At 42.6% G+C, this 62,073-nt stretch overlaps 1 long non-coding RNA gene across 1 annotated transcript; it reads left to right on the forward strand.

The window, feature by feature from the left end:
• Positions 1-38,276: 38,276 nt before the first annotated feature.
• LOC137308147 (uncharacterized) lies at positions 38,277-56,226 on the forward strand. The gene is made up of 5 exons (XR_010959426.1): positions 38,277-38,604; positions 42,644-42,739; positions 49,615-49,895; positions 54,348-54,387; positions 54,849-56,226. It is a non-coding gene; the product is annotated as an uncharacterized lncRNA (long non-coding RNA).
• Positions 56,227-62,073: the final 5,847 nt, after the last annotated feature.

Raw genomic sequence — 62,073 nt, forward strand, 5'->3', positions numbered from 1 at the left:
TGGACCCCTTTTCAACCCCATGAACGAATTCTTAATACACTCAACCGTTTCTCCTCCCCTAAGCCCCTTCCCATCCCCTGAACCCCTTTCCAACATCTTCCCCAACTGCTCACCATCCCCTGAACCTCTACCCACTCCATGAACCCCGTCCCACTCCCTGAACCCCTTCCCTCCCTCTGAAAACCTGTCCCAACCCCTAAAGCATTTCCAATCCTCTCGACCACTTCTCCTCCCCCTGAACACCTTCCGACCCAATAAACCCCTTCCCTCGCCCATTAATCCCTAATCCCTTCCAAAACCCTTGAACCACTTTCCCACCCTCTGAATCCCTACCATCCACTTCCCACCCTTGATGCAGTTCCCCACACCCTGGTCCCCTTCCCCAGCACCTGAACCCACAAGGTTCTGCGCTGGGGCATCAACTATTCAGTATATTTATTATTGACATGGATAACACAATAGAGAGCCATTTATTCAAGTTTGCAAATGACACAAGGATTGATGGCATAACAAGTCGTGTACACGGGAGCAGAACATTACAAAGAGACATTTGTAGATTCAGTGAGTGCGCAAAACCGTGGCAGATGGACTTCAAAACAGTTAAATGTGAGGTCATCCATTTTGGACCAAAAATGAATAGATCCGAGAATTTGTTTAAATGGCTGTCATTCCCTTGAGAATCGAAGCTTCTAATTCGAATGGAAGATTTAATTGAAGCGTTTAAGATGATAGAGAGGAATTGTTACCTCTGGTAGCGGAGTGCAGAACAACGGGAATAACATTAAAATTAGAGCCGGGCCGTTCAGGGGTGAAGTCAGATAGAACTTCTTCACACAAAGCGCAGTGTAAATCTGGAACTCTCGCCCCCAAAAGCTGTTGAGGCTGGGGATCGATTGAAAATTCCAAAACTGAGATTTATGGACTTCTGTTAGGCACGGGTATTATGAGTTATGGAACCAATGCGGGTAGATGGAGTTAAGATTCAGATCAACCATGATATATTTGATCGAAACAGGCTCGAGGAGTTGAATGGTCTCCTCTTGTTCGTTTGTTCCTATTTTCCCGATGTTCCCTTGTAACTATGTTCCAATGGAGGAGGGGTGGAAGTGATTATCCTCGGGGTCAGTGCTGGGCCCACATCTCCGCTCCGTATATATCGACTGTTCGGATTTGCAATCGGCATCACGATCGGAACATTTGCTGATGACACAAAATTAGGAGATTTGACAACCAGTAACGAAAATTTAAATGAGTTCAGGAAGACATTGATGGTTTGGACTGGAATGGATTGACAGGTGGCAGATGTCTTAATGTGTAGAAGTATGAAGCAAATTGAATAATGGTCCAGCAACACCTCGAATTTAAAATTTCCATCTTCGTGTTAAAATCCTTCCAGGGCCTCGTCGCTTCCTGTCTCTGTATCCTGCTCCATCCCTACAACATCCACCCACCTCCCGCCCCCGCCCGAGGTCTCTGCACTCCTCCAATTCTTGCCTCTTGTGCATTTCCGATTTTCATCGCTCCCCCATTGGCGGCCGTGCATTCATCTGCCTAGGCCGTAACCTATGGAATTCCCTCCCTAAATCTCTCCGCCGCTCTCCCTCTGTCTCCTCCTTTAAGACGTTCCTTAATATCTACCTCTTTGACCAAGCTTTTAGTTAACTGTCCTAATGCCTCCAGATGTGGCTCAGTGTCAAAGTGTGTTTGATAATGTTCCTGTGATCCGACTTGGGAAGTTTTGCTATTTTAAATGTGGTATATAAATGCAAGTTGTTGTCGATTATAGATAGGGAGTCATAGACTCATAGAATGGTTACAGCACAGAAGGAGGCCATTCGGCCCATCGTGCCCGAGCCTTCTCTTTGTAAGAGCAATCCATTTACTCCCATTCCCCTCCTCTTTCCTCGTAACCTGACTATTTTTTTCCCTTCAAGTATTTGTCCAATTCATTTTTGAATGCTACGATTGAATTTGCTTCCACCGCGCTTTCAGGCATCGCATTCCAGATCATAACTACTCGCTGTGTAAAAAGGTTTTTCCTCATGTCGCCTTTGGTTCTTTTGCCAATCACCTGTTCCCTCTGGTTCTCGACCCTTCCGCTAATGGAAACAGTTTCTCTTTATTTACTTCATCTAAACCCTTCATGTTTTTGAGCACTTACCATCTCCTTTCAAGAGATAGAGGCGGAGGGGTTTAATTCGGGTATTCCAGTGATATGGGCCCAGGCAGATGAAGGCAAGACAGCCAATGGTTGAGCGATTAAAATCAGGGGTTCACAGGAGGCCATAATTTGAGGAACGCCGTGATCTCGGAGGGTTGTCGGGCTCAGGGTGGTTACAGCGATTGGGAGAGGCAAGGCCGCGGAGGGATCTGAACACAAGGATGAGAATTTTAAAATCGAGCATTGACGGACCGGGAGCCAATGTAGTTGAGCGAGCACATGGATGATGGACAGTTTAAAAGCTAAGCACCGTGTGCAGGATTGGAGGGACAGGGCGACTCGGGATAATTGGCCTGGGGCAGTGAGAATATCTCTTGAGCATTCAGATATTCAGCAGCTCAAAGTGGCAGGGAGATGAGATCGGTGTGTCAATTTATCCTGGCATGTGCAAAATCCATCGTCTCTCAATGACCAATATATTTCTTCACCTCTCCCTGCTTTCCTGGAAAGCGTTTTATTTTCCGTCGCTGCATTTGCTTCGAACATCTAATTCCCCCGGCATCTGGAGGAACAGAGGAAGATGGATTAAAATAATAGACAGAAGCAGAAGGAGGTGGCAGGTGAAACTGTCAAAAAATGTGAGTGTCACTTGCTTCAAATGAGGCCTGAGAGGCCGGCGTTGCCTTGCACCTTTCCAAGGAGATGCGTTGATCAGGTAGGTGTATTTTGGAAATGGAAACAGTTGCACCAGCAGCTTGTGATAGTATTTCCCCTCACTGTCCATTCCATGTTCATGCCTACCCGCACTTGGTGCTTTCATTCTCTGAACACGTATTTCGTGTTCTGACAGTAAAAGCCAGCTTGTCTGGGGCGAAAGTGACCTGAATTTCAAAGGAACAATTAGGAAAAGCAGCGTTGGTCGGCTTGAAAGCAGTAAAATTGCAGCAGGTTCCCTGGTGGTGAGGATTCGGATGCAGGTCGGGTAGGTTTTCTGGAAGGCACATAATAACAAGACTGAAAAATCACCTCCAGCCAAATGCACCAACAATTGTTCCGTCTTTGTAAAGGACTGAACGTCAGGACTGGGATTCAAACCCACGGCTCCACGCGGCCTGATACGCAGACGCCTGAGACTCCTGACTCCTGGGTGCAGTGGTCAGATTCTCTCATTTCCACATTAAAACCGCTCCGCCGCCCTATCCCCGTAGCCCTGCAATTTGTTTCCTTTCAAGTACTTTCCAATTCCCTTTTGATGACCATGATTGAATCTGCCTCCAACACTCCCTCGGGCAGCGTATTCCAGGTCCTCACCACTGGCCGCTGAAAAACGTTTATTCTCATGTCACCTTTTGTTCTTTTGCCAATCACCTTAAATCTGTGTCCTCTGGTTATTGATCCTTCTGCCAATGGGAACAGTTTCTCTCTATCTACTCTGTCTAGCCCTTTCATGATTTTGAATACCTCTATCAAATCTCTTCGCATCCGCCAATGTTCCAAGGAGAACAACCCCAGCTTCTCCAGTCTATCCACATACCTAACGTCCCTCATCCCTGGAATCATTCTAGTAAATCTCTTCTGCACCCTCTCTAACGCCTTCACATCCTTCCCAAAGTGCAATGCCCAGAACTTGACACAATACTCCAGTTGTGGCCGAAACAGCGTTTAATAAAGTTTCTTCATGACTACCTTACTTTTGTAATCTATGCCTCTATTTATACAGCCCAGGAATCCGTGTGCTGTTTAAACCGCTTTCTTATCCTCCCTGCCCCCTTCAATGATTTGAGCACATAAACCCCCAGATCTCTCTGTTCCTGTGCCGCTTTTAGAATTGTGCCCTCTAGTTTATATTGCCTCTCCTCGTTCTTCAACCGAAAAGCATGACTTCGCATTTTTTTGAGTTAAATATCATCTGCCACGTGTCCTACTATTCCACCAGCCTTTCTATATCCTCTTGAAGTTTATCACTTTCCTCCTCACTGTTTACTACACTTCCAAGTTTCACTGTTGATCTGACAGTGGAACACTAACCGATGAATTAAATACTTATTGATTTACTCTCTGCACTCTTCCTCGCCTTGTTTTGAGGCTTCCTTTATAAAGAAAAGCTCAGGAAGTGAGGTGGAATCTTTGGAGAAAGAAACTGAGTTAACGTTTCAGATCGAAGAACTTTCGTCAAAAGTCTTGACGAATTTTCACTTTAATTTTAGATTTGCAGAAACCGCAGTATTTTGCTGTAAACAACCGAGATTGGCTTCACGCAAATCAGAATTCTTCTTGACAGACAAGGTCCGAAGGGAGGATTTACTGGTTACAGGAGAGCTGGCTCAATGTGACATGGATATTTCTGCAGTGAGCGAGACCAGACTCTTTCCCTGTTTCCACAATGAATGTCGCTCTCTTAATTTTATTCACATTCCCACAGGATTCTGTGGATTTCTGAGCGATCATGAAAGGATCCCGCAGCGCTGCCTCCGTAAATAACAACAGTTCCAAGCCGCATTTCGAATGCAGCAACAAACCCATCAGTTTCTCGCTGCTCCCCAGCTCCCGGAGTGAGTGAGGCCGCGATCGGTGCAATATTCAGACCGCCTGTCCGGCCTCGCTGATGTCATCACCCGCTGCCGACGGAAAGCATCGAATCCAGTCTCAGTCCGCGCGTTACTGCTCCTCCCCAGGAAAAAAATATATCACGGCGCAACCAAACCTCCACATACACCGAGATCAGGCACAAGAAAATCCGGGAAGCTTGGACCCTGGTCACTCGGTCTCCCACCAAGATTTACCGAGAAACAGAATGAAATTATCATTGGCCCACTGCGGGAAAACCAGTGTCAGCAGCGTAAGTGGTTTGGAGTCAGGACGGCTGAGCGATCTCAGGCGCTGCGCTCAGGTCGCAGTCTCTCTTCGAAGTGCAGGTTCGAATCCCCCTTCTGACATCTGGTCCCGAACACGCACCAACCTGTTCCTCGACCGGAGTTGATTTTTACGAGGAGTTTTGAAGAAGATATTGTTTCCACTGGCAGGATGGTCGGTGAGCAGAGGAAACAGATTAAAGATAATTGGCCAAAGAACCAGAGAGGGATGATGGGGAGAAATTCCGTTTCCGAAGCGAGCTGTTATGATCTGGAATGCACTGTACGAAAGGGTGGAGGAAGCAGATTCAATTGTGACTTTCAAAAAGGGAATTGGGTAAACACTGGAAGGGCAAAAACTTGCAGGGCTGTTGTGAAAGAGCAGGGGAGTGGGACGAATTGGAGAGCCGACATCGCCATGATGGGCTGAATGGCCTCCACCTGCGCTAAAAGATTCAACGAACGGTGAGGCGTAAAACTCCCTGCTACCAGAAGATGGTACCTTTGCCTAAAACATTCTCGCTCACCGCAGAGGACTGTTGGAATCATAGATTCATAGAATGGTTACAGCGCGGAAGGAAACTCGTCGGCCCGTCGAGTCCGTGCCAGCTCTCTGCAAGAGCAATCCAGCTCGTCCTACTCCCCCGCTCTATCCCCATAGCCCCGTTCTTTTTTTCCCTTCAAGTACTTATCTAATTCCCTTTTGAAGGCCACGATTGAATCTGCCTCCACCACCCCCTCAGGAGGGTGATCATTCCTGTTCACCACCACTCACTGTGTAAAAAAGTTTTTTCTCATGTCGTCCTTATTTTTTTTTGACAATCACCTTCAATCTATGTCCCCTGGTTCATGACCCCCCCCCCCCCCCCCCGCGCGCCAATGGGAAGTTAATCTCTATCTACTCTGTTCAGACCCTTCATGATTTTGAACACCTCTATCAAATCTCCTCTCAATATTCTCCACTCTGAGGAGAACAACCCCAGTTTCTACAGTCTATTTATGTATCCGAATCCGTCATCCCTGGAATCACTCTAGCAAATCTCTTCTGTACCCTCTCTAAGGCCGTCACATATTTCCTAAAGTGCGATGCCCAGAACTGAAGACAATTCTCCAGTTGTGGCCGAACCAGTGTTTTATAAAGTTTCATCATATCCTCCTTGCTTTTGAACTCTATGCTTCTATTTATAAAGCGCAGGATCCTGTATGATTTCTTAACCGATTTCTCAACCTGCCCTGTCATCTTCAATGATCTGTGCACATATACCCCCAGATCTCACTGTCCGATGAAATGCAGCCAAATTTGATCGTCCACATTTAATAATAACTTTGGTAACATCAGTGATTCACTTAATATTGAACTTTCCTGTCTCCCTCCACCCACCCCCTGCAGGTACTGACTGTCGCTGAGGGACGGCCTCCACAAAGATAGGATGCCTTATTGGCCCTTCACCCCAAGGGCCTGAACTTGTGTCTCAGAAAGGAGACTCGTGTTAGCACCTACCGCACCTTCCACCAGGGGGCACTGCTGACCAGGAGTGATCGAGTGAGAGGGGGCGAGAGAGGGGGAGACAGAGAAAGACAGATGGAGGGAGAGAGACAGAGGCAGAGCGAAAGAGAGAGAGAGGGACGGAGAGAGAGACAGAGAGGGAGAGATCGAGAGACGGAAAGAGAAAACCCGACAGAGAGACAGAGAGGGGGATAGAGAAAGAGAGAGGAAGAGAGAGAGAGAGCTAATGAGAGATAGGGAGGGGGTGAGAGAGGCAGATCGAGCGTGAGGAAGACACAGAAAGGGAAAGACAAATACACACGCACACACGGAGACAGAGAGACAGAGATTGAGACGGAGAGTCAGAGATAGAGATAGATTGGGAGACAGATACAGAGAGGGAGAGGGAGAGATACAGATAGAGTGACAGATAGACAGACAGTGAGGGAGAGGCCGTAGAAGGAGAGAACGAGAGAGGAAAGACAGAGAGAGAGAGAGAGAGAAGGGCACACACGCAGAGAGTCACAGAGACAGAGAGTGAGAAAAAGAGTGAGAGAGAGGGGGAGACAGAGAGAGGGAGAGAGAGAGAGAGAGAGATAGAGACAAAATCTTATAGAGCGACAGAGACATAGATAAAGACAGAGTGAGAGGGCATAGAGAGCGACGGAGTGAGAGAGACAGAGAGAGAGACAAGGAGTTGTACACAGATATTGAGAAACGTTGAGGCAGAGAGATAGAGAGAGACAGAGAGAGGCAGAATGGGACAGAGAGAGAGGAAACAAATCTGTAATGATGAACAAAAACAAAGAGAGAGAGTGAGAGAAAGGCAGATAGAGAGACAGCGAGAGTGGGAAGAGGGGGAGTCAGTGAGAGAGAGAAAGACAAGAGGGGAGACAGAGAGAGAGAGGGAGAGAGACAGAGAGAACCACATAGGGAACGATATAGAGAGACAGAGGACGAGTGTGTGGGAAAGAAAAATAGAGACAAAGAGAGATAATGAGCGAGTAACATAGAAACATCGAAAATAGGATCAAGGGTAGGCCATTCGGCCCTTCGGGCTTGCGCCGCCATTCAAAATGATCTTGACTTATCAATTAACTCAGTACCCTGTTCCCTCTTTTCCCCCATATCCTTTGATCCCTTTAGCATTAAGAAATATATCTATCTCCTTCTTGAATATATTTAATGAATTGACCTCCACTGCCTCCTGTGGTAGAGAATTCCACAGGTTGACCACCGACTGAGTGAAGAAATTTCTCCTCATCTCGGTTCTAAATGGCATTCCCCGTATCCTGAGACTGTGAACCCTGGTTCTTTACTCGCCAGCCATCGGGATCATTCTCCCTGCATCTAGTTTGTCTGGTCCTGTTAGAATTATATATGTTTCGATTAGATCACCTCTCATTCTTCTAAACTCGAGTGAATATAGGCTTATTCGACCCAATCTCTCACGCGTCAATCCTGCCATTCCAGGAATCAGTCTGGTAAACCTTCGTTGCACTCCCTCCATGGTAAGGACATCCTTCCTCAGGTAAGGAGACCAAAACTGCACACAATACTCCAGATGTGGTCTCACCAAGTCCCTGTATAACTGCAGTAAGACATCACTGGTCCTGTATTCAAATCCTCTTGCAATGAAGGCCGACATACTATTTGACTTCCTAACTGCTCGCTGCACCTGAATGCTCGCTTTCAGCGAATCGTGCACAAGGATACCCAGGTCTCATTGCACCTCCCCTTTTACCAATCTATCACCATTCAGGTAATAATCTGCTTTTCTGTTTTTACAACCAATGTGGATAACCTCATTTTAATCCACGTTATACTGCATCTGCCATGTTATTGCCCACTCAGCCAACTTGTCAAAATCACATGGGAGCCGATTTCCATCCTCCTCACAGCTCACATTACACCCCAGCTTTCTGTCGTCTGCAAACTTGGAAATATACATTTAGTTTCTTCATCTAAATCATTGATATTTATTGTGCATAGTTGGGGCCCAAGCATTGATCCCCGCGGTACCCCACTATTCACTGCCTGCCACTCGGAAAAAGACCCGTTTATTCCTACAGACAGAGCGGACAAAGGAAGAGAAACAGGATGAGAGAGAAACAAAGACAAAGACTGAGAGATAGAAATTAACAGTCAGAGAGGGAGAGAGAGAGTTGGAAATAGGAAGGGAGAGGGAGCAGAGAGAGAGAGAGAGAGAGGAAGAGAGAGTGAGAGATGGAAAGATAGAGAGATGGAGAGAGAGAAACAAAAATCAACAAGCAGAGACACAGAGAGAAAAAGCTGAGGCAGATTGAGAAAGACCGGTAGACGGTGGGACAGAAAGACAACGTGAGGGAACGACAGATAGAGAGACAGGGACACAGAGTGAAAGAGAGCTAGTCAGTGAAAGAGAGAGAGATAGAGTTCTGTCTCTGTATCTGCTTAAAAGGGTTGTACTGTCAGTCCCGGATAATTCTGTCCCTGTTTAAAAGGGGTGTGCTGTCAGCCCCGGGTCATTGTCTGTCTGTTTAAAAGGGATGTGCTGTCAGTCCAGGATCATTATTTAACTGTTTCAAAGGGGTGTGCTGTCAGTCCCGGATCATTCTGTGTCTGTTTAAAAAGGCTGTGCTGTCAGTCCCGGATCATTCTGTGTCTGTTTAAAAAGGCTGTGCTGTCAGTCCCGGATCATTCTGTGTCTGTTTAAAAGTGTTGTTATTTCAGCTGCGATGACCCATAATTTCAGGTCGTTTGACTTAAAATCCAATGGGCTTTCCCCGGGCAGATTCTAACCCTGCTCGCAGCGCATCTTTTCAGTTATTCGAAACCTGTTTTTTTTCTTTCATCCTTTCACCCTGGAGACCACTGGCCCTGAATCTGCTCAGAATTCTCTCCAATAAATATTACAAACAAGTCATTGGCCGCGTGACCTAATGGCTAAGGCGTCTGACGTCAGTGCACGTCGTGATGTTATCAGAAGATTGCAATTTTGAGTCCCGCAGTGGTCATTCTACACACTGGGCGTTTCCTTTTCCGACATATTCTCAATGTATTTTTCACCCGGCCATTTCCAACTCAGAGTCTTAAGTCTGTCCGGCATTTGTCCATCTCGTGGCGAGAGAGGATCTCCCACTGAAGTTTACTTACAGAAGTTGAATCTTCATTTTCAATATTCCCATGCCCTCAAAAAATGAAGCCAAGCAGAAGGAGGGAATAAAATAGAATTACAGAGAATGTACAGAGCAGGAACAGGCCATTCGGTCCAACATGTACACGCGGGTGTTTATGCTCCACACGAGCCTCCTCCCATCTTAATTCACTTCACTCCATCATCATATCTTTATATTCCTTTCTCCTTGTTGTATTCATCTAACTTTCCCCTAAATCCATCTCTGCTATTCGCCTGAACAATTCCTTCTGCTAACAAGCTCTGGATTCGAACCACTCGCTGGGTAAAGAAGTTTCTCCTGAATTCCCTATTGGATTTATTGCTGAGTTGATGCAACCCAGTTTTGGTCTCCCCCACAAGGGGAATCATCTTCTCTATGTCTACCCTATAGAACCCCTTCATAATTTAAAGACCTATATAAGTTCACCTCTCAGACTTCTCTTTTCTCGAAAAAAGCAGCACAGCCTGTTCAGTCTTTCCTGATAGTTATAACTTCTCAGTTCTGATATCTTCATTGTAAATCTTGTTTGAACGTTTTCCAGTGCCTCTCCAGGCTTTTTGTAATATGGGGACTGGAACTGTACTCGAAGTAGTTTTTAACCAAGGTTCGATATAAATTTAACATAATCTCTCTGCTTTTGAATTCTACTGTTCTAGAAATTAACCCCATTGCTTTGTTAGCACTTTCTATGGCCTTGTTGCCCTGCATTCAGCTGCCTCGGACCAAAGCTCTCGTCATCTCTTCCTCTCTCTTCCCTTTAAGACGATCCTAAAAACGTTCCCCTTTGATTATGCATTTGATCACCTGACGTAATATCTCCTTATGCGTCTCGGTGTCAAATTTTGTTTCATCGTGTTACTGTGAAACGCCTTGGGACGTTATACTAATTTAAAAGCGATGATAAATGTGTTGTTGTTGTTGTTGTTGTTGTTGTTTTTGTTGTTGTGAATTGCCGCAATTGCTGATTTGTTGACCCATTAAGTCGTCTTGTAAATTATGTAATCCTCTTTAGTGAGTCTGTGCGATGTTATATATTCATTGTCCATTGTTCTTCTCACGGTTTGTTTCTCACTATTTCATCTTTTCTGAAACGTTCCCTATTAGTCTTTACCATTCACTCAGTCTTCTGACTATCTGTCCCGGTGCCTGGAACATAACAAGTCTGCCCTTACAGATTGTGAGTCCATTAATGTTTGTTCACAGATTCTAATATTGTCCTCAATATGACGTCTGAGAACTTGCTCATTTGTAGATTCCTAGTTTTAATATGTGTAAGTGTCTTTAATAATGAGAAATGTGTAATAAAGTTATTCGAATTATTTGGGTTTTCACCGCCTGGCCTACCCCTGTCCACAGAGATTGTTCCATCACACTATTGACTTGTGCCTTGTAGGAGGTGTTGAATCTTTGGGGAGTGAGGAGGTGAGCCACCTGCGACAGAATAACCAGCCTCAGACCTGCTCCAACAGCCAGGGCATTATGTGATTGGTCCAGTTGATTTTCTGGTCGATAGTGATCCCTAAGATGTTGATGGTGGTGGATTCGATAATGGTGATTCCATTGATGGTCAAGTGGAGGTGGTTGAGATTATCCCTTGCTGCAGATGTTCATTGTTTGGCACTGGCGTAGTGCGAATTTACCAGATTGATAATATTGATGAGGGACTTCAGTTATGTGGACAGACTGGGGAAGCTGGGATTGTATTTTTTAAAGCAGATAAGATTAAAGAGAGTTTTAATAAAGCTGTTCAAAATTGCGAGAGATTTTGAAGGAGTAAAAATGGTCAAAGAGGAGAACCTGTTTCCACTGGCAGGAGGGTCGGAACCATAGCAAACAGATTGAAGATCATTTACAAAACAACCAGACGGTAGGTTCGGATAATTGTTTTTATGCAGCGAGTTGTCATGACCTGGAATGAACTGCCTGAAAGGGCAGTGGACGTAGATTCAATAGTAACTTTGAAATGGTAATTGGATATAAACTTGAAAAGGAAATATTTGCAGAGTTGTGGGGAAATGGGTTAAGTGCCCACCACCATTCACGATTGTCTGTTCTCGCCCGACCTGCCAAAAGCCCAGTCTGGCAGCTACGTGCTTCAGGACATGGCCAACCCTGTCACTGGTGATACCGAGGGGCCAATCTTGGTGATGGATATTGAAATCCCCACACCCAGAGTACATTCTGTGATCTTTCTACCCTCAGCGATTCCAACAAGTGATGTCCAATGTGAAGGAGTACTGATTCGTCAGCTGAGGGACGGCGATAATGGTGATAATCCGCAAGACGTTTGAGCTGAAGCCATGACACTTCATGGGGTCTGTAGGCAATGTTGAGTAATCCCAAGGCAACTCCCCTTTTCAAGTAGATATCCAATTCCATTTTGGCAGTTACTATTGAATCTGCTTCCACCGCCCTTTTAGGCAGTGCATTCCAGTTCATAATAACTCGATCGTAGAGAAATTGCTCCTCATCTCTCCCCCGGGTCATTTGCCAATTATCTTCAATCTGTGTGCTCTGGATATCGACCCTCCTGCCAGTGGAAACAGTTCCTCTTTTTTATTCTCTATCAAACCCTCTCTTAATTTTGAACACCTCCATTAATTCTCGCCTGAACCTTCTCTATTCCAAGGTGAACAATCCCAGCTTCTCTAATCATTCCACATTACTGACGCCCCTCATCCCTGTCACCATTCTAGTTAATATTTCCTGCATCATCTCCAAGATCTTGACATCCTTCTGAAAGTGTAATGCTCAGAATTGGACAGAATACCACAGCCGAGGCCGAACCAGTGATTTGCAAAGGTTGAACACACCTTCCTTGCTTGAGTATTCTGTGCCTCTATTTATAAAGCCGAGGAACGCACGTTACTTTTTAACAGCGTTCTCAACTTGTCTTGCCACCTACAAAGGTTTCTATATGTTCACACCCTGGTCGCTCCAGTCCTGCACCCACTTAATTTATATTGCCTCGCCTTATTCTCCCGTTCAAAATGCATCACTTCACACTTAAATGTTAGCTGCGTGAATTCATACATATTTACAGGTTGTTTATCTGAGTTTGTCCCTGTCTATATGATAGTTGTGTGAATCTATAAATAGTGACAGGTTGTTTCTCTGTGTTTGTCCCTGTCTATATGATAGTTGTGTGAATCTATAAATAGTGACAGGTTGTTTCTCTGTGTTTGTCCATGTCTATATGATAGTTGTGTGAATCTATATATATTGACAGGTTGTTTATCTCAGTGTGTTCTTGTCGATATGATAGTTGTGTGAATCTATAAATAGTGACAGGTTGTTTCTCTGCGTGCGTCCCTTTCCATATGATAGTTGTGTGATTGTACAAATATTGACAGGTTGTTTCTCTTATTGTGTTTATCTCTCTGTGATAGTTGTGTGAGTTTATACATATTTACAGGGTGTTTCTATGAGACTGTTGAAGTTTACAGTTTTATTCTGCGAGACTGCAAAAGCTTCGAATTGCTTTCATTGAGTGTTCAGATGTTTCCAGGGTATTTATCTCATTTGTTAATATTTTATACGTTTTCCTTTGATTCCTTGGTGTCAATCCTTTGCTCCTTTTATTTTTCCATCCCCTCTGTAAACACCATAATATGATTGGCTGGGTATGGTCACTCTTTAGAAACACGTTGTTGTTGTCTTGTTCGAGTTGAAGGCCTGAGTCGGGAGCAGCTCATCGTTCCATCGCCGGGATCCGTGCTTGATGAGATTCTACTTTAAGAAAAGTTATTTATCGTGAAATTTGTACCCTGATGGCTTGGGATGGAATAAAACAGAGAACCAGGTTATGCGATCCAGCTTTTTTCTGCTGTCATTCCTTGCTTTTCTCTGTTACTATCTTGTATTTGTTCCTCCGCTTTAGCTCAATACAGGAGGAGGAACTCCGCTCTATCTGTTTTCTCCTCGGTATTTTATGGGCAGATGAAATATTTCGCATTCGCTTACCTTCAATTTAAAAATGTGGATTATCTGTTAAGCTATGTTCTAATGTACAAAAGTGTTATGCTGACAACAAGTCTGTTTGTTAAATGACTGTGATTAATGTCAGTTGCAATGACGCTTAATTATGTGACTTGGGGATTTCTCCCTGCTTTAAATAAGGAGCTCCCTTCGCCTTTTCAACTCATACAGTCAGTTCATTGCTTTCAGCAAAAAAGCCATCAGCCACTCTCACAGAATTAAAATCATGGATTTGCCGATCGATTTTCAATACCTTTTCCATCAACTTCGGACACTAAAAGTATTTAAGGATATACAGAAGATTTACTATCCCCTCCTCGCTGCTGCTGGTGTTCCTCGAAAGTTTCTACGTCCAGTTATTAATTCAATGAACCATGTTTAACTGTAATATTATTCTTGCTGTTTACCTTGGGACATTCAGTTTTTAATGCCATTCTGTGTTTTAATTTTTTGTGTCTTTGTTAACATATTGATTGATAAATATACTGGCATATCTTTGCTGCTATTGGTGTGGCGGGTAAATCTCTATATCCAGTTGTGAATTCTGAAAATTATGCTTAACTGTGTTTCTCTCCTTGTCATTTCCCAATCTATCCAGGCTTCTGTCGGCTATTGATTCTGCACGTGATACCGTGTTTCCAAGATTCAAATATTCTGTATCAAACTTCAGCAATGATATTGGACGAGTCTATTTTTTGAACAACTTTCAGTCTGCTATCTACACTGAACGTTTCTAACAGATCAGACGAATGTGCTCATGGTTTAGGACACTTTCCACCTCCTGCTCTCTGTGGTTACTTGCACAGAGTCACAGGAGCAAATCCTGGCACATCACAAACACGCCTTTAAATGTCTGATAAATATCCGCTCATGGTTCAATTCCAGTCATAGTTTCAAAATAGGCACATCACCGGAGGAGGACATTGGGTCCATCGTGCCTGTGCTGGCTCTTCAAAAGAGTTATCCAAATAGTACCATTCCCCTGCTCTTTCCCATGGCGCTGTATTTTTTCCCTTCAAGTGTTTGTCGAATACCCTTTTGAAAGTTACTGTTGAATTGCCTTCAGCCATCCTTTCAAGCAATGAATCACAGATCATTACAACTCGCTGGGTGAAAAAAAATGTTACCTCATGTCGCCTCTGGCTGTTCTACCGATCACCTTAAATCTGTGTCCTCTGGTTACCGATAAGGAAGCAGTTTGTCCTTTTTGACTCTTCCAAATGCGTTGATGATTTTGAACAGTCAGTGTCTCATTTCCTAACATCTCCAGTTCTTTATTAGTGTCAACGTTTCTGCCGGTTAGAATATGATTACAAGTATAATTTACATTCTCACAAAATGTTCATTCAGTTACATTGCTATATATTTATTTCCCATCTTTGTTTTGAAATTACAGTTGAAACCTACGCCCGTCCGGCAGAGTTGAGTGAATCTCTCAGTGAGTCCCAGAGTGACCCTCTATTGTCTTCTTCTGTACTTTAGGATAAGCGATCTCAGCTGATGGGAACTGAAGTACTGAGGATAAGGAAAAAAGTTGACAACCCCTCGTCTATTTTTCTATTCACGATTTCCAAACAATGGTGAAAAAAGTACCAGGACAAACCTCTCCCAATTATATTCGGATACTTTACGAAATCAATCACCGACCACAATGCCTATTGGATAATTCGTCTGATTTCGACACTAATCAATGCAATTAATGGAACATTTACATGGTCAATGATATCACACTATTTGAAGTCACAGTCCATTCTTACTCATGTTATTGTGTTGTTATTTGGAAAATCTTCCTTTCACTGAGCTGCAATTTGTGTATTTCAACAAAAATGTAGAAAACTCAATCTTTAAAACACTTTTTACGCCGAGTTATCTTTACAACTGCAGTGCACTTGTATTTATGATCTTAAATTTACATGAGTGCATTTTAAATACAATTACTTGTAATTATTGCATGTCAAGGTTGCATTTTCTGCAGTTTACTGTTGCATTCATTTCAGTTCTCAATATAATGAAACCGCATTAATAATCTAACCAGGAGCAGGAATCCAAGTGGCATTTTCCCCTTCCCTAATACAGGGCACAGAAGCGAATCGCATCGCTCCAAATGTTGACTGATCCCGGGACACGAAGGATTCCTGAGAGGTTCTGGTGTTTCAGTCCCGGTGACCTCGGGTGGTGTTTTTATCTGCTGGGCTGTCGGCAGCTGTCATTTATTCTCTCATTGAACTTACACCTGTTACTTTCATTATGTATTTTTCCCATTTATTTATTGTGTTCACCGATTATGTTAACAATAAACCCTCTCGTCAGTTCCAAAGGGAATGGAATTAGATTCTATTATTGAATGTCAGGAATGAGTTGCAGATTTCACTCTGAACTCCTTCAAACTGCTTTTTTGTTCACAGCCTGATGTATAATTTCCCTGTTAATTTCCCTTCCTTACAGTTAACTTAGTGACGATTGTGATCCTGTCTCGGGGAAAGTGCGGTCTCTCCAAATGTGTCACTCGCTACCTGGTGTCCATGGCAGCGGCGGATCTACTGATCGTTATCACTGACCTGATATTGAGGCAGATTCCGATTGTTTATTCCAAACAATTTCTTTTTCTATTGTACATCCCCGTGTGTAACATCCACGCCGTCCTGCTTTATGCAGCCACAGACTGTTCGGTCTGGTTCACAGTCACTTTCACCTTTGATCGATTTGTGGCCATTTGTTGCCAAAAGCTGAAAACTAAATATTGTACCGAGAAAACGGCGGCTGTGGTTCAAGGAACAGTGACTGTGCTGAGCTGTTTAAAGGACATCACCTGGTACTTTATGTATACGGGTAAATATAAACTTGATAATGATCCGTGGTTTTGCTCGGTTACACCCGGAGTTACTGATTCACAATTGTGGACAGCAATCGAACTCCTTCATTATATTCTCACCCCGTTTGTCCCGTTTGTTCTGATTCTGCTGTTCAATGCTTTAATCGTCAAAAACATTTTAGTGGCAAACAGAGCCCGCAGGAGACTCCGGGGCCACGACACGGGGGAGAGTGCGAGAGACCCAGAGATGGCGAGCCGAAGGAAATCCATCATTTTACTGTTTGTTATCTCGGGGAATTTCATCCTGTTATGGGCAATGCTTATGATGCAATCTGTATGGAACCGTATGTATTATGTTCTTGGTGTTTTTTCAGCTCTTCCTAGATTTGTACAAGAAGCAGGATTTATGCTGCAACTTCTTAGTTGTAGCACAAACACTTTTATTTATGCAGTGACCCAGACTAAATTCAGAGACCAGTTGAAAAATGTGGTGAATTATCCCTTCACTGTAATTGTTAAATTCATTAAATAACCGGTTGAGACGCAGGTTTTTCTGAATAGAACTCAACTCTATTTAATATTGTGTCCAATCCACTCTACCCCGGTTTCATCCCAGAGTGACCAATGATCTGGAGAGAGGCAGTCTCAAATTTAAACCAGGCCATTAAAAAAATCTGCCTGCGCACAATCTAAGGTGACTTGTCGAAGGAACGAGTACGAGTACAATCCCTGAGTTCGTCCAGCAAACACTTACATTCCCAGAGTTCGTCTAGTAAACACTTATATTCCTAGGGATCGTCAAGTAAACACTTACATTCCCAGAGTTCGTCCAGTAAACACTTACATTCCCACTGGTCGTCCAGTAAACACTGACATTCCCAGGGATTGTCCATTAAACACTTACATTCCCAGGGATTGTCCAGTAAACACTTACATTCCCAGAGTTCATCCAGTAAACACATACAATCCCAGGGATCGTCCGGTAGACACTTACATTCTCAGAGATCATGCAGTAAATAATTGCATTCCCAGAGACAATCCAGTCAACACTTACATTCCCGGGGACCATCCAGTAAACACCTATATTCCCAGGGGCCCTCTGATAAACACTTACATTCCCAGTGATCATCCGGGAAACACTTACATTCCCAGGGAGAATCCGTTAAACACTTACATTCCCAGGGAGAATCCGTTAAACACTTACATTCCCAGGGAGAATCCGTTAAACACTTACATTCCCAGCGACCAACCAGCAAATATTACAATTCCCGCAGACCACCTGATAAACACTTGCATTTGCAGCGAGCATGTGATAAAACATTTTTATTCGCAGGGATTTTCCAGTAAACACGTCAGTTTCCAGGAACTATCCGATAAACTGTTACATTCCAAGGGGCCATCCATTAAACACCTAGGGATCATCCAGTAAAGGCTTGCATTCCCAGTGACCATCCGGTAATTACGAACCGTCCCACGCACAATCCGGTAAACACTTGCATTCACAGTGAGCATGCGATAAACACTCATATTCCCAGGGATTTTCCGGTAAACACGTCAATTCCCAGGTACCATCCAATAAACTTACATTCCCAGTGACTATCCAGTAAACACTTACATTCCCAGTGACCATAAATTAATCGCTAACATTCCCAGTGACCATACGATAATCACTAATATTCCAAGGGAGCATCTGGTATTCACTTAAATTCTCAGGGACCATCTGGTAATCATTAACATTCTCAGGGAGCATCTGGTAAACACTTCAAATCCCAGGGACCATCCGGTAAACACTTCAAGGGACCAGAAACCATCCGATAATAAAAACGGTCATTCCCAAGGACCATCCTGTAAACATTTAGATTACGAGGGACCATCCAGTAAACAATTGCATTCCCGTTTATCATCCGGTTAACCCTTAAATTCCCAGAGACCATTTGGTATTCACATTCCTTCCCAGAGACCATTCGGTAAACACATCCCTTCCCAGAGACCATTCGGTAAACACATCCCTTCCCAGAGACCATTCGGTAAACACATCCCTTCCCAGAGACCATTCGGTAAACTCATCCCTTCCCAGGGACCATTCGGTAAACACATCCCTTCCCAGAGACCATTCGGTATTCACATTCCTTACCAGAGACCATTCGGTAAACACATCCCTTCCCAGAGGCCATTCGGTAAACACATCCCTACCCAGAGACCATACGGTAAATAATTACATTTCCAGGGACCATCCAATAAACACTTATGATCCGAGGGACAAGCCGGCAAACACCTAAATTCCACGGGACCATCCCAGAAACACTTTTATTCCCAAGGACGATGCGTTAAACATTTAAATTTCCAGGGACCAGCCGGCAAACTCTTACATTCTAAGGGACCATCCCTTAAACAATAACCTTCCCGGGGACCATCCGACAAACATTTCTATTTCCAGGGACCATCCGTGCATTACTTACATTTCCAAAAGACATCGGGTAAACATTTAGGATTCACTTAACCTTCCGGTAAACAAGAACATTCCAAGGGACCATCGGTAAACACTTACATTCCGAGGGGCCAGCCAGTAAACACTTAACATCCAAGGGACCATCCAGTAAAAACTTAGATTCCCAGCCACCATCCGGTCAGCACTTACATTCCCAGCGGCCATCCGGTAAACAGTGCTATTCCCATGGACCACCCGGTCAACACTTATATTCCTAGGGACCGTCCGGTAAATATTTACATTCCTAGGGACCGTCCGGTAAATATTTACATTCCTACGGGCCATTCGGTAAAAAAAAATGACAATTCCCAGGGACCACCCGTAAACACTCAAATTCTCAGGCACATTCCGGTAAACACTTAAGTTTCCAGGTACCATCTGGTAAACACATTCTCAGGGGCACCCGGTAAACACTTACATTCCCAGGAACCATCCGGCGCCTACAAACCTTGGACCTGCTTTAGCTCCCTCCCCATTCACACACTGGTCACCGGCACCTACAGTCCCGGGATCTCCTCTACCTCCCGTCTCATTCACACACTCGTCACCAGCACCTACATTTCCTGGATCTCCTCTTCTTCCCGCCCCAATGACAGACTGTTCAGCGGCACCTAGAGTCCCGGGATCTCCACTACCTCCCGCCCCATTAACACACTGGTCAAAGGAAACTACATTCCCGGGATCTCCTCTACCTCCCGTCCCACTAACACACTGGTCACCGGCACCTACAGTCCCGGGATCTCCCCTACCTCCCGTCCCACTGGTGGAGAGAGGATCAGACTCTCTATGACACAGGACTGAATCTGCTCTTAGAAAGTCTTCAGATCTTCACATTGGTCAGCGGCACCTGTAGTCCCGCGACCTCCTCGACCTCCCTCCCCATTCACACACTGGTCACCGGCACCAACAGTCCCGGGATCTCCCCTACCTCCCGCCCCATTAACACACTGGTCACCGGCACCTACAGTCCCGGGATCTCCCCTACCTCCCGTCTCACTAACACACTGATCACCGACACCTACAGTCCCGGGATCTCCTCTACCTCCCGCCCCATTTACACACTGGTCACCGACACCGACAGTCCCAGGATCTCCCCTACCTCCCGCCCCATTAACACACTGGTCACCGGCACCAACAGTCCCGTGATCTCCCCTACCTCCCGCCCCACTAACACACTGGTCACCGGCACCTACAGTCCCGGGATATCCTCTACCCCTCGCGTAATTAACGCAATGGTCACTGGCACCTGCATCGTTTCATCATATCAGAGTAGGTAAATCACAGGAGGAGGCCATTCGGCCCATCGTGCCTGTGCCGGCTTTTAGAAAGAGCTTTCCAATTAGTCCCATTCCCTGCTCTTTCCCCATAGCCCTGATTTTTTTTCCCTTTTAAGTATTTATCCAATTATCTTTTGAAAGTTATTATTGAATCTTTTTCCACCATTCTTTCAGGCAGCGCATTCCAGATCATTACAACTCGCTGCGTATCAAAGTAGTATAATTTTATGTCACAGCACAGAAGGAAGCCATTCAGCCCATCCTACCTGTGCCGGCTCTTTGAAAGTGCGATCCAATTAGTCCCATTCCGCTGGTCTTTCCCCATAGCACTGTATTTTTCCCCATCAATTATTTTCCAATTTCCTTGAGAAATATTGGATTGAATCTGCTCCCGCCAATCGTTCAGCCAAAGCATTCCATGCCATAACAACTCTCTGCTTAAAAAAAGGTTCCTCATGTCGCCTCTGTTTCTTTTGTCAATTAATTTAAATCTGTATCCTCTGGTTTCAAATACGTCTGTCGCTGGAAACAATTTCCGCTTATTTATTCGGTCAAAAACTTTCATGACTTTGAACACCTTTAGCGAAGAGTGCTGGCTTTTCTAAGTGCCAATTAATGCTTTCCAGGGTTATTGTGTTCAATTTTTTGAACAGGCGTGTAACATTTGCAATTCTCCATTCCTCTGCAACCGGCCCCATATCTAAGGAGGATTTGAATATTGTCGCCAGAGCCTCCGCAATTTCTACCCTTACTTCCATCAGTAAATTGGGATGCATTCCATCTGGACCGGGTGACTGTTCTACTTTGAGTACTGCCAACCTTTGAAGTACCTCCTCTTTATCTATTTTAGCCTGTGCAATATCATTCCTACCTCCTGCTTGACTGCTACATTGGCAGCGTCCTCTTATCGAGTGAAGACCGATGCGAAGAATTCATTTAGTACCTCAGACAGACCTTCTGCCCACACAGGAAGATCTCATTTTTGTCTCTAATCGGCCCCACCCTTCCATTACCTATCCTTTCACTATTAATATGTTCATAAAATACGATTGTATTCCTTTTTAATATTGCTCCTAATCTATTATCACATTCTCTCTTTGCTCCACTTATTCTACTTTTCAGATTTAGTTTGGTTCTCTACTGTTTTATGAACCGTACACGTGTCATAAACCTCCTTTATCTGTTTCATTTTAATGTCCACATCTTTAGTCTTCCAGAGAGCTCTCGCTTTCGATGTCCTTCCTTTCCCCCGTGGGAATGTGTCAACTCTGTACCTGAACTCGCTCATCGTTCAAGGCCTCGCATTGTTCAATTGCTGCTTTGCCTCCCAATTCATGATTCCAATTCACCAAGGATTTTCAAAATGGAATTGGATAAATATTTAAATGGAAAATATTTAGGACCACAGGGAAAGAGCAGGGGAATGGAACTATCTAAACTCCGCTTATTAGAGCAGGTACGGGTTAGATTGGCCAAATGACCCGTCCTCTGCTGAAACCATTATAAAATTCTATAAGGCAAGGTCTCTTTTCAACTGAATAAAATTAGCCACCCTCCAGTTAAGTATTTTTATACTTGGTTGTTCCATGTCCTATTCAATAACGATTGTAAACCTAATAATATTGTGATCATTGTTCCCCAGGTGCTCCCCCAATGATACATGCTCCACCTGCCCACTTCATTCCGCAGAACGAGGTCCAGGACTGCTTCCTTCCTCATTTGGCTGGAAACACACTGATCAAGAAATTGTGTACATTTCAGGAAATACTCCACTGTTTGCCATTTACACTGTTACTGTCCCAGACTATATTTGGGATAATTCAAGAACCGCTTTATCACTACTCTATAGTTCTTTCATCTTTCAGTTATTAGCCTGCCATTTGCACCTCTATCTCCTTCCCACTATTTGGTGGCCTATAATATACACCCATGAGTGAAATAGCTCCTCTTTTGTCCCTTAATTCTAAACAAACAGATTCTGTCGTTGACCCCGCACTACATCATCCCTTTCCAGTGCTAAAATACTTTATTTGATCAAAACTGTCTTCGACCCATTCCTTTCTTCCCTTCCCTATATTTCCAGAATAGCGTATAGCCCAGAATATTAAGTACCTAATCCTACTCGCCCTTGAGCCAGGTTTCTGCGATTACCACTATATCATAGTCCATGAGGCGACTTGTGCATGGAGTTCACCAACCGTATTTTCCACGCTACCAGTAATTACACACACTCACTCCAAACACATCGTAGACTGCCTCATCACTTTGGCTCACTGCTTGATTCCTCCTATTTCTGTACTACTATTTACTCTACTGAAATTTGTCTCTCTCAGTCCTCTGTGCACCTTGTTTCTCCTCGCCAATGTTTCGTTCTGGTGCCCACCCACTGCCAAATTATTTAAAACCCTCCCCGACAGCACCAGTTAAACTCCACGCAAGGAAATTATTTCCAGCTCTATCGAGGCGCAAACCGTCCAGCTTGTACAGATCTCTCCTGCCCCAGAACTGATCTCAATGTCCCAGGAACCTGACGCCATCCCTCCTGCACCATTGCTCCAGCCACGCATTTACCTGACTTATCTATGTGTAATTTAGTGTAAAATGTCTATAAATTAAAATTGCTTATCTAAAATTTTAGAGAACAAATCTAACTTCAAGCAGTGGATGAATCATTTGAAACCATGTATTTATTAAAGCAGCTTTTATTTATTTAAAGTGACATTCTTGTGATCGAAAGCAGCTATATTTATACACGGTATAGATAATTAAAACCAGCTTGTGGCAATCGATATCTATCACCTCATTTGAAAGCACTTGTTCCATTGTTTCTTATTATTTATATGTCCATGTTCAAGGTAACGGGACACTGATCAGTTCAATGGGAGTAAGGAGACAATGGATGTTCTTAAATGGACATTTATTCCTCACTCCCTCCAATTATATCCTGCTCTTTCACCGAGCTCAGTTGGTCGCTCCATCGCATCTGAGTGGGTCGTGGATTCGTTCTCCACTCCAGATGCTGAAGCCCACAATCTCGGTCGCCAATGCCGAGGGGGTGCTGCACTGTCGTCGGTGCCGTCTTTCGGATGAGAAGTTAAACTGAGGCCACCTCTGCCCTCTCAGGTGGATGTAAATGATCCCACGGCCACTGTTGGAGAAGAGTAGGGGAGTTCTTTGCGGCGTGCTGGCGAACATTTATCCCTCAACTAAAATCACTAAAAACAGATCATCTGATCATTCTCCCATTGCTGTTTATTTGACCTTTTGGCTGCCACGTTTCCAACATTAGAACAGTGACTATTTTCATTGGCTGTGAAGCGCTTTGGGACTTCCCGAGGCCCTGAAAGGCGCTAGATAAACGCAAGTTATTTCCTTCTGTTGCCTGAAGACTGCGTGTGATCTTTCCTCCGAACTTGTTCAACAGTCTCTCACGGGAATATCTCCGGATTCTCTCTACTTCATATACTTGGGATAATGGCCAGGTACTCAAATTGACAGGATATGAATGGTGGTGTCCCACAGGGATCTGAGCTCGGACCACAAATATTCACTGTGTTTATTAACGACTTAGATGTCGGGGTAGGGAGCCACATAGGCAAATTTGTCGATGACATAATGATAAGCAGCATTTTAAAAGTGTAGATAGAAGCATAGAATTACCGAGAAATATTAATAAATTAATTAAATGGGCAAAACTGTGGCAAATGGATCACAATGTAAGGTACTGTGAGGTCATCCATTTTGGACCTAAAATGATAGATCAAAGTACTTTCTATATGGTGGAAAGCTCGAACCTGTGGAACTCCAACGAGACTTAGGGTTCCATGTACATGGATCATGAAAATGTCATGGGCAGGTCCAGAAAATAATCAAAAAGCCTAATGGAATGCCAGCCTTGATTCTAGAGGACTAGAACACAGGGGGTACAAGTTACGATACAGCTACACAAAGCCCTGGTTAGACTACAGCTGGAGATCTGTCTTCAGTTCTGGACACCGCACCTTCGGCAGGATATTTTGGCCTTGGAGGGAGTGCAGCGTAGATTTACTAGAATGATAACTGGACTCGAAGGGTTAAATTATGTGTTGAGATTATACAAACTAGGGTTGTATTCCTTTGAATTTAGAAAATTACGGGGGATTTGATCGAAATTTTCAAGATGTTAAGGGTAACTGATAGAATAGATGGAGAGAAACTATTTCCGCTGGTTGGGGATTCTGGGACGAGGGGACAGAGCCTACAAATTAGAGCCAGGACTTTCAGTAGTGAAGTCAGGAAACACTTCTACACGCAAAGCGTGGTATAAGTATGGAACTCTCTTCAACAAACGGCAGTTGATGTTTGTTCAATTGTTGATTTTAAATCTGAGATTGATAGATTTTTGTTAACCAAAGTTATTAATTGACTTGGATATGAATGTAAAAGGTATGATCAGTAAGTTCGCTGATGATACAAAGATTGGTAGGGTGGTAAATAGCGAGGAGGATAGCCTCAGTCTGCAGGACGATATCGATGGGTTGGTCAGATGGGCGGAACAGTGGCAAATGGAATTTAACCCGGAAAAGTGCGAGGTGATGCACTTTGGAGGGACTAACAAGGCAAGGGAATACACAATGAATGGGAGGACCCTAGGCAAGACAGAGGGTCAGAGGGATCTTGGTGTGCAAGTTCACAGATCCCTGAAGGCGGCGGAACAGGTAGATAAGGTGGTAAAGAAGGCATATGGGATACTTGCCTTTATTAGCCGAGGCATAGAATATAAGAGCAAGGAGGTTATGATGGAGCTGTATAAAACACTGGTTAGGCCACAGCTGGAGTACTGTGTGCAGTTCTGGTCGCCACACTACAGGAAGGATGTGATCGCTTTGGAGAGGGTGCAGAGGAGATTCACCAGGATGTTACCAGGGCTGGAGCGCTTCAGCTATGAAGAGAGACTGGGAAGATTGGGTTTTTTTTCCTTGGAGCAGAGGAGGCTGAGGGGGGACATGATTGAGGTGTACAAAATGATGAGGGGCACAGATAGGATGGATACTAAGGAGCTTTTTACCTTCGTTGAGGGTTCTATAACAAGGGGACATAGATTCAAGGTGAAAGGCGGGAGGTTTAGAGGGGATTTGAGAAAGAACTTTTTCACCCAGAGGGTGGTTGGAGTCTGGAACTCACTGTCTGAAAGGGTTGTGGAGGCAGGAACCCTCACAACATTCAAGAAGCATTTGGATGAGCACTTGAAATGCCATAGCTTACAAGGCTACTGACCAAATGCTGGAATATGGGATTAGAGTAGACAGGGCTGATGGCCGGCGCGGACACGATGGGCCGAAGGGCCTCTATCCGTGCTGTTTAACTCTATGACTCTATGACTCTATGACTCTATTTGGGGCTAAGGCGAGTATATGGAGTTATGTCACAGGTCAGCAATGATTTCATTAAATGACGGAAAAGGCTAGAGGGGGTAAAAGGCCTACTCCTGTTCCTATAATCCTTCGAAACCAAGAGAGGTGATCCCAGGCTTCAGTCTGTCCTCATCCAGCAGAGAGAGCTGGTCTTCCGCTGAACGTTCCTCACAGAAGTTGTCTCTACATTTCAAACACTGTCAGTATTGGATTCACGGACAGGGCACAATGAAAAGGAAACTTTCTTGCTGCTCACCTTCTGAATCCAGGACTTTGGCTTTTTGTTGGATCCTCCACAGTGAACTGGATATAGTTATAAAACAATGTTAGGCAACACCTTTATAAATCGTTGGGTTTGGCCTCGGCTGGAGCATTGTGTCCAATTCTTGGGCACTACACATTAGGAAAGCCTTGGAGAGGATGCAGAGGAGATTTAATGGTATAGGTCCAGGGATGAGGGAGTTCAGTTACGTGGGGAGACTGGAGAATCTGGAATTGTTCTCCTTGGAGCAGAAAGGCATAAGGAGAGATTGTCGAGAATAGAGCCAATGATAGGCGACTTCAACCGGAAAGAAAGTCGGTAACCAGAGGAGACAGATTTAAGATAATCAGCTAAAGAACCAGAGTGCGACGATGAGGAGAATTCTCCTTTGTTAGCGAGCTGTTATGATCTGGAATGCACAGCATGAAAGGGTGGCGGAAGTTGATTCAATTGTGACTTTTCAACCGGAATTAGATAAATACTTGAAGGGATAAAATTTGCAGTGCTATGGGGAAAGAACAGTGGAGTAGGGCTAATTGAATAGCACTTTCAAAGAGCCGGTCTCAACAGAAAGGGCCGGGTGGCCTTTTCCTGTGATGTGGGATTCAACGAACGATAAGGTGTAATACTTCCTGCTTCCAGACAACCTTTGTCTGAAACATTCCTGCTCCCCCCAGAGGAATGTTGTTGAAATCCAGCTGAGTTTAACCCTCCGCATTCAACAGTAACTCTGGTAACATTAGTGATTCACATGATTTTGAAGTTTGCTTTTTCCCAGCCTCCCACCCCCATAGATACTGACTATCCTTGAGGGACGGGCTCCACAATGACAGGCTGCCTCATTGGTATTTCACCCCAAGGGCATAATCTCCTGTGTCAGAATGGACGCACCGTGTCAGCACCTACTGCACCTTCCACCAGGGGACCCTGCTGACCTGGAGTGATGGAGAGATAGAAGGGGAAGTGAGGGAGAGCGTGTGAGAGAGGGAGACAGAGTGAGGGAGCAAGGCAGATAAAGATAGAGAGAGAGGGTGACAGAGACAGAACGAGAGAGAGAGAAACATAGAGACATAGCGGGACCGAGAGAGACATGGAGAAAGGGGCTGATAGAGAGAGAGAGAGACAGAGACAGAGCGAGCGAGAGAGACGGAGAGAGGAACAGATAGGGAGATAGATAGAGAGAGGGGAGAGGGAGAAAGAGCGAGAGAGAAAGGGAGAGAAAGACAGAGAGACGGAGTGAAACAAAGAGAGCTGGAGATAGAAAGACAGTGAGAGAGACAGATTGCAGGAGGAGAGAATGGGAGATAGAGGGTGAGAAGGAGATCGAGAGAAAAATACAAACACTCACACACACACACATGGAGTCGGAGAGAGACAGAGAGAGAGAGACATAGAGATGGGAAGACAGAGAAAAAGAAAGAGAGTGGAAGGAGAGAGTAGGAGATAGAGGGTGAGAAGGCAACAGAGGGAGAGAAAGACACACACACACGACATCAGAGAGAGAAAGAGACAGAGGGAGACCTAGAGATGTGGAGGCAGAGAGAGAGCAACAGATAGAGAGAGGGAGATGTCGAGAGACAGAGAGAAACCGAGAGAGAGAGAGAGAGCCTCTTAAAGGGACAGAGGCAGAGAGAGAGGCAGACAGAGAGAGAGACAGACAGAGAGACAGAGGGAGAGAGAGACAAGGAGTTCGACAGAGAGAGTGAGACAGGGAGAGTGAAAGATAGATTGACAGTAATAGAGACAGACAGGAGTGGGAAGGAGAGGGAGATAGAGGGTGAGAAATAAACAGAGAGAGAGAAATACACACATACACAAAAATTAAAGAGAGACCGAGAGAAAGGGAGTCAGAGCGAGAGGCACATATAGCGTTAGACAGGCAGAGAGAGCGAGGGATAGAGGCAGAGGTAAAGAGACAGAACGGGAGAGAGAGACCGAGAGAGAAACGGAGAGATAGAGAGAGACCGGAGAGGGAGAGGGAGTGAGAGAGAGACGGAGAGAGACAGAGAGAGAAAGAGAGAACGAGAGAGACAGACAGAGACAGAGCGAGATAGAGAGCGAGAGTCTCATAGAGGGACTGAGGCAGAGAGAGAGGGGGAGAGAGAGATTGAGTGGGACACAGATAGAGAGAAAAGGAGTGGGACAGAAAGAGTGAGACAGAGAGAGAGAAAGAGAGAGACGGAGAGGTAGAGAGAGGGAGAGACAGAGAGAGAGGGAAAAGTCTGTAACGATCAACAGAAATAAAAAGTGAAAGAAAGAGAGATAGACACACACACAGAGCCAATCAGAGAGTGAGACAGATAGCGAGAGATAGAGAGACGGAGAGCGAGAGACAAAGCAGTGAGGGGGCAGAGGATAGTCAGGGAGAGAAGAAAGACAAGAGGGAGAGACAGGGAGAGAGACAGAGATGGGGACAGAGTGGGAGAAAGGGTGAGAGAGAAAGAGAGAGCCAGAGAGAGAGAGAGACAGAGCTCGATCGGGAAAGAGAGAGGGGATATCGAGGCAGAGAGAGACAGAGCGAGAAACAGATAGAAAGTCACAGACAGCGAGAGTGAAAGGGATTGGAGCAGACACACAGAAAGAAAGACAGGGATAGTGTTACAGAATCATTGTCAAAAAGGGAGAGAGCGGGACAGAGAGAGACTGTGCTGCGTTAGGAGACAACTCTCTAATCATCAAAAGAAACAAAAAGAGAGGGGGAGAGAGAGACATAGGGAAAGCGAGAGATGGAGAGAACAGAGAGGGGGACGGGATGACAGTGAGAGAGAAAGTCAAGAGTCGGAGACGGAGAGAGATGCAGAGCGAGAGTGAAAGAGAGAGTAGAGACAGAGACAAAGTGCTTGGAGGGAGAGAGAGACACAACAGACACAGAAAGACGGAGAGACCCAAAGAAATGGAAAGGGAAAGAGTTGAGGTGGAGGCAAGAATGAGAAAGTAAACTAAAGACAGAGAGGGAAAGCCAGGGAGAGAGGGAAATAGAAAGATAGAGAGAGTGGTGAGAGAAAGAGGAAGACACACAGAAAGGAGGGAGAGAAATAAAGACAAGATGGAGGGAAAGAGGGATAGTGAGAGATTGAGATTTAGAGAAAGAGACAAGAGGGAGAGAAAGAGAGAATAGAAAGAGAAAGAGACAGCGAAAAGAGGGAGAAAAAGAGATAGAGAGAAAAAGGAGGGAGACAGAGAAACAGAGATAAGGGCAGAGAAAGAGAGAGATGCAGGGCAGAGAGAGTGTGACCAAGAAAGTGAAACAGTGTCAGATAGAAAAAGAGACAAAGAGAAACAGAGACAGAGAAATGCATATGAACAGGCAGAGAGAGACAGGGAGACCGAGATGGGGAGAGAGAGAGAGGCAGATGGAGAGACAGAGATAAAAGGAGAGAGAGAGGTCGCGACAAGGAGAGAGACAGAGAGAGAGACACACACGGAATTACATAGAGAGACAGAGAAAAATAGAGACAGAGAGAGATAATGAGCAAGAGGAAGAGAGAGTGAGCGAGGGACAGACAGAGAGAGGGCGAGAGAGAAACAAAGGTAAACAAGCAGAGACAGAGAGGGAAACGGTTGAGAAAGAGTGAGGAAGAAAACCGGAGCGACAGGTAGATAGAGAGACGGGGACACAGGATGACAGAGAGTGAGTCAGAGAGAGATAGAGATATGTGTCTTTTTCTGTTTAAAAGAGGTGTGTGATCAGTCCCCGATCATACCGTGTCTGTTAAAAAGGAGTGTGTGTAACATGAGCCAGAAACATCTCTAATCTCTGCAGAAATGTGTGAAATAGGCCTGAAACATCTCCACTCATTGCAAAATGTGCAACATGGACCTGGATCACCTGTCATCTTCACAACAATTGGTAACATAGGCCTGAAAAATCTGTAATCTCCACAGTAATGTATCGTATAGTCCTGAACCTCATCTAATATCTACAACAACCTGTAACATAGGCCTGAAACATCTGGATTTTCGCAAAAATGCGCAGCAAAGACCTGAGATATCTGCAATATTTCTAACAATGTGTAACTTTGTTCTGAACGTCTCTAATCCCTGCAACATTGTGTAACATAATCCTGGAACATCAATAATCGCTCCATCAATGTGTAACACAGGCCTGACCTACCTGTTCCAGGCCTATGTTATACAATGTTACAGAGTTTAGAAATGTTTCAGGCCTATGTTACACAATGTTACAGAGTTCAGAGATGTTTCAGGCCGATGTTATACAATGTTACAGAGATTAGAGATGTTTCAGGCCTATGTTACACAATGTTACAGAGTTTACAGATGTTTCAGGCCTATGTTATACAATGTTACAGAGTTTACAGATGTTTCAGGCCTATGTTATACAATGTTACAGAGTTTAGAGATGTTTCAGGCCTATGTTATACAATGTTACAGAGTTTGTAAATGTTTCAGTCCTATGTTATACAATGTTACAAAGTTTAAATATGTTTCAGGCCTATGTTCTACAATGTTGCAGAGTTTTAAGATGTTTCAGGCCTGTGTGAAACAATGTTACAGAGTTTACAGATGCCTCAGGCCTATGTTATACAATGTTACAGAGTTTAGTGATTTTTCAGGCCTATGTTTCAGTTTGTTACAGTGATTACAGATGTTTCAGGCCTATGTTATGCATTGTGGAATAGATTACAGATGATTCAGGCTTATGTTGCACATTTTTGTACAGTTCTTTGTTGTCTCTCCCTTGTATCACTGCATCTTTCGAGTTGATTTCCTTTTGTCACTTTACTCTATCAGATTTTATGTTGTTTCCATTTGACATTCACTTGCAGAGGTTTCTGAACAATCGTTGTTTTGAAGGTTACTGGTTTGTCTTTCAGCAGGTTACAGTTGTTCATGAGATTCATTGCCTGAAACGGAAGAATCTGGGCTGGGGAATCGTTTTTATTTTTGTCTCAAACCCCCATTGAAAACAAAACAAAGTGCGCTGAGGACTTTCTCCACCTATTATTTTGCACCGGACTCGGGCCGAGGAGCAGATCTCAGCTCCGGCTGAAATCTCCGTTTTGCTGAAACAGACGGACAAGCTGAATTTAAAGCGGCGCCGACAGCTCCAGGTGGTCGGGGAGGGGCGGAAAGTGGACGGGGAGCGAGGTTCGCTGCAGTACGGAAGGTACCGAAAAACTGATTCCTGCACCGGATAGTGAAAAAGCTGCTAGGTATATTTTGCATTAACCGAATGTTACAATTTGGGGAAATGTTCAGATAAACGCAGCTGCAATAACATCTTTATTCTCAAACAGCCAGAGAAATAAACGTCAGCTTTGAAAAGCAAAGTCCGATCAAAAAAATGTGAGCAAATGGTGATTGCATTCCAGTGTTTAAAAGGGGTGTACTGTCAGTCCCGGATCACTCTGTGTCTGTTTAAAAGGGGTGCACTGTCAGTCCCGGATCATTCTGTGTCTGTTTAAAAGGGGTGCACTGTCAGTCCCGGATCATTCTGTGTCTGTTTAAAAGGGGTGCACTGTCAGTCTCAGATCAGTCTGTGTCTGTTTAAAAGCGATGTGCTGTCAGTCCCGGATCATTCTATCTCTGTTTAAAAGCGATGTGCTGTCAGTCCCGGATCATTCTGTCTCTGTTTAAAAGCGATGTGCTGTCAGTCCCGGATCATTCTGTCTCTGTTTAAAAGCGATGTGCTGTCAGTCCCGGATCATTCTGTGCCTGTTTAAAAGCGATGTGCTTTCAGTCCCGGATCATTCTATCTCTGTTTAAAAGCGATGTGCTGTCAGTCGCGGATCATTCTGTCTCTATTTAAAAGCGATGTGCTCTCAGTCACGGATCATTCTGTCTCTGTTTAAAAGCGATGTGCTGTCAGTCCCGGATCATTCTGTCTCTGTTTAAGAGCGATGTGCTGTCAGTCTCGGATCATTCTATCTCTGTTTAAAAGCGATGTGCTGTCAGTCCCGGATCATTCTGTCTCTGTTTAAAAGCGATGTGGTGTCAGTCCCGGATCATTCTGTGCCTGTTTAAAAGCGATGTGCTGTCAGTCACGGATCATTCTATCTCTGTTTAAAAGCGATGTGCTGTCAGTCCCGGATCATTCTGTCTCTATTTAAAAGCGATGTGCTCTCAGTCCCGGATCATTCTGTCTCTGTTTAAAAGCGATGTGCTGTCAGTCCCGGATCATTCTGTCTCTGTTTAAAAGCGATGTGCTCTCAGTCCCGGATCATTCTGTCTCTGTTTAAAAGCGATGTGCTCTCAGTCCCGGATCATTCTGTCTCTGTTTAAAAGCGATGTGCTCTCAGTCCCGGATCATTCTGTCTCTGTTTAAAAGCGATGTGCTCTCAGTCCCGGATCATTCTGTCTCTATTTAAAAGCGATGTGCTCTCAGTCCCGGATCATTCTGTCTCTGTTTAAAAGCGATGTGCTCTCAGTCTCGGATCATTCAGTCTCTGTTTAAAAGCGATGTGCTCTCAGTCCCGGATCATTCTGTCTCGATTTAAAAGCGATGTGCTCTCAGTCCCGGATCATTCTGTCTCTGTTTAAAAGCGACGTGCTCTCAGTCCCGGATCATTCTGTCTCTGTTTAAAAGCGATGTGCTCTCAGTCCCGGATCATTCTGTCTCTATTTAAAAGCGATGTGCTCTCAGTCCCGGATCATTCTGTGTCTGTTTAAAAGCGATGTGCTCTCAGTCCCGGATCATTCTGTCTCTGTTTAAAAGCGATGTGCTCTCAGTCCCGGATCATTCTGTGCCTGTTTAAAAGCGATGTGCTCTCAGTCCCGGATCATTCTGTCTCTGTTTAAAAGGGATGTGCTCTCAGTCCCGGATCATTCTGTCTCTGTTTAAAAGCGATGTGCTCTCTGTCCTTGATCATTTGGACCGATTCTCTGACCCTCTCCATTCACGGGCCGCGCTCCACGTTTGAAGCCCGAGCTGAGCGAGCGTTGTCTCCCATTGTGACGTCAGAGGCGCAGCGACATGATCCCGAGACTCAGTCACCCGGTCCCACGAGCACTGATTCTGCACGATATCCGGGGCTGAATGTTCCCCAATGGAGCATTGTCTCAATGTACAGACAGGAATGGACAGAGCAGCACTCAGTCTGGGCTGCAATTGGACACTAGTTCAATGTACAAACAGGAAGGGCTCAGTGTGGGACTCATTCTGGGCTACAGTGTGACACTGGTTCAACATACATACAGGAAGGGAACAGGATACGACTCAGTCTGGGCTACAGTGTGACACTGGTTAAATGTACAGACAGGAAGGGAACAGGATAGGACTCATTCTGGGCGACAGTGTGACACTGGGTCAAAGTACAGACAGGAAGGGAACAGGATAGGACTCAGTCTGGGCTACAGTGTGAAACTGGGTCAACGTACAGACAGGAAGGGAACAGGATAGGACTCAGTCTGGGCGACAGTGTGACACTGGGTAAATGTATAGACAGGAAGGGAACAGGATAGGACTCAGTCTGGGCGACAGTGTGACACTGGGTAAATGTACAGAAAGGAAGGTCCCAGGGTAGGACTCAGTCTGGGCTACAGTGAGACACTGGGTAAATGTACAGACAGGAAGGGAACAGGATAGGACTCAGTCTGGGCTGCAGTGGGTCACTGGGTCAAAATACAGAAAGGAAGGGAACAGGATCGGACTCAGTCTGGGCTGCAGTGTGAACTGGGTAAATGTACAGAAAGGAAGGTCCCAGGGTAGTACTCAGTCTGGGCTGCAATGAGACACTGTGTCAATGTGCAGAGAGGAAGGGCCGAGGCTGGCGCTCATTCTGGGCTTCAGTGGGACACTGGGTCAATTTACAGACGGAAAGGGCCCAGGGCGGGTCTCAGTCTCGGCTGCAATGGGACACTCAATGTACAGAAGGGTCCAGGAGGCCCTCAGTCTGGGCTGCAGAGGGACATTGGGTCAAGGTACAGACAGGAAGGGCCCAGGGTAGGTCTCAGTCTGGGCTGCAGTGAGACACGGTGTCAATGTACAGATAGGAAGGGCCCAGGGTGGCGCTCATTCTGGGCTGCAGTGGGACACTGGGTAAATGTACAGACAGGAAGGGATCAGGCTGGGTCTCAGTCTGCGCTGCAGTTAGTCACTTGCAATCGGACTCAGTGTTCCAGGGTTTGTGGAGTGAGAACACCCAAGGTTCCCGGTGACTGCTGGAAAGTGCACCTGTGTGGGTCTCCCATTGGTCCCTCAGTGTGGGATGAGAATGTATTCATAAATCTCTGATTGGCCCCTCAGTGAGGGAGGAGGTTAAACCCGCTGTACTCTTGAGGAGGAGTGGGGATCTGGGGTTAAAAGAGATTGGATTTTTTATACCCGGTTTACGCGGGAAGTAAATCACCGGAATGGCACGAAAACCGGGATCCAGGGGGAGGCGTTGTTATCCCGATTCGGAGCATCAGACCGACCACTGAGCCGCTGATATAATGTGGCGGGTGAATGTGGCATGGTATTGGTGATTCGAGACTGTTTCAAAGTGCAAGTCCAGTTGGTATAAAGCAGCGCTAGTATCGTTAAACTAAAAAGTACTGATATTACTGAGAGTATCTGTGTTGATTATATTGCTGATATTACTGAGAGTATCTGTATTGATTATAGAGTTGATATTACTGCCAGTATCTGTCTTGATTATAGAGCTGATATTACTGACAGTATCTGTATTGATTATAGAGCTGATATTACTGAGAGTAACTGTATTTATTATAGAGCTGATATTACTGACAGTAACTGTCTTGATTATAGAGCTGATATTACTGACAGTAACTGTCCTGATTTTCGAGATGATACCACCGACAGTATAAGTTTTGAGTATAGAGCTTATACTTCTGAGATTAGCTTTATTGATCATAGAGCTGATATTACTGACTGTACCTGTGCTCAATATAGCGTTGATATTACTGACTGTATCCATGCTCAAAAAAGGGCTTTTATTGCGAAAGTATCCCTGCTCATTTTCGGGCTGATAATTCTGAAACTGTGTGTTGATGAAAGAGCTGGTGTAATAAAAATATTCACTGACTGACAAAGAATTTTACAGATCAGGAACAACCCACTTGGCCCAACAGGTCTTTGTCTGGATTTATGTTCCACACGAGCGTTCCCCACACTACTTCTTCGCATCCTATCAACTTATCTTTCTATTTCTGGCCCCCTCGTGTATTTATCCACCTTCCCCTTAAATGCATCTGCACTTTTCGCCTCAACCATTCCACATGGTAGCGAGTTGCACATTCTAACCACTCTCTGGGTAAGATGTCTCTCCTGATTTCGTACTTGGTTTCATTAGTAACTACCTAATATTCATGGCCTCTAGTTTAGGACCGCCCTCAAGGGGTAACATCTTCTCTAGGTCCACCCTATGGAAATCATTTTGAATATAAAGACCTCCATCAGGTCGTCTATCAGTCTTCTCCTTAATAGAGAACAGAGCCACAGCCTGTTAAGTCTTTCCTGATATTGCTGTTAAATAATGCATTGAACCAGTGACTCCAGGAATTAAAAGAAAGTAATGGCAGGAAGGAACACCCAGGCCAAAATCTTCTCCCCTAGGACCGGATTAATGCCGGCAATGTCGGCACAATCCAGAGCACGTTAGAAGGGGAACTTAAAACTGCACCAATAAAATATCCGGAGCCGGCAGGCCGTGTTTGTGCATTGCTGCGGTTAAAGCAGATCAGTTAGAAGGACTGCACTGTCAAACTCACAAATTAAAAAACAACTTTCTGTACAATTGTTGTCTTGTCCTGCCAGGTGGGTGCGGGAGAACTGCTGGGACTCGCCCGGCAGAGGCGGAGACTCCGAAACGGCGCCAGAGAGATCGATGTTCTGACCTGTCTCACTGTTTGTCGACTGAACGACAAGATTCTTATGATAGCGTGGGTTTGGGTGGGGGGTGAATTGAGATCCAGAATCCTGGACACATCAGGTCAGCATCTCGGCAGATACAAAAAGCATCAATTTCAGGACCTTAGTATTTAAAATCTACAGAGACAGAATCTCTTGTACTGAACTTTTAACCGTCCCCGAAATAAAATCGCAGATTGGTTTCAGGGTTTCACTGTTTAATTCTGACTGGACAGAGGGTGGAACAATGGGTGTGTTTACTATATTTAACAAAGTTTACCTTCGATTCCCTTGCACCGATTATCTTATCTTTTCAGTTGACCCAGAATCTACAACCTATTGGAGGAGGGCATTCCGCATGTCCAGTAAACTTTGTGTGAAAAAGTGCGTCCAGGTTTCACACCTGAAGGGCCCAGCGCTAATTTTAGTATTGTGCCCCCTTGTCCTGGACACCTCCATCAGAGGAAATGACTTCTCTGTATCTAATGAGTGTGGTTTATTATATTTTGGTAGGAAAAATAATGGGGCCACATACTGCTTGGATGATAAGTGTCTAAATAGTGTAGAGGAGCAGAGGGTTCTGGGGGTAAAGATACAGAAATCACTAAATGTGACGATGCAGGTTAATAAGGCCATTAAAAAGCAAATCAGGCACTGAAGTTCTTTCCAGATGGATAGAATTGCAAAGCAGAGAAGTTATGTTAAAGTTGTATAAAACCTTGGTTAGGCCACACTTAGATTACTGTGTACAGTTCTGGTCTCCATATGATAAAAAATGATGTAGAGGCACTGGAGAAGGTGCAAAAAGGATTTACTAAGATGATACGAGAACTGAGAAGTTATAACTATCAGGAAAGATTGATCAACATGGAGCTCTTTTCTCTGGTAAAGGGAAGATAGAGGGGTGACCTGATAGAGGTCTTTCAGATCATCAAAATTGCGGGAGAAACCAGAACTCGGGGCCATAAATAAATGATAGTCACTACTAAATCCAATAGGGAATTCAGCAGGAACGTCTTTCCCCAGAGAGTAGTTAGACTATGGAACTCACGACCACAAGGAGTCATTGAGGCGAGTCGCCTAGATGAATGTAAGGGAAGCTAGATAAACATCCGAGTGAGAAATGATATGGTGGGTGGAGAAGATGAATTAAGGAGGGAGGAGTCTCGTGTGGATTATGGACCAGTTGGGCCGAATGGAGTGTTTCAATGCCGTACGTTCGATGTAATTCTGTGCAATTCTCTATTGAATCGTTTTATCAATTTATAAATCTCAATTAACGCACCCAGAATCCATGCAAACCTATCATTTACCAACACTGTCCACGTAACAATGTACTTAATGAGATATCAACCCACCATTTAAGCACAATGTCCATTTAACGGTGTATTGAATGATATATAAACCCACCATTAACCCACACTGTCCATTAAACAATGTAATAAATGATACATAAACCCACCATTTCCCCACAATGCCCATTTATCAGTGCATTTAATGTTACATAAACCCACCATTTACCACACTGTCCATTTAACAGTGTATTTAATGAGAAATAAACCACCATTTACTCACATTGTCCTTGTAACTTTGTATTTGGTGATATATAAAACCATCATTTACACACACTGTCTCTTTAACAGTGTATTAAATGATATATAAACCCACCATTTACCCACACTGTTCATTTAACAGTTTATGTAATTATGACCACAATCTGTCCCTGTGATTGATCACAACAATCCGTCCATTCGAATTATCACCACAACCTATCCCGGGGATTGATCACAACAATCCGTCCCTCGGAATTATAATCACAATCTGTCCCTGGGATTGATCACAACAATCTGTCCCTCGGAATTATCACCACAATCTGACCCTGGGATTGATCACAACAATCCGTCCCTCGGAATTATCACCACAATCTGACCCTGGGATTGATCACAACAATCCGTCCCTCGGAATTATCATCACAATCTGACCCGGGGATTGATCACAACAATCCGTCCCTCGGAATTATCATCACAATCTGACCCTGGGATTGATCTCAACAATCTGTCCCTCGGAATTATCACCACAATCTGTCCCTGTGATTGATCACAACAATCCGTCCCTCGGAATTATCATCACAATCTGACCCTGGGATTGATCACAACAATCTGTCCCTTGGAATTTTCACCACAATTTGTCCTCAAACACTTTCTCTCTTCGGACCTCTGAAAATGAGTGAAATTCGATCCTTATACCGATCACAGCACAGAAATGGTCCTTTCCGGATTTAACAATTTAACTGCTGTATCTTCAGAATATTTACTATGATAAATGTAACTGGGGAAAGACAGTGCTCATTCCACAAGTGACTGAGGTGGTTGATGCTCAGCGACAGCTGAATTCGGCGGTTAAATGGTTAATGTCCTCACTTTCAGAAACAGCCTCTCCTCAGCTCACTGACGAAACACTGTCTTTTGGCCCCAGGTTTGAAAGCGCAAACATCAGAAAATCGATGGGACTTTGAGCAAACAATGTCCCTGATGCAAATGTAACAATTTATTTCTAACCAAGTATCTATTTTTACTGAACCTCCCTGGAAAAAGAAGAGAAGAAGTAAAATGTATAACTGACTTTGTTCGCAATTGGCAGCGAATCGTCAAACCGGTTCGATTAGATTCCACCAGAAAGGCCGCTCCCTGTTCTGAAAAAAAATGAGGAATGTTTGTGTTGAAATCCATCCTGATGTCTGGCAGCAGCTTTCACAGAAGGCGGAGCTCTGAATCTCACATAACAAGGATCAGATCAAATTCCCAAGTTGTGAACTGCTAAAATAAAGCAAGGAACTTGTACTCGATTGGTTTCAATGAAATAACAAGGATATAATTTGCAAAATCTGCACGGAGAGTGAGAGACGGAAAATCCTCGCAGGATCAAGGTAAGGTTCATGTTGTGTCAATTTGTTTTATGAATTAACTTTTTCTGCCCCTTCCTCCTTTCGAAAGCCGATTTCCCGCGGTCTGATATGTTCCCCAGCGTATGGAGCTCTCTTGCTCGCGGACGGAACAATTCACAAATTGTTCGCTGAGACACGAACTGAAGGTCGGCTATTTTATACCGGGAATTTCAGGGCTTATCCCTTCATGGGCCCCACCAATCTCCCCACAGAAACATTTTAAAGCGGTTACAGGACAGAAAGCAGGAACACGAACTCTGGAGATTTACACAACCGTAGTCCAGCGGTGCCTCCTCCCCAACTTAGAAATTGATATTCAGTAAACAGGGGTGAGAAACTGACCTTTCTCACTCTATATGCATTCATTTGTAACTGTGACACTGGCTTTGTTTACTCACTGAATCGTTTTCTGCACGGTACACTTTTATTTAACTGACCAAAAACTGATGGAACATTCAGTTCAACTCAGTAAAGTTTTAACACAGTCGCAATGGCCGATTCTCGCGCTCTACCGGGCACCTGGAAAATCAGCCTATTACAACTACGAGCAGGTCGGAGGATCCATCACTAATCTTTATATAAAAAGTAACCACTGAAATTACCAACAGGTGGGAGGGACCATCACTAATCTTCAGAGAAAGATTAATACTGAATTACAAACAGATAGGAGAGTCCATCACTAATCATTATATAAAAAGTAACCACTGAATTCCAAACAGGTGGCAGGGTCCATCACTCACCTTTATATAAAAAGTAACTACTGAAATTACCAACAGGTGGGAGGGACCATCATTAATCTTTATACAAAGAGAAACACTTGAAATTACGAACAGGTAAGAGGGTCCATCACTAATCTTTGTATGTAAAGTAACTCCTGAAATTGCCAACAGGGAGGTGTGTGGATCACTTATCTTTATTTGAAAAATAACTATTATATTACAAAAGGTAGGAGGTTGCATCGCTAATCATCGTTTAAAATGTAATTACTGAAATTACCAACAGGTAGGAGGGTCCATCACTAATATTTACATAAAACGTAATTACTTTAATTACCAACAGGTCGGTGGGTCCATCACTAATCTTTTTAAAGAAAATAACTAATGAAATTACGAGCAGGAGGAGGGTCCATCACTAATCTTTATATAAAAAGTAAGCATTCAAATTACCAACAGTGAGGATGGTCCTTCAATAATCTTTATATAAAAAGTAACGACTGAATTACAAACAGCAAGGAGGGTCCATCGCTAATCTTTATAGAACAGTCACTCTTGAATTACAAACAGGGAGGAGGGTCCATCACTAATCTTCAGATAAAAAGTAACTACAGAAATTACCAACAGGTAGGAGCGTCCATCACTACTCTTTATATATAAAGTAACTCCTGCAATTACGGAGAGGGAGATTTGTCCATCACTTGTCTTTATTTAAAAAGTAATTATTGAATTACAAATAGGTCGGAGGGTGCATCGCTAATCTTCTTTTAAAAAGTAATTACTGAAATTACCAACAGGTAGGACAGTCCATCACTAATCTTTAACTAAAAAGTAACGACTGAATTACAAACAGGAAGAAGAGTCCATCGATAATCTTTATATGAAAAGTAACTAATGAAATCACCAACAGGTAGGAGGGTCCATCACTAATCTTTATATATCAAGTAACTACTGAATTACAAACAGCAAGGAGGTTCCATCGCTAATCTTTAATGAAAATTAACTGCTGAAATACAAACAGCTACCACGGTCCATCAATAATCTTTATATAAAAAGTAATGACTGAAATTACCTACATGTAGCAGTGTCCTTCAATAATCTTTACATGAAAAGTAACTACTGAACTAGAAACATGTTGGAGGGTGCATCACTAATCTTTGTATAAAAAGTAACTACTGAAATTACAAATGTGTTGGAGGGTCCATCACAAATCTTTATTTAAAAAGTAACTACAGTAATTACCACCCGGTAGGAAGGTCCATCACTAATCTTTATGTAAAAATAACTACTGAATTACAAACAGGTAGGAGGGTCCATCACTAATCTTCAGACAAAAAGTAACTACAGAAATTACCAACAGGTAGGAGGGTCCATCACTAATATTTATATAAAAAGTAACCATTCAAATTACCAACAGGTTTGAGGGCCCGATCTCTCGTCTTTATATGTAAAAGCAAGTAACTGCTCAAATGAATCTTTGATGTGGAGATGCCGGTGATGGACTGGGGTGGACAAATGTAAGGAATCTTACAACACCAGGTTATAGTCCAACAAATTTATTTTAAAATCACAAGCTTTCGGAGATTATCTCCTTCGTCAGATGAATGAATGAAAAGGTTCTCAAATCGCATATCTTATACTATATTGGGACAGCATCACACCAATCAAAAGGTGTCGTTGTTATTCAAACAGGCCAGTCACGGAGAACAGCACGTCCCATTACACTCGATATACATTGTGTCTATTACACAGGCAGGCAGAAAGAAACTCAAAATGGCAGAGAGAGAGAGAGAGAGAGAATTTTAAAAAACATATAAATTTTTCCCCCTTTTTGCTGGTGGGGTTACGTGTAGCGTGACATGAACCCAAGATCCCGGCCTCACGCTACACGTAACCCCACCAGCAAAAAGGGGGAAAAAATTTATATGTTTTTCAAAATTCTCTCTCTCTGCCATTTTGAGTTTCTTTCTGCCTGCCTGTGTAATAGACACAATGTATATCGAGTGTACTGGGACGTGCTGTTCTCCGTGACTGGCCTGTTTGAATAACGACGACACCTTTTGATTGGTGTGATGCTGTCCCAACATAGTATAAGATATGCGATTTGAGAACCTTTTCATTCATTCATCTGACGAAGGAGATAATCTCCGAAAACTTGTGATTTTAAAATAAATTTGTTGGACTATAACCTGGTGTTGTAAGATTCCTTACAAATGAATCTTGTGTTTGATTACACTAATGTAATTAGTGTAGGTGTAAATTTAAATTTTTGTTGCTGTTGTCCGTTTAAAGCACTAGTGTGAGCGTGACTGAAACAACAGATAACTGCATCTTACAAGGTCTCAAACTTGGTTGTACATTTATGGTAGAGAATAACCGACATGAACCGCTTTTACATTCAAACAGTGTGGAAAGGAAAGCACCGGTACTGATAGTTTGATTGGTTGCTCTTGCATTTGCGCACACATACAGAAAGGCGCACACAAAATGGAGAATTATGATTATAAAACAGCCGTCAAATCTTCAACTTAGAAATTTGTGGTGTTTTCTGAGATTGTACGACCCCAAAAGATAACGCAAAGATAAATGTGCAGCATCTGTTTACAGTTACACGATTCATAATATTATACATTAGTGTTGATATTATTGAACGGAAATTCCTCACCTCCTACAGTGCTCATTAGTCAGGTGCTGATACCATGAGAGATATGGTAAATATATTCAAATAGAAGCACCAACCAAAACACAACTCCATGAACACACGGACAATGTCACTGTCCATAGAGAGCAGAAAAATCACACCCAGCTCCAAACTCTGTATGTAGATAGATATCAGGTTCATAAAATACCGGAATTTAATATCAAAACTCAACACATTAAAAATATTAAAAATAAATCTGTGAATAAAATAATACAACAGCGCCAGACTGGGTAACACCGAGTGAAGGATCATTTAATTCATCACCTCGCTCCATATTGCCCTCCAGAATATTCACTACCTCAGGAATAAGTCTGGTGTTGGCCTGCACGGTGAGTAAACCTGACCAATTGGTGCTCCCAGTGCAGAATCTCGGCCGGCTACAACTGGGTTGTGAAGATCAGCGGGTCTCATTGGGTTTCACTGGGCAGCTGTCTTTGCCGCACCTCATGTGGAGAGTTGATCCTTACAGTCGGGAAATGCTAGATTCCAGAGCGAACAGCTGTTGTACTGATGGGGGAGGAGGGACTTGATATCGCGACAAGGCGACGTTTTATCCTTCTCATTTCAATATTTCACTCTAACCCTCCTATTAATATATTTATTACAGAGCATCAGAATCTTGGAACGCCTGTCACCTCCATGGCTGAAGGACCAAACAGGGGAGAAGACCCAACATCTTCAACAAGAATGAGAATAGACACCGGTAGGTTCAGAACAACCTTTAAAATATCAATTGTGTCCTGATAAAGGGTCCAGCTCACGAACAAGAACCTGCAGCTCACACAAGAAGAGAAAACCGAGCAGATACTTTGTGGATAGAGAGAAGTGAGTGAACATCTAGTGGGGCAGTGCAGTCACAGGTAGAGGGACATCAGTACTGGAACTGTCCGGTAGATAACTGGTGCTAGGGACTGCAAGGTGGATAGAGACAGTGACTCAGGCTGGCCTTCCTGATTAATAGTGTGACACCAGGGAGTAGGGGGACACCCCGAGTGGCGCAGGTGTGACAGGCAGGTTAGGCACAGGGATAGGAGCGCGATAGTGTTGCGAGATTCTATAGTCAGGCGAGTAAACAGACTGTTCTGCAGCCCTGAGCAGGTCCCAATTGGTAAGTTGCCTTCCTGGTATCAGAGCGAAGAACTTCCTGGAACAGGTTGTACACTCTCTGGGAAGGAAAGGAGAGAGGTAAATAGTCATGGCCGGAACGAATAACAAGGAAAGGGCTCCGTTTATAGAATGAATATTAACTCCGGAGCCCAAGACTGAACAACAAGGCCTGAAGGTGGTGATCTCTGGATTGTTTTGCGCTGGGCTGCTGAAGGAGGACAATATGAGGCAGGTCAATGTCCGGCTGCAGGGCTGGAGCAGGAGGGAAGGGTTCATGTTCTTGGGACACTAGGGTGAGTTGAGGAAGACGGGAAGGGACGGTTACGATCTGAACCGACAAACAACAATAGGGTGAGTTAAGGACGAAGGGAACGGATATATAAACCCATAATTTATCGACATTGTCCGATTAACAGTGTATTTAATGATAAATGAACCTACCATTTACACACACTGTTCATTTAACAGTGTATTTAATGATATATGAACCCACCATTTAACCAGACTGTCCATTTAACAGTGATTTAATGATATATCAGCGAACCATTGACACACACTGTCCATTTAACAGTGTATTTAATGATATATAAACCCACCATTTACACACACTGTCCATTTAACAATGTATTTAATAATATATAAACCCACCATTTACCCACACTGTCCATTTAACAGTGTATTTAATGATATATAAACACACCATTTACCCACACTGTCCATTTAACAGTGATTTAATGATATATAAACCCACCATTTACCCACACTGTCCATTTAACAGTGTATTTAATGATATATAAACCCACCATTTATCCACACTGTACATTTAACAGTGTATTTAATGATATATAAACACACCATTTACCCACACTGTCCATTTAACAGTGATTTAATGATATATAAACCCACCATTTACCCGCACTGTCCATTTAACAATGTATCTAATGATATATAAACCTACCATTTACACACACTGTCCATTTAACAGTGTATTTAATGATATATGAACCCACCATTTGCACACACTGTCCATTTAACAGTGTATTTAATGATATATTAAACCTCCATTTACACACACTGTCCATTTAAAAGTGTATTTAATGCTAAATGAAGGCAGCATTTACACACACTGTCCATTTAAAAGTGTATTTAATGATAAATGAACCCAGCATTTACACACACTGTCCATTTAACAGTGTATTTAAAGATATATGAACCCACCATTTACCAACATTGAACATTTAACAGTGTACTTAATGATATATAAACCAACCATTTACAAACACTGTCCATATTACTGTTTATTTTCTGATATATAAACCTACCATTTACACACACAGTCCATTTAACAGTGTGTTCATGATATATAAACCCACCTTTTAACCAGACTGTCAATTTAACAGTGTATTTAATGATATATAAACCCACCATTTGCACACACTGTCCTTTTAACAGTGTATTTAATGATATATGAACCCAACATTTAACCAGAATGTCCATTTAAAATTGTATTTAATGACCGATGAACCCAACATTTAATCACACTGTCCATTTAGCAGTTTATTTAATGATATATAAACCCATCATTTACCCACACTGTCCATTTAATAGTGTATTTAAGGATATTTAAACCATGATTTACCCACACTGTCCATTTAATAGTGTATTTTATGATATATAAACCCATCGATTACACACACTGTACATTTAACAGTGTATTTGATGATATATAAATCCATCATTTACCCACACTGTCCATTTAACAGTGTATCTAATGATATTTAAACCATCATTTACCCACACTGTCCATTTAACATGTATTTAATGATATATAAACCCACCATTTACCCACACTGTCCACTTAACAGTGTATTTAATGATATATAAACCAACCATTTAACCACACTGTCCATTTAACAGTGTATTTAATGATTTATAAAGTGTCCATTTACCTGCACTGTCCATTAAAAAGTGTATTTCATGATATCTTAACCCACATTTATACACACTGTCCATTTAAAGGTGTATTTATTGGTATAGAAAGCCACCATTTACCTGCACTGTCCATTTAACATTGCATTTAATGAAATATAATCAAATATTTATCCACACTGTCCATTTAACAGTGTATTTCATGATATATGTGCCAACATTTAACCAGACTGTCCATTTAACAGTGTATTTAATGAGATATAAACCTAACATTAACACACACTGTCCATTTAACAGTGTATTTAATGATAAATAAACACACAATCTGTTGACATTGTCCATTTAACAGTGTATTTAATGAGATATAAACCAACCATTACCCACACTGCCATTAAACAGTGTATTTAATGATATATAAACCCACCATTTACCCACACGGTCCATTTAACAGTGTATTTAATGATCTGTAAACTTACCATTTACAAACACTGTCCATTTAACAGTGTCTTTAATGATATATGAACCGACCATTAAACGAGACTGTCCATTTAATAGTATATTTAATGATATATAAACCCAACATCTACTCGCACTGTCCATTTATCAGTGTATTTAATCATATATGAACCCACCAATTACCCGCACTGTCCATTTAACAGTGTATTTAATGACATATGAACCCACCATTTAAACAGACAGTCCATTTAACAGTGTATTTAATGATATATAAACCCACCATTTACCCACACTTTCCATTTAACAGTGTATTTAATGACATATGAACCCACCATTTAACCAGACAGTCCATTTAACAGTGTATTTAATGATATGTAAACCCACCATATACACACACTGTCCATTTAACAGTGCATTTACTGATATATAAAACCACCATTTACCCACACTGTCCAGTTAACAGTGTATTTAATGATAAATAAACCCACAATCTATTGACATTGTCCATTTAACAAGTGCTTTTAAAGATATATGAACCCCACATTTACCCACACTGTACATTTAACAGTGTATTTACTGATATATAAATCCACCATTTTGTCGCACTGCCCATTTAACGTGTATTTAATGATATAGGAACACACCATTTACACACACTGTCCATTTAACATTGTATTTAATGATATATAAACCTACCATTTACCCACACTGTCCATTTAACAGTGTATTTAATGATATATGAATACTCCATTTAACCAGACTGTCCATTTAACATTGTATTTAATGATATATAAACCCACCATTTACCCACACTGTCCATTTAACATTGTATTTAATGATAAATAAACCCACAATCTATTGACATTGTCCATTTAACAGTGTATGTAAAGATATATGAACCCAACATTTACCAACACTGTACATTAAACAGTGTATTTAATGATATATGAACCCACCCTTTACCCGCACTCAAAAATTTAACAGTGTATTTCATGATTTATAAAGTGTCCATTTACCCGCATTGTCAATTCAACAGTGTATGTAATGATATATGAAATCAACATTTAACCAGACCGTCCATAAAACAGTGTATTTAATGATATATAAAAATACCATTTACACACACTATCCATTTAAAAGTGTATTTAATGATATATAAACCCAACATTTACCCACACTGTCCAATTAACAGTGTATTTAATGATATATAAACCCACAATTTATCGACATTGTCCATTGAACAGTGTATTTAATGTTACATGAACACACATTTTAACAACGCTGTCCATTTATCAGTGCATTTAATGATGTATGAACCCAACATTGAACCAGACTGACCATTCAACAGTGTAAGTATTGATATATCAATAAACCAATAACACACACTGTCCATTTAACACTGTATTTAATGATATATACACCCACCATTGAACGCACTGACCATTTAACAGTGTAATTAATGATATATAAAGTGTCCATTTACCTGCACTGTCCATTTAACTGTGTATTTAATGATATATGAACCCAACATTTACCCATTCTGTCCATTTAACAATGTATTTAATGAAATATAAATCAACCATTTACACACACTGTCCATTTAACAGTGTACTTAATGATATACGAACCCAACATTTACCCACACTGTCCATTTAAAATCTATTCAATGATATATAAACCCACCATTTAACCAGACTGTCCATTTAACAGTGTATTTAATGATATAGAAACCCACCATTTACACACACTGTCCATTTAACAGTGCATTTAATGATATATGAACCAACCATTCAACCACACTGTCCATTTAACATGTATTAAATGATATATTAAACCACCATTTACACACACTGTCCATTTAACGGTGTATTTAATGAAATATGAACCCACCATTTACCCACACTGTCCATTTAACATTGTATTAATGATAAATAAACCCACAATCAATTGACATTGTCCATTTAACAGTGTATTTAATGATATATAAACCCACCATTGACACGCACTGACCATTTAACAGTGAATTTAATGATATATAAACCCAACATTTACCCACACTGTCCATTTAAAAGTGTATTTAATGATATATTAACCCACAAGTTATCGACATTTGTCCATTAACCAGTGTATTTAATTATATATGAACCCAACATTTAACCAGACTGTCCATTTAACAGTGTATTTAATGAAATATAAATCAACCATTTACACACACTGTCCATTTCACAGTGTATTTAATGATACATGAACCCACCATTGACCCGCATTGACGATTTAACAGTGTATTTAGTGATTTATAGAGTGTCCATTTACCCGCACTGTCCATTTAACAGTGTATTTAATGATATATGAACGTACCATTTACACTCACTGTCCATTTACCAGTGTATTTAATGATACATGAACCCACTATTTAACCAGACTGTCCATTTAACAGTGTATTTAATGAAATATAAACCAACCATTTAACCACACTGTCCATTTAACAGTGTATTTAATGATATATAAACCCACCAATAACACACACTGTCCATTTAACGATGTATTTAATGATATATAAACCGACCATTTAAAAACACTGTCCATTTAACAATGTATTTAATTATATATGAACCAACAATTTAACGAGACTGTCCTTTTAACAGTGTATTTAATGATATGTGAACACAGCATCTCCTCGTAATTTCCATTTAACAGTGTATGTAATGATATATAAACCCACCATTTACCCACACTGTCCATTTAACAGTGTAATTATTGATATATAAACCCACCAATAACACACTCTTTCCATTTAAAAGTGTATATCATGATATATGAACCCACCAATTACACACACTGTCCATTTAACAATGTATTTAATGATAAATAAACCAACAATCTATTGACATTGTCCATTTAACAGTGTATGTCCAATTAACAGTTGATTTAATGATATGTAACCCACCATTTACACACACTGTCCGCTTAACAGTGTATTTAATGATTTATAAAGTGTCCATTTACCCGCACTGTCAATTTAGCAGTGTATTTAATGATATATGAACTCAACATTTAACCAGACCGTCCATATAACAGTGTATTTAATGATATATAAACATACCATTTACACACACTGTCCATTTATAAGTGTATTTAATGATATATGAACCCACCATTTCACCAGACTGTCCATTTAACAGTGTATTTAATGATATATAAACCCACCATTTACACACACTGTCCATTTAACACTGTTTTTAATGATATATGAACCAACCATTCAACCACACTGTCCATTTAACATGTATTTAATGATATATAAACCCACCATTTACCCACACTGTCCATTTAACATTGTATTTAATGATAAATAAACCCACAATTTATCGCCATTGTCCATTTAACAGTGTATTTAATGGTATATGAACACACATTTTAACAACACTGTCCATTTAACAGTGTATTTAATGATATATGAACCCACCATTTAACCAGACTGTCCATTTAACAGTGTATTTAATGATATATGAACCCACCATTTGTTCGCACTGTCCATTTAATAGTGTATTTAATGATATATGTACCATCCAATTAACCACACTGTCCATTTAGCAGTGTATTCAATGATATTTCAACCCAAAATTTACCCACACTGTCCATTTAAAGGTCTATTTCATGACATATAAACCCACCATTTAACCAGACTGTCCGTTTAACAGTGTATTTAATGATTTATAAAGTGTCCATTTAACCGCACTGTCCATTTAACAGAGTATTTAATGGTATATAAACCCATCATTTACCCACACTGTTCATTTAACAGTGTATTTAATGAAATATAAACACATCATTTACCCATACTGTCCATTCCCCCAGTGATTGAGCTGATTGATGCTTAGACATAGTTTAATTAGGCGGTATAACGGTTAATATCCTCACTTTCAAAAACAGCCTCTCCTCAGCTCACTGACGAAACACTGGCTCTTGGCCGCAGGTTTGAAAGCGCCAAAATCAGAAAATTGATGGGACTCAAGTAAACAATGTCCCTGATGCAAATGTAGCAATTTATTTCTAAACAAGTATCTATTTTGCTGAAATTCCCAGGAACAAGAAGAGAAAAAGAACATTTCGAACCAACTTTGTTCACAATTTCTGAAACAAATGAGGAATGTCTGTGTTGAAATCCATCCTGATGTCTGGCAGCAGCTTTCACAATGGGCGGTGCTCTGAGTCTCACATAACAAGGATCGGATCAAATTCCCAAGTTGTGAACTGCTGAAATGAAGCAAAGAACTTGTACTCGATTGATTACAATGAAATAACAAGGATATAATTGGCAAAATCTACACGGACATTGAGAGACGGAAAATCCTTGCGGGATCAAGGTAAGCTTAATGTAGTGTCAATTTGTTTTATTAATTAAATTTTCTGCCCCTTCCTCATTTGTAAAGCCGATTTCCTGCGGTCAGATATGTTCCCCGGCGTACGGAACTCTCTATTCCTCGCGGACGGAACAATTCACTGATTTTTCGCTCAGACACTGACTGAAGTCCGGCTATTTTACACTGGGAATTTCAGGGCTTCTCCCTTCATGGTCCCCACCAAACTCCCCCAGACACAATTTAACGCGGTTCTGGGAAAGAAAGCAGGAACACGAACTCTGGAGATTTGCACCATCCTCGTCCAGCGGTACCTCCTCCCCATGTTAGAATTTGAAATTCGGTAAACAGGGGAGGGAAACTGTCCTTTCTCACTCTTTAAGCATTGATGTGTAACTGCAATACTTGCTCTTTTTACTCACTCAACCGTTTTGTGCCCGGTACACTTTTATTGAACTGATCAAAGACTGATCGAACACACAGTTCAGCTCAGTAAAGGGTTAACTCTTTCGCAATGGCCGATTATCGCTCTCTGCCTGACACCTGGAAAATCAGCATATGGTTCCCCGAGGGGTCGGAATGAACGCGATCCAATGACAGGATAGGAGCAACATCGGAGACAAAACGTATTCCTGATTAATTATAATCAATTAGTTTGATTCCAATTAATAGGAGAATGGAGCAGGGACGTCTGTTGTTGCTAAAATATGTTAGCGAGGGTGTTATTTGTTAAACTGGCTCAACTGAAGAAAGGCCGTTCCCTTCAGATAGAAACAAACTTCACGAATGTTTTAAAGGGATACCGGTTCAGGGCGGAAAACATCTTTCACACAGATGGGTGGTTTCTGATCGTTAATCATGGTAATTTGAGTAGTTACTTTTAATATCAACAGGGAGGAGGGCCACAGCACTGAGTGGAATAAATGAAACTTTTGCAGCAGGAACAGAAGATTTATGAAATAGTGAAAAGTTATGAGCAGGAAAACGGAATGAGGTTTTGAAGAAGTAACTCGATATTAAAAATTGAAAACGTGAACGGGTCAACATTCCAATGAATTTGAGTTCAGATTGTGTGTTATCTGTGAATCTACAAAATATTCAAAACACGTTTGGAAAGTCAGAATCATGAGAGATGTGATCTAGTATCTATAAGTCAGGGCCTGGGTTTTCATAGAACACAGTGAAATGTTCCTGGTTATCACATTTTGAGGAGAGAGGACGCCAGTATGAATAAATGGTTCCATGACAGAGGTGGAAAAACATCAACAAACTTTCAGGGCCCCAGCACTAATTTTAATATAAACAGTAACGACTGAAATTACCAACAGGTAGGAGTGTCAATCACTAATCTCCGGTCCCCATTGGAGGGCGGCGGTTTCGCCAATTTGAGCAGCTGGTTGGACGGATGTGGCGATGGCGACCACGCCTTCCCACAATCCAGCACGCGGAGAAAATCCCCTCTCGAACCACAGCTCTGGCCGCGCTGCACTCTGGGAGATGGCGTCACATGACCACGTGACTCCTCAACCTTTCGCTCGGCTGCGGGGCAGCATGCGGAGCCCAGCTGGTCCCAGCGGTGGATACGTTGAGCTTGCATCGACGTAGCGAACTTACTTCTGGGAAAGGACAAAATGTCGGATGCGGAGTGGGCGTGGCAGCAGCGTTGGAGGCGGCCATGTTGGGTCATCATTGTCTTACGCGGCGAGGTCACTTCCTGTGAGTCGCACCGAGGCCAGAGCTCCTGCCCCCTCTCCCTTTCTGCAAACCTCCATTGTGCTCAATGTCTCGGGGTCGCTTTGCTTCTCTCACAGGAGGTGATTAAGAATAATGTTAAAGAGCTTCAAAAGGGTTTAAAAGGAGACTAATGTTATAAAGGGGGTTAAAAAGAGGGTTAAACGGGGTTCAATAAGTTACTGGTTGAAATGGTATTAAAGAGGTTAAAAAGAGGGCTAAATAAGTTAAATGGTTAAAAAGGGGGTTAAACTTTTAAAAAGGGGTTGGAGGAAAAAAAGTGGTTCAAGAGCTTAAAATGTTTAAAAAGGACAGTTGGAAGCAGTTCAAGGAGGTTAAATAGTTAAACGGGCGGTAAATGTGTTTAAAAGGGGTTAGGAGAGAGACTGTGAGCTCGGTGAGAAAGAGATGGGTTTCAAAAACAACCACATTGGGAGAGTTTGGAGAAAGACAGTCTCTCAAAAAAATGGGTTTAAAAAGGGGCCAAATGACTTAAATAGTAGGGTTTAAAAATGAGATTTAAAAGGGATTAAAAGGGGTTTAATGAAGTTTCAAATGATAAGTTAAAGTGGATTTAATAAGGGGGGATAAAATTGGTATAAAAAGGAGGTTTAAATAGAGGGTTCAGGGGGCCGATTGAACCTTGTCTTATTTGCGATTCGATATATTAATTCTGGACCAGTGTGCGATGCTCATTTTCTCTCGTGCTCTGTCTGAGTTTGTGTCACACCTTTACTGTGTTTCTGTTTAATTCTCTCCCCCTCTGTCTCTCCAACTCTCTCATCTATCCCGCTCTATTTCTCACCACTTCTTGCACTGTGTGCCTCTCTCTTTCCCTCTCACTTTGGTACGGTCTTTCCCCTCACTCTTTGCCGAGGAGGGAATGCCATCGCCTGGTCCATTCCCACCTATCCAGTCATCGTCCGAGAATCAACTGCAATGGCTTCTCTTCCCTCTCCCGCACCTTTACCCCCGGAATCCCCCCTTGCTCTCTCCTTGGCCCCCGCCTATTTCTCCTCTACATGCTGCGCCTCACCGAGATCATCCGAAAACACAACGTCAGGTTCCAGACGGACTGTGGCGATCCAGCGCTCGTCGGGATGTCGCTTTTTGATCCTTCGATGTCGGCTGTTCCTCTCATTGTGAAGTAGACGTCACCCAGCGCTGGATTGTTCACACTCGAATATTGAACGTTAGCTCGGATCAGACCGTCATGAGACAGCTTAGTTTCACACCACTGATGATGTGTTGTTGAAAAAGCAATCCTGCTCAGTCCGGGAGGAACCAGTTAAGGCTGCTGACGAGACCCAGCTCCACATCCCCACCACCTCTCCCGACCCGTCCACTGCCTCGAATTTGTCAGGCTGCTTCTCCGTCATCCAGTATTGGATGAAAATAAATTTCCTCTAATTAAACGTTGGGAAAACCGAAGCCGTTGTGTTCGGTCCCTGCCACGAACTCCATTCCCTCGACACTGACTCCATCCCTCTCCCTGGCCAATGTGTGAGGCTGAACCACACCGTTCACAACCTTAGCACCCTATTTGACTCTGAGATGAACTTCTGACCCCATATCCTCTCCGTCACCAAGACCGCCAACTTCCACCTCCTTAACATCGCCCATCTCAACCCCTGTCTCAGCTCATCTGCTGCTGAAACCATCATCCATGCCTTTGTTACCTCCAGACTCAACTACTTCAATGCTCTCCCGGCCGGCCTCCACCCTTGCACCCTCTGCAAACTTGAGCTCATCCAAAACTCTGTTGCCGTAATTCTCACTCGAATCAAGTCCCGTTTTCCCATCACCCCTCTGTGTTCGCTGATGGACATTCGCTCCCGATTCAGCAACCCCTCATTTTTAAATTTTCATTCTTGTCTTCAAATCCATTTACGGCTTCGACCCACCTTATCTCTGTAACCTCCACCAGCCAGACAACCCTTCGAGATCTCTGCGCCCTTCCAATTCTGGCCTCTTGCCTTCCCCCGCTTTGCATCGCCCCACCAAGGCGGCCATGCCTTCAGCTGCCTGACCTCTGAAGTGCCCTCGCTAAACCTTTCAGCCTCTCATCCTTCCTTTCCCCCTTTAAAACGCTCCTTTAAACTTACCTCTTCACGATTAATTTGGTTACTTGTCCTAATATTTCCTTCGGCGGCTCGGTGTCAAATTTTGTTTGATAATCGCTCCTGTGAAAGGCATTAGGACGTTTAACAACGTTGAAGGCGCTGTATAAATGGGAGTTATTGTTGTTAATATTCACCTATGTCCCTGTCAGGGTTTTAATATTGCTGATATCAGCGGGAGTGTTTTACAGTTCACAGGGTGTCTCTGGCCGTGGACAATGAAGTACAGAGTGTCTCAGTGACAGTTTTAATATTAACCTCTGTAATCTATCGGTGTGTTAATGTTCATGAGTCATTGGGATTATGTTCGTGTTTACAGGAAGTCTCTGGCAGTGTTTTGGTTGGTACAGGGTGTCTGTTCATCAACGGTAATATTTGCAGGATGCGTCTGTCAGTTTGTTAACACATCCTGGCAATGTATTAGTATGGAAATATGTCAGTATTTTCGTGCTTGCTGCGTGTATCTGTGAGACTTGTTAATCTTTACAGGGTTTTTCCTTGAATCTGTTAATGTTTACAATATTTCTGTGATTATATTAATATTTACAGGTCTTTCAGTGAGTATGTTATTATTTACAACCTGTTTCTGTGAATCTGTTCTTTACAGGTTGTATCTGTGAGACGGTTATGATTTACAGGAAGTTTCTGTGAGTGCATTAATGCTTATAAGGTCTTTCTGTGACACTGTTGATATTTACAGGGTGCTTCTGTGGGACAGTTAATATTTTTAGGGTGTTTCTTTGAAACTGTTAATGTTTACAAGTGGTTTCTGTGAGTCTGTTAATATTTACAGGGTGTTTCTGAGAATGTTAATAATTATATGGTTTTTCTGTGAAACTTTTAATGATTACATGTTGTTTCTGTTAATGTTAATATTTACAGGGTGTTTCTGTGAGACGGGATTTATTTACAGGGCCATTCTGTGCGACTGTGAAAGTTTACAGCGTGTTTCCTTGAGTCTGTTAATGTTTACCGGGTGTTTCTTGTAAATGTTCACTTGTTGTCTATTTAAGTTGGCTGATATTCAAAGGAGTCTTCCGTCATGTAACTGAACATTTAATTGATAATTTCCTTCAATAATTTAAAACACCTTCCAACGATTGGCCAGACCCACAATGTCTCGACAGGAAGCAGTAGTGAACTTCCCGGCCCCATTCAAGAGCCACCGCAGGGACCTCAGAGGTTGTGATCGTCCGCAAACCTCCATTCAAATTGGGAACCGATGATCGCATTTTGGACTGGTTCAGTGTCACAGCCGATTGACCCCAATATCTCGATATCACAGAACACCGGGGCGGAGCGGGTCGGACAGAATATTAAAGAGGATTGAGTTCTGATGCTGGGAATTGTTCTGTTCTGCTCATCATTTAATGATTTTAACAACTAGAGAAAAGGGATATTTAAGCATTTTCTTCAACTGCTCTCTGAATTTAGTCTGGGTCACAGCATAAATACAAGTGTTTGTGCAGCAACTCAGGAGCTGGAGCATGAATCCCAGTTCCATTAGAGCGATAGGCGGAATTACAGTCGCACCGACGAAATCCAACACCCGCATCCATATAGAATACAACATAAACATCGCCCATAACAGAATGAAATTCCCCGAGATGACGAACAGTAAAATAATGGACTTCCTTCGACTCGTAATTTCTGGGTCACTGGGACTCTCTTCACTGCTGTGGTCCCGGAGTCTCCTGCGGGCTCTGTTGGCCACTACAATGTGTCTGACGATTACAACATTGAGCAGCAGAATCAGAACAAATGGGACCCCCGGGGTTAGAATATAATGACTGAGTTCGATTGCTCCCCACACCCGGGAATATTGAACACGACCGTCTACAGCACAAAACCAGGGAAGGTTGCCAAGAGTATACCCACGCGATAACATAAAGTACCAGGTGGTGTCCTTCAAACAGCTCAGCACAGTCACTGTTCCCAGAACCACAGCCGCCGTTTTCTCGGTGCAATATTTAGTTTTCAGTTTCTGGCAACAAATGGCCACAAATCGATCAAAGGTGAAAGTGACGGTGAACCAGACAGAACAGTCTGTCGCTGCATAAAGCAGGACGGCGTGGATATTACACACGCGGATGTCGTACAGGAAAATAAATTGTTCGAAATAAACAGTCGGAATCTGTCTCAATATCAGATCGATGAAAACGACCAGTAGATCCACCGCTGCCATGGCCACCAGGTAGCGAGTGACACATTTGGAGAGACCGCACTTTCCTTGGGATAGGATCACAATCGTCACTAAGTTAACTGTAAGGAAGGGAAATAAACAGGGAAATTATACATCAGGCTGGGAGCAAAAGCAGCAGTTTGATGGAGTTCGGGGTGAAATTTGCTGCTTTATTACTGCATCCATTTATGGACCTGATTATTATACTTGTGATACGGCTTTCGACTGGAGACAGAGTTTAAATATAATAATAGTGATTGGACTGGGAAATAGAGAAACAAACAGGGATTTCTGCTGGAATCAGGAGTGGATTGAGAATTAAATAAAAGAACGGGATTAAATTACACATGAAAGATAATAGGTTTCCAATGAATCACATCCCCCTCTAAATATTGGTAGAGCCTTTGATCCACGTGTAAATATTAATACAATCCGTGGTTCCAAAGTAAATATTGTCATAACCTGTGGACCCACTTTTTAATCAAGGGATATGGGGATAAAGCGGGAACAGGGGACTTAGTTGGACGATCAGCGGCGATTATTGTGAATGGCGGAGCAGGCCCGAAGGACCGAATGGCCGACTCTTGCTCCTATTTTCTATGTTTTTGTGTTTCTATGTACCGTCCCTTTAACTCTTGTAGGTAAGGCAACAGATTCTAGGCGCCCCTATAAACATTTGGGAAGTCCATAGATCCAACTTTCAATATTCCTACAGTCTCCGGATCCCGTGTTAATGTGGTATAATACCTGAAACCCCTGAAAATTTGGTACAGTCACTAAGTCCCCCATTAATGTTGATGTTTTCATTCAGTCTCCAGACAAGGGTCGGTGGACAGTGTCAGTATTTCATACAGTAAAATAATCTTAGAGCACACAAGGAGGACACTCGGCCCACCGTACCCGTGCCGGCTCTTTGAAAGAGTTATCCAATTATTCCCACTCCCCTGCCCTTTCCCTGTAGCCCTGAAAATGTTTCCTTTTCAAGTATATATCCAAATACCTTTTGAAAGCAACTGTTAAATCTTCTTCCACCACCTTTCAGACAACGCATTCCAGATCATAACAACTCGCTGCTTGAAAAAAAAAATCTCCTCATCTCCCCCTGCTTCATTTCCCAATGATCTTAAATCCGTTCCTTTGGTTACCGATCCTCCTGCCAGTGGATACAATTTCTACTTGTTTACTCTCTCAAAACCCCTCATTATTTTGAAGGCCTTTATTAAATCTCCCCATGGCTTTTTCTGCTCTAAGTGAACAATCCCAGCTTCACTAGTCTCTCCACATAATGAAACCCTTCATCCCTGCTGCCATTTTAGCCAATGGCCTCTGCACTCTTTCTTTGACGAACTTTCTAAAGTATGGTTACCAGAATTGGGCACAATACTCCAGCTGAGGCCGAACGAAACAGTACCAGAGCTTGTACATATTCAGGCAGACGCCAGAATGTGTCAGTGTTTACATGGGTGGGTGAGTCAATATTTACAGGGTTACCAGGGTGCGTGCCCATTCAGACAAAGCCCGAGTGCGTTGGTAAGTACAGGTTCTATAACAATAAGTCAATGCGAATCTAGAACAAAGGACCAGGAGTGGGCCATTAAGCCGCTCGAGTCTGTTCACCATCCAATAAGATCATGGCTGATCGACATCTCAACTCCTTTACCGCCCTTTTGATCCATATAATTTGTTAATAAACACAAAACTATCGATTTCAGTCTCGAAAATGTGAATTGACCCAATACACACAGCCATTTGGGGAAGAGTGTTCAAGGTTTCCACTGCCCGTTGGGTCAAAAAGTGCCTCCTGATTTCGCTCCTAAATGGAATAATTTGCCCTCTACTTTTGGATTCCACCAGAATAGAAAACATTTGTCGGTATCTACCCGATTCAATCCATTTATGACTTTAAAAACGTCGATTAGATAACTTCTCAGATTTTAAACTAACGGGAATACAAACAAAGTTTATGCATCCCACAAGCACTGACACGCACAAAGGAACATCCAGTAAAGAGTGAGAATCATGTGAGAATAACGTATAATTACTGACACACAAATGGAAAGATCCAGCAAATACTGACACTAATTTAGAAACAACCTGTAAATACTGACACTCAACCAGGAACATCCTGTAAATACTGACACTCAAACCAGGAACATCCTGTAAATACTTACACTCAACCAGGAACATCCTGTAAATAGTCACACTCAACCAGGAACATCCTGTAAATACTGACACTCAACCAGGAACATCCTGTAAATACTGACACTCAACCAGGAACATCCTGTAAATACTGACACTCAACCAGGAACATCCTGTAAATACTGACACTCACCCAGGGACATCCTGTAAATACTGACACTCAACCAGGAACATCCTGTAAATACTGACACTCAACCAGGAACATCTTGTAAATAATGACACTCACCCAGGGACATCCTGTAAATACTGTCACTCAACCAGGAACATCCTGTAAATACTGACACTCAACCAGGAACATCCTGTAAATACTGACACTCAACCAGGAACATCCTATAAATACTGACACTCAACCAGGAATATCCTGAAAAAACTGAGTTCACCCAGGAAGATCCTCTAAATACTGGCATTCACCCAGGAACAATCTATATATACTGACACTCACCAAGTAACATCCTGTAATTACTGACACTCACCAAGGAACATCGTCTAAATACTGACACTCACCGAGGAACAATCTATAAATACTGACACTCACCAAGTGACATCCGGTAAATGCAGACACTCAGAATGGAACATTCTGTAAATACTGACAGTCGAACAGGAAATTCCTGCAAATACTGACACACAAACAGGAACATCCTGTAAATACAGATACTCAGCAAGGAACATTCTGTAAATACTGACAGTCGAACAGGAAATTCCTGCAAATACTCACACACAAACAGGAAAAATCTGTAAATAATGACACTCACCAAGTCCGTGCTGTAAATACAGACAGTCAACGAGGAACATTCTGTAATTAATGTGACTCACCTAGGAAAAGACTGCATATCCTGTCATTCAACCAGGAGCAATTTGTAAATACTGGCACTCACCTAGGAACATCCTGTAAATCCTGACACTCAACCAGGACCATGCTGTAAATACAAACACTCAAACTGGAACATTCTGTAAATTGTGACACACACTCAGGGACATCCTGCGAATATTAACAGACACTCGGGAACATCCTGTAAATACTGACGCAATCAGGAACATCATGTAAATACTGACACTCACCCAGGAACATCCTGGAAATACTGACACTCACCCAGGAACATCCTGTAAATACTGACACTCACCGAGTAACAACCTGTAAACTGACACTCTCCCAGGAACATCATCTAAATGCTGACACTCAACTAGGAACAACCTGTAAATACTGACACTCACCCAGGAACATCGTCTAAATACTGACACTCACCCAGGAACATCGTCTAAATACTGACACTCAACTAGGAACAAACGATAAATACTGACACTTTCCCAGGAACATCCTGTAAATACCGACACTCAACTAGGAACAACCGATAAATACTGACACTGACTCGGGAACAACCTGTAAATACTGACACTCATTCAGGATTATGCTGTAAATACTAAAACTCACTTAAGATCATCCTGTAAATACTGACACTCACTCAGGAGTATCCTGTAAATACTGACATTCACTCAGGAACATCGTTTAAACACTGACAATCAAGCAGGAACATCCTGTAATTACTCACACTCACTGAGGAACATCTGGTAAATACTGGCACTCACTCAGGAACATCGTTTCAATACTCACAATCACTCAGGAACATTCCTGGAAATGCAGACACTCACTCAGGAACATCCTGTAAATATTGAAACTCACTCAGGAACATGCTGTAAATATTGAAACTCACTCAGGAACATGCTGTAAATATTGAAACTCACTCAAGAACATCCGGTAAATAATGACACTCAGGATTATCCTGTAAATACTGACATTCACTCAGAAACATCCTGTAAATAAAGATACTCAGCAGGTACAGCCAGCAAATAATGACAGTCACTCAAGAACATCCTGTAAATACTTACACTCACCTGGTATATCGTGTAGATAAAACATCACGCAGGAACATCCTGTAAATATTGAAACTCACCTGGTACATCATGTAAATACTGACACGCACCAAGGAACATCCTGCAAATCCTGACACTCACCCAGGAACATCCTGTAAATCCTGACACTCACTCAGGAAGATTCTGTAAATAATCACACTCACCGAGGAACAACCTGTAAACACTGACACTCATTCAGGAACATCCTGTAAATACTGACACTCACTCAGTAACACCTGTAAACACTGACACTCACTCAGTAACACCTGTAAATACTGACTCTCACTCAGTAACACCTGTAAATACTGACACTCACTCAGTAACACCTGTAAATACTGACACTCACTCAGGAACATCCTGTCAATACCGATACTCACGCAGAAACAGTCAGTAAATACCAACATTCACCCAGGAACATCCTATAAATACTGACACTCATACAAGTGCATTCAGTTAATAGTGACACTCTCTCGGGAAAAAAAAAACCTGTAAATTCTGACACTCACCCAGGAACAACCTGTAAATCCTGACACTCACTTACGAACAATCTATAAATACTGACACTCACCTAGTAACATCCTGTAAATACTGACACTCACCCAGGAATTTCGTCTAAATACTGACACTCACGTCGGAACAACCTATAAATACTGACACTCACCTAGGAACAAACTGTAAATACTAACACTCACTTGGGAACATCCGGTAAATAATGACACTCACTCAGGATTATCCTGTAAATCTTGAAATTCACTTAAGATCATCCTTTAAATACTGACACTCACTAAGGAGTTTTCTGTAAATACTGACACTCACTCAGGAGAATCCTGTAAATACTGGACATTCACTCAGAAACATCCTGTAAAGACAGATACTCACCAGGTACATCCAGTAAATACTGACACTCACTCAAGAGCATCCTGTAAATACTGACACTCACTCAAGAGCATCCTGTAAACATCGACATTCACTCCGGATCAACCTGTAAATACTGACAGTCACTCCGGAACGCCGTGTAAATATTGAAACTCACTCAGGAACGGCCTGTAATACTGACAGTCACTCCGGAACTTTCAATAAATACTGACACTCAGGAGCATCGTGTAAATACTGGCACTCACGCACGAACCTCCTGTAAATACAGGACTCACAGAGGAATATTCCGTCAACACTGACATTCACTCAGAAACATCCTATAAATACCGACATCACTCAGGATCGTCCTGTAAATACTGACACTCAATCAGGAACATACTGTAAATAATGATCCTCGCCCAGGAACATCCGATAAATACTGACACTCACCTGGTACATCCTGTAAATACTGACACTCACTCATGAACATCCTGTAAATACTGACACTCACTCATGAACATCCTGTCAATACTGACATTCACCTGGTTCATCCTGTAAATACTGATACTCACCCAGGAAGATCCTGTGAATTCTGACACTCACACAGGAACATCCTGCAACACCGAAATGCACTCATGGACAACCTGCAAATACTGATACTGACTCAAGGGCTTTTCTGTAAATACTCTCACTCAATCGGGACGTCCGGTTAATACAGACGCTCATCCTGGAACATCGTTAAATACTGACAGTCGTAAGGATCATACAGCAAATTACGACACTGAACCAGGAACATCCTGTCATAACTGAGAATCACCCAGGAACGTCCTGTGAATACAGACACTCACTCAGGAACATCCTGTAAATAAAGACACTCAATCTGGAACATCCTGTAAATACAGACACACAATCAGGAACGTCCTGTAAATACTGACATTCGCCCAGTGTCATCATCTAAATAAAGACGCTCACCCAGGAACATGCTGTAAATACAAACATCACGCAGGAAGGTCCTGTAAGTAATGGCACTCACACAGGAAGATCCTGCAAATATAGAAACTCATTCAGGAAAAAAAGCAGCAAATACTGACATTGACCAAGGAATAATCCGTAAATAATGACGCACACTCAGGAACATCCTGTAAACACTGACAATGACCCAGGGATAATCTGTAAATACAGACATACA

This window comes from Heptranchias perlo, unplaced genomic scaffold (assembly GCF_035084215.1).
Source record: "Heptranchias perlo isolate sHepPer1 unplaced genomic scaffold, sHepPer1.hap1 HAP1_SCAFFOLD_122, whole genome shotgun sequence".
In the NCBI taxonomy this organism is placed as follows: domain Eukaryota; kingdom Metazoa; phylum Chordata; class Chondrichthyes; order Hexanchiformes; family Hexanchidae; genus Heptranchias; species Heptranchias perlo.